Here is a 66,471-nt window from a genome sequence, read left to right on the forward strand (position 1 = left end):
ATCAAATTTATAATAAAGAACATTTAACAACTGTGAAATTTATTTCTACAAACCTTTTTTTGTGAGAAGCACTGTATAATTAACCATGAAGCGATTGAGGTCGTCATCTTTCAGAAAAAAGAAGAGTACAAACTTACACTGCAAATCATTAAAATGTACTTTATGGAAAGTGCAATGAGAATATTTAGGGAATATTGGATGGCCTTGAATGGGATGAGTAGAAATATTGTACGAGCTGAAGAGCAATTATTTTGATACCCCAACCAGCTAGACATGAATCAATAAATCAAAAACATTGTTTTTACTCAGCATTTTATGTAAATCCTGTAAATCATAAGTATTGTCATTTAGACAAATGAATGCAAACTATTGTTATCACAACAATCCTTGTATCAGCATAAAAAAATAATCGTCTCTTATCATTCACATCCAAGCAAGTTCTTGTTTAATGATCATAACCTCACGGGCTAGAGCTAGAAAGCCCTTCTCTACAAGTTTATCGTTCAGATTTCTGTGTGTCTTGGACAACGGGGTAATAAGCCATGCTGCATCGACAAAATCGTCTTTAAATTTCTTAATATCTTTGCCGATCGGTGGTTTTGAGTCTCCTTTCATTTTCTTTGTCCAGACCACTGATCTCTTCCCTAACTGGATATGCGGGGAGGGTCCTTTGTTTGAAGCCCGCGAGTTCTATTGTCCGCCATACCAGTTCCCCCAAAAGGAACGCGATCGCTCCATTAGCATGTGCATTGCGAGCGATACGCTAGCTGTCTGCACACTGGAGCTCTCATTGCTTTTTTATACAAAACTTCATATGTTTAAGGTGCCAGAATTCGCATTTTTCTTGAAACCATGTTACTTTCCCAGTATACATTTCGGAAACATAATTTTGAAGGGGTTGGTGTTTTTCCCCGGGGGGGCCACTTCCATTCACGAGTGGATACCATGCGCGACCATGGGGTCTCGAAAAGCACCCTAAACACGTAATTTCCATATTCTGAAAATGCACCCCTTAACAAGTATATTGGCGTGTGAAACCCTTAACAAGTATTGGAAACAAAACGATACTCTTGGCAAATATTCCCTGAAATGAACCCCTAAACAAGTACAGGAATGTTTTATTGATACGGGTCCTTCGGTCGTCGGCTTTACCTTATTCGGTTTAGTACGACCCCACCTTCTACACCTCGCGCAAATCCGACTCTAAACACGTAGTGTTGGGGCAAAAAGGACATCCTTTATAAAACATTTAATTTTGTTTTATCATCCCGCAAATTCGACCCTAAACACGTAATTTTCCTAGCGAAATAGATACCCTTTTTTCATTATTTTTGTGTTTTTGACACCCTTATCACGTTACGTACGTAACGTGCCCTATCGTGAAAAAGACATCCTTTTTACGTGTTTTTTTTGGTCGCGCATGGTATCCACTCGCCAATGTAAGTGCCCCCCCCCCCGGTGTTTTTCTAACCTAAGGAAGAATGGAAATCCTTGACTTGTCTAGGGGTATTTTGGAGGTTTGCCAAAATAACATCTTAGGATCGATATGGCGAGGACTTTCTAGGTACACTGGGCTTGAAAATTTAAGTCCACCCACCCCCCCCCAAAAAAAAAAAATCAAACAAGTGCATGTAACACCGAAAAATTCATCGCTTAAGTATAACTTTAAAAAAACTTTCATATTTTACTTCTGAATTTGATTAAATTTTGAGCATTATTGTGTGTTTTTTCTCTCTACTCAAATAATCGTTTCCATGAGGTGGACTCGCCCTTTAAAAACAAGTCCACCCCAACAAAAACTTGATTTGAATAAAAAGAGAAAAATTCAATAAGCACTGAAAATTTCATCAATGATCGGATGTGATATGAAAGTATTATGGCATTTTAAAGTTTCGCTTCATTTCACAAAACAGTTATAATGCACATCTCGGTTTGTATTCCATTATTTTAACATTTTGTGCTTCCGGCAAGGAGGTCCTAATCGTCAAATTCGTAAAAATTGAAATATTATATAATTCAAACAATAAAAAACAAAAGAAATAGTGAGTGGGTGACATCATCGACTCTCATTTGGATGTAACTGGCTCGTTCATATCGCTATTTTTTTTTTAAATAAGCGAAACTTTGAAATGTCATAACTTTCTTATTTTACATCCGATTTTAATGAAATTTTCAGCATTGTGCTTCTCTGATTTTTCTCTATTGATTCAAATCAACATTTTTCTGAGGTGGACTTAACCTTCTCTCTCTCTCCTTCTGTAACATCGATCGACCCTCTTCAATTATACTCTATACCCAGTTTGTTCATATAGGCAGCGGAAGCGGGGGGGGGGGGTCCTGTCCTCCCTAAATTTTAGGTGGGGGACAGACCCCCCAAATTTATGTTGACAACTTTTTTTGTTCTTTTTGCTTGTCAATTTTTTTTCCTGCATCCCCCCTAAATTCAGGTGGACCCCCCTAAAATCGTTGTGGTCCGCCCTAAAATTCTGGTTGATTACCTTTTTTTGATGCTTGTCAGATTATTTCTTTTGTTTTGCATCCCTCCCTAAATTTTGGGTTGATAACCTTCTTTTTTTTGCTTGTCAGGTTATTTTTCTTGCGTCACCCCCTAAATTTCTGGTTTATAACCCCCCCCCTTTTTTTTGCTCCACCGAGACATTTTTTTTCTTTGAAGACATTCGGTATCTCAAAATAATTTAGTTCTGTGAAATTTCTGAAGTCTGTCAATCCGTCTCTGAGCTTAATGTCTTTTTTACGTACTTTTTTTTAAGTGAGCTCTTGGAAAAAATAATTTGATCTATTGTTGACACAGAAATACCACAAATTCACATGCCACAAGTTACATGAGCCCCCTAAAGTCCTAGTCATAACGCACATGTAACTATAGCTTGTAAATTTTATTGTCCTTTCACAAACAAAAGATAAAATAATTTTCAGAATACCTTGTAGATTCAGTCCTTTTCCCCAAAATCAGTCTATTTCGGTCAGGATCTATGCTTCGCAAAAAATCATTTTTTTTTTAATTCCTCCGAAACGGCAGATTTTCAGTCTTAACTTAAGTCAAGTTTCATAAAACAGGCTACACGTACGGTCAGTATTTTCGTGTCTCGTGATATTCTTCTGTCCAAACATGACTGATAAACTAATAAAACTTGGTAACATTTGTGAATATTAATACACTGAATATTGATTTGAATCATGGTTTAAATTCATCACACTTCCAGAGAAATCACAACAATCAATAACCCCCTTCCCCCCTGGAGTTTTAAAGTTTTGGAAACTTGCTCTGGTAATTTAGAATTACCACACATGTATTTGAGCACATGGGACTACATAAAGTCTACAACTATGCAGTTCACCAGCTTGTCTTTATCTGTGAAAAGTAATCCCCTTTTCTGTGTTTCCACGGTCGTCACGATAAGTGCAATTAAACGTGGCACATGACGCGCGTTTCCGTTTTACACCCTGGCGAAGGCATTTTCCGGAAAAGTAGCCAAAAAGCGACTAGTGAAGAGTCTACACACGTCGCTGGTTGCATGCAGCGTGCGACACAGGCGAGTCCACCACCGCATGCAATTTGCACAGTTACTGATCAGAGCACAGAGTTCCTCGGCACTTCATGTGGCAGTCAGGAGTGAAATCCGAACATGCTTTTGCAGTCGCGTTGTTTATGATAGTTTTTTTTTCCAAAAATAAATTATTAACTAAATGAATAGAATGACAGACAAAATCAAAATAAACAGATACTTATAATGGAAAGACAAATTGAAGTTAGATGGATTGATACACTTAGAAGCTGCCGAAAGATAGATATAGAAGACTGATAAATAGATAGAGACAAGAAAGACAGATAGATAGATAGATAGAAATAGAGAGAGAGACAGAGAGAGAGAGAGGGAGAGAGAGGTGGATAGATAGATAGAAAGAGAGAGAAAGAGGGAGAGATGGATGGATAGATAGATAAATAGAGAGAGGGGGAGAGACAGAGAGGTCGATATATAGAGGGAGAGGGGGAGAGAGAGAGAGAGAGGGGGAGAGAGAGAGAATTTGAGAGACAGATAGATAGATGTTAGATAGATAGAAAGATAAAGAATGAGAGAGACAGAGAAGATAGACAAATTTAGATAGATATATAGATAGATATATAGATAGAGAGAAATAGAGAAAGACAGACAGATGGATAGATAGATGGATAGAGAGATAGATAGAGAATTTGAGAGATAGATGTTAAATAGATTTAAAAGTGAGAGAGACAGAGATTATTAACAAATTAAAAGATAGATACTGAAGTTATAAAAATAGATAGATAAATAGATAGAGAGAAATAGAGAAAGACAGACCGTATGGATAGATAGATAGGGAGAGATAGAGAGAATTTGAGAGATAGATAGATGTTAAACAGATAAAGAATGAGACAGGGAAGATTATTAACAAATTAACAGATAGATAGATACTGTATATAAAATAGATATATAGATAGATAGATGGATGGGGGAGAGAACTTGAGAGATGGAGATATGTTATAGATATATGGACGTAAAAGGAGAAATAGAGAAAAAGACAGACAGATGGATAGATAGAGGGAGGGAGAGAGATAGAGAATTTGAGAGATAAAGAATGAGAGAAACAGAGAAGATAGACAAATTAACCGATACTGTAGTTTCATAGATAGATAGATAAATAAAAGACAGAGAGAGAGAGCTGGAGAATTTGAGAGATAGATAGATGTCAGATAGATCAAGAATGAGAGAGAAGAGCGACAAATTAACAGATAGATACTGTAGTTACATAGGTAGGTAGAGAGAGAGAAATAAAGACAGACAGATGGATGGATAGATAGAGAGAGATAGAGAATTTGAGATAGACTTAGATAGATGTTAGATAAAGAATGAGAGAGACAGAGAAGATTATTAGATAGATAGATACTGCAGTTACATAGATAGATAGAGATAGAATTTGAGAGATAGATATATAGACAGATAGATAAAAAGACAGACATCAGCAAATCGGTAAGGCAAATGATCAAGGCAAACATTCGTATTGAACCTGGAAAGTATAAGCTCAGCTGCATTTGCAAATACGGTATATGTTCTGCGGATAACTTCGGTGCGGACTTTGGATCGCGCGCCCAGCCGATAATGTAAACAAACGTAGACGTAGACTCTTCACTAGTCGCTTTTTGGCTACTTTTCCGGAAAATGCCTTCGCCAGGGTGTAAAACGGAAACGCGCGCACAGGACGACATCTTAAACTTTTTTATCAGGTATAAATTCACATTGAAAAGTGATGTTATAACAGTTGATCTGGTAAGTATAATTAAGAATTGACACTATTGCCGTGAACCAGACTCTACTCCGATTTTGGCTTTTTGGGGGAACTCGGCGTGCGGAGGTACCAACTTCCGGTGCTTCAACACGGAATAGGCCAATCAGCGTTATTGTTCCCATCCAGATAGGGCAGAGATCAGTGGTCCAGACTGCCATCCAGCGACAGATTTGCTTTGTGACGTCATTTCCATTACGCAGCTGGAGTAAGTTCATGAGAATCCTCAGTTGATCTTGGTTCAGACTCTCAACTATGTTTTGAATGAATTCAGGGCTTGTCTCTTCCTTGATGTATTCGCCTGTCATAAAGAAACCAAAATTGATATAATCTCATAGTAAACTGAAATACAAGTGAAGGATATAACTCATCGTTTATCAGGAAAAAAATAATAATTCAACATTGGTTACATACCTGCAAGTACATGATATGCGAGTCTAGACATCTTCTTTTGTCGTAGTTCATAAGCTAAAGCTGCACGATAGTTGAAGACAGATGGGCGTGGTTTCTCTTTCCATATCTTCAACAGAGTGAAAGTAGTAATTGAGTTTTCAACGACGCTAATTGGCATGTCTTCATCTGTTAGTTGTAGGATTCGTTGTAGAGTAATCAATTCTTCTGACATTGGTTTGTTCATAATGGTCTCATTTGGCATTCCCGATGAACCATTAGTAAGGCTAGTCTTATCCGTTTCCCTCTTTTCGGTTTCTTCAAGCTTGGATGACGTTGAAGGTGTGCAAGAATGACCAATCTTTTCACTTTGTTCATTTCCTGATGCAGGAGTTGCCATATCACCATGACAGTCGCTTTCTAAAAAAGAAAGTATTTGCACGGATCAAAGCGAGGAAACAACGACCCGATGATATGATGTTATCATACATCTTCATAATTGTACATATCTATATATTAATTCTCTTTTGTAGAACGCATTAGTAACATTCATTGTAAATCAGCTTACTACAATATTTGTTTGAGGGATCAAAACTCAAAGAGTAAGACTAAGTATTGAATATTTGGTTCCGTTCTCCATTGTATTATTGTTTTTATATCGCATGTATTTGTATTAAGTAGTAATAATTTACTTGGTTACTGTTTAGTTGAAAGGACGTAAACATGAAACTGAAAACCTGAAGGCAGGAGTCCCCTAAAAGTATGTTATTCCTGCCGTTTCTTTCCCAATCGCCAATTAGGCAATTCTGAATTTCCATTAATTATATTTTGATTGAAGTACAATACCATATTTGGGAATTAGTAAGTTACTTTATGATCAGCCAAACATTCACTTGAAATGGGAAAATATACAAAATTTGATTAACAAACAGAAAAAGAAAAGTGGCATAAAAATAGTGACATTTCGTTTCTATAAACAACGTACCGTGATATCTCTCGTCCTTAGTGGCTTGCGCTTATGCATCTGCAATCCGAAATAATTCTCCATAACTCATATCGTACACTTTGGAATTGAAAATGTAGTTTGAAATTGGTTATTTTAGACACATTATTTGTAGGATCCACAGTTACATCACATTTCTGTTGACATATTTGTGTCAAAATGCGAGAATCTGTAGGTAGTCGTCTCGATCGTGAGAGGTCGGAGGCAGGAGAATATCGCTCATTAACAAAGAGGGGCAACCAATTGTGGTGCCGGGTAAAAATGGCAGAGGTAAAAATGGCAAAGGTAAAAATGGCAGAGGTAAAAATGGCAAAAGTAAAAATGGCAGAGGTAAAAATGGCGGAGGTAAAAATGGCAAAGGTAAAAATGGCAGAGGAAAAATGGCAAAAGTAAAAATGGCAGAGGTAAAAATGGCAGAGGTAAAAATGGCAAAGGTAAAAATGGCAAAAGTAAAAATGGCAGAGGTAAAAATGACGGAGGTAAAAATGGCAAAGGTAAAAATGGCAGAGGTACAAATGGCAAAAGTGAAAATGGCAGAGGTAAAAATGGCAGAGGTAAAAATGGCAAAGGTAAAAATGGCAGAGGTAAAAATGGCAGAGGTAAAAATGGCAGAGGTAATAATGGCAGAGGCAAAAATGACAGAGGTAATGATCATGACATGTTAGATCTGCAAGGAAAAAAATATAGCCTTTCCAGTTAATATCAGTCATAATAATTATTGACCTTGAATGGACTCCTATCGACAAAATGAACTGATGAGATATTATTTGGATTTTTTTCATCATTTAAGGTCTATACTTTATCATTGATATGATTAAACTCAAACATTTTCATGACAAAATGATTTCAATTAGAGTGAGTGAAAGGATTTATCTTGGCCAGTTCATATAGTAGAACAGCATTTCATCACACATAGTATAGCAAACGAATTGTAATGTAAACACCAATGCTACCATTAACACATTGATATAGATGAGTTCGGGATTTCTTTGAACCACTTGCAGAACTTTGATAAAAGAAAAATATCAAAAACGTTCTGTAATAAAAGTAATTTTTCATATTTCAACATCATAATGGATCCAAATAAATATTGATATGATAAGTATATAATGTATATAGTTTAATGTAAATTATTAAATAATAGCAACTAGTGCTCATTTTTCCAGAGTATACCTCATTGCACAGGACAATGGACAGCTAGTCCAAGTGGATATCAGGTTCCTTAACTAGTTTCTATGGTAACGGGTACCGCATGAATTCTGAAATGTGTAGCGAATCAGGAATTTGAATTTATATAGGAGTTTCTTATAGGTACCATTCTATCGACCTGTTTTGAAGGGGAAATTCACCCTGACAAATGGTTCACTGTAAAAATAGCAGAAAAAATATATTTGTGAAGGTTTGCGGAAAACCCATTAAAGATTAAGAAAGTTATTAGAAGTTTAAGTTTTTGATCTGTAACGTCGTATATCAGTAGCTACATGTACCCCGTATTTTATGCACCAAAATGTCTACTTTTACAATTTTTGTCTCACCTGCATAGCAGAGTGAGACTATATTCGCCGCTTTTCCGGTGGCGGCGACGGCTGCGGCGGCGTCAACATCAAATCTTAACCTGAGGTTAAGTTTTTGAAATGACATCATAACTTAGAAAGTATATGGACCTAGTTCATGAAACTTGGCCAAAAGGTTAATCAAGTATTACTGAACATCCTATTAGAGTTTCATGTCACATAACCAAGGTCAGAGGTCATTTAGGGTCAATCAACTTAGAGCATGTTGGAGGAATCAACATCAAAATCTTAACCTGAGGTTAAGTTTTTGAAATGTCATCATAACTTAAAAAATATATAGACCTAGTTCATGAAACTTGGACATAAGATTAATCAAGTATCACTGAACATCCTGCATGAGTTTCACGTCACTTGACCAAGGTCAAAGGTCATTTAGGGTCAATGAACTTTGGCCGAATTTGGGGTATCTGTTGAATTCCCATCATAACTTTGAAAGTTTATGGATCTGATTCATGAAACTTAGACATAATATTAATCAAGCATCACTGAACATTTTGTGCAAGTTTCAGGTCTCATGATTAAGGTCAAAGGTCATTTAGGGTCAATGAACTTTGGCCGAATCGGTGGTATCTGTTGAATTACCATCATAACTTTGAAAGTTTATTGGTCTAGTTCGTTAAACTTGGACATTAGAGTAATCAAGTATCACTGAACATCCTGTGCGCATTTCAGGTCACATGACCAAGGTCAAAGGTCAATGAACTTTGGCCGAATCGGGTGTATCTGTTGAATTACCATCATAACTTTGAAAGTTTATGGATCTGATTCATGAAACTTCTACATAAGAGTAATCAAGTACCACTGAACATCCTGTGCGAGTTTCAGGTCACATGATCAAGGTCAAAGGTCATGTAAGGCCAATGAACTTTGGCCATGTTGGGGTTTTTTGTGGAATAACCATCATATCTCTGTAAGTTTCTTGGTCTAGTTCATAAAAAGTGGACATAAGAGTAACCATGTATCACTGAACATCTTGTGCGAGTTAGAGTAGTTTTCAAAGTCAGCACTGCTGCTATATTGAACTGCGTGATGCAGGTTAGACGGCCAGGCATTCCACTTGCTTAATCGGTGGTTCTTGATTGCAAAAAAAAACATCTTTCAAGAGCGGATGTTAAATTATTTGTATGTTAATTTTTTAGAAAATGATATTTCATTGATATTTTTTATTACACCATATATGGGAAAAACTGCTCGCAGATGACGTCTCCAATCCATTTACATGTATAATTTTAGTAGCTTTATAAAATCTTTGATGGATTCCCTAAAGCCCTCACCAATATCATTCTAATAAACTTTATGTCAGTGTGAATTTCCCCTGTAATGAATTTTTGGGATCCAAAGTGTTCTTCAAATTTTAATATTAGAAGAGTGATTTGACATGAGAAGGTCGTGCATGTAAGTCCAGGAAAAAAGAAGAAATACCAACTCAAGTGTTATTATTTTTACCTCTGCCATTTTTACCTTTGCCATTTTTTTTTACCTCTGCCGCCATTTTGACCTCTGCCATTTTACCTCTGCCATTTTTACCTCTGCCATTTTTACCTCTGCCATTTTTACCTTTGCCATTTTTACCTCTGCCATTTTTACTTCTGCCATTTTTACCTCTGCCATTTTTACCTTTGCCATTTTTACTTCTGCCATTTTTACCTCTGCCATTTTTACCTTTGCCATTTTTACCTCTGCCATTTTTACACCGAGCCCCAATTGCCCCCCCCCCTCCATAATTCTGACAAATCGAAAACAGGATCTAGAACAAAACAGCGATGGGGGTATGAGGAAGAGATATATACAGGTTTTTTTTTCCTACTATATAAACTTCTGTTTTTCCCCCTTACACTCAGTGTATTATATCAGTTACACCATTTGTATATATATATATACATATATATTTTTTCCTTTTGGATATATTTATATACTTTTATACTTATAGATTCTTTTTTTGGACTTACTTTTTTTTCTCTTAGTTTGTTTAATGCTCTATCATTCATACTTATGTCTTTTGCACATTATCAGTTGTTGCCTTTTCTTTCCCTTTTTCCCCACTCTTATGTACCAGTTTATTATGCCTTTCTTTGTTATCTGTTTGACCCACCTCTCACTAATTCTCTTGTTATTCATCTCTTCCTCATACCCCCATCACTGTTTTGTTCTAGATCCTGTTTGATGTTGCCTGCCTCATGTCTTAATCCCTCCCCACTTGAGGTCTTTCTTTGGCCTTACTCACACTAACTTCCCTTTGTGTCTACCTACTCCTTTTCTTTCATCCCCTTCATTAACCTGATTGGTCATCTCTTCTCACTAATGCCCCTTTTGTCTCCTTGTTTCCAGTGTTGCTGTTGAATGTCTGTGGTCTATATTATAGTCTAGGTGATTGGTGAAAAAATGTTCAGAAAATGGTACAAGCATGAAAATCGGCACGAAGGTAGAGTAAGTTATTCTAAACACTTTTAGCAGGGGGTGCCAATGTGAGTTCACCAAACATAGCAACGGTTGCTAGGTAACATATTTACCTTAGTAAATGAGCTTAATTGGGCTTGAGTAACATTTTCACAGGCGATATGTCATACAAACTTTAATCTAAAGCATGTTGCTTTGTATCACATTAGTTTTGATCCATTTATTCATAACAACAGTTGCTAAGTGACACTTTTCCATAGCAACAAATTCTATATCTTAGTTCAGATCATAATAATTTACTCAGAATAGCTCAGAAATTAAATCTGAATGTTTCCAAAGGTAGACAGAATGAGCACCATAGCAACCGTTGCTAAGTAACATTTTCCACGGTAACCAATTATTATAGGGTATCTTTTTTATGATTATAATTTCTATGAATCTCATCTTTTTATTAAAGCATTGGTACATTAATCACCACAACCCAAGAACAATTATACCATGTATACAAGCCCATGCGAAGTACCAGTTCTAAGTAATATGTTTTCTGTTGCAACCAATGGTTAAAGGCTGTAAGGAAAGATTATTGATGTGTGTAAATCATAGAGGCACTAATAGATGCTTGAAATATAAAACTTTGCACAAATTAAACTACCTCATGATAATGGTTCATATTTCCAAAGACGATGTCTATGGGTTACACATTATTGGTATAATAATACCTATTGCATGTTAAAAGAACCTCATCAATATTTATCCATTTGGAAACCATATTTATTCTGGATTAACTTTAACATATGTAAAAGATCGACACTAGGAAAGAATTCCACAATATCAACATTTAGCAAGAGGTCACTCTTGTAGAAGAATGGTCAAAAGATATCCCCAGGAGGTCATGGGTACTTACAACCTAAATATCTCTGATCTGAGAGATTAAAGAATGACCACCAAGAATTGATTGAGTCAACTAAGTTTAGAATTTATTATTTCAAACACCAAAAACTTACCAGAAGTTAATTTTCAAATGAGTGCTTGGATACCACTTTATCCCTTGCTAACAGTAGTCGCGGTCTCTTGAAAGCCAACACACTTTGCCTTGGTTTACCCATTCTCTACCGTAGCCTGCAATGAAGATCATATGAGTTCTCCATGCCGTTCCCAAACCGAATGCCACGGGCAGGAGTTGATTTTGACCAAGCGTTTTGACTTAGATCCATCCTGCGCAGCTGTGGGATATATCATGACATGAAAGATCTGTTAGAATCGATTGGGACCATTCAGTTCCATTCCTGGCTTGTTGGCCTGGATCCTGCAGCTACATTATCTATCATGACTTCTGCAAAAGTTAGTTCCGATTCCTGGTGTTTTGACCTGGAAAAATCGAGCTCCACGATCTATCATGACGTGACAGATCTTGCTAGAGTTGATTTGGACCTGTCCGTTTCTTTTCCAGGTGTTTTGTCCTGGAACAATCCTGCAGCTCTAGGGGTTTTTTTATCACGTGAAAGATTTCGCAACTGTTGATTTGGACCAGCAAGTTCTGTTTTCAGGCGTGCTGGTCAGGATCCTGCAGCTCAGGGATCTATCATGACTTGAAAGCTTGTGCAAAAATTGATTTGGACCTGTCCGTTATTTTTCTTGGTGTTTTGACCTGGATTATTCCTGCAGCTCCAGGACTTGGCATTACTTGAAAGATCTGTTAGATTCGATTTAATTCAGTTCCGTTTCCAGGCGTGTTGCTGCTGCAGAGGTTGATTTGGACCTGTCAGTTCCTATTCCAAGTGTTTTGAACTGGATTAATAATGCAGCTCTGGGATCTATCATGACGTGAAAGATCTTGCTAGAGTTGATTTGGACCTGTCATTTCTGTTTCAAGGCATGTTGGCTGGATCCTGCAGCTATATAATTGATCTATCTTGACTCGATCCTGCAGAAGTTGATTTGGACCTGTTCGTTCTGTTTCCAGGTGTTTTGACCTGGATCAATCCTGCAGCTCCGGGATCCATGACTTGAACGATCGTACAGAAGTTAATTTTACCTGTTAGTTTCAATTGCAGGTATTTTGGCCAGGATCCTGCAGCTTCAAGATCGATCATGACTTGATAGATCTATGCGCATCTGGCTTTGTCACCTACGTATGTGAAGCACTTGTGATATCAGGTTGGCTGGACGCGATCCTTATACTCGGCCACAGAACAGTAGCATGAAGTTCTGATATGCTTCTTCCTTCCATATACTTCCAATACTTCTTGGCATGTCCAACTCAGATGGAAATGATTCTGCTGATGGCAATACCACCTTGTCTCGCTACATAATTTCATTATGGAGAGAAATGCTTCTTACACTTTGATTGATGAACAATTAATTTTCCCACTGATATTCTTTGTCGAGCATATTGCATGCTTCACAGTAGTCTTGCTTTCCCGTATTTATGATTAACCCAGTCTTAACTTAAAGTTTGTATTAAATATATGCCCTACTTTGAGAAGGCATGTGCAACAAATAAAATGTACGCTCGATTAATTTTACCCAAAGTCCCAAACTAATGGAAACTTACAGTGTAAATATAAATCATTTATTTTCCTTCATCATCTAGAAACTATTGCAAAGTATCATGTAAATTATGTAAATGACTCAAGTGCCCAGCATTATGATCAAATAAATGAGATACATACAGTGGCAATTGCTTCTAGTAAACATTTGGGATTAGAATCATTAGTTGTTTTTTAAAGATGCTGAAATATAATGGGCAAGAATGATGAAAGAAGTCATTCCAAGCAGGTTGCAAAGCTTTGTACCAACACCTTTACATTGCTTTCAATTTTCCAACCATACTTTTTGATGACCTGGTAAAATATACAATATCTTGCATATATTGGCCGGTATTCTCAAAGGAGGTTTAGTTAGTCCATGGACTAAAATTTAGCCCGAGCTAATTAGTCCATGATGGTTTAAATTTTTCGCCCGGGCTAACGGATGCGGCATTAATGATTAGTGTCAAATACAGAGATACCCATTTCTCTTAAAAGATTTTGTTGTATAATCGACAAATGTACTGCTTCGTGACATATTCACAAGTGGTACTTTCGATGCTTGAAGCTTTTTCAGGTCTACTGTCCATGCTATACAGTGAACATACAGTCAATGATGCTTGAGGCTGGTTCAGGTCTACTGTACATGCTATTCAAGTCAGTCAATAATATCAAATATTTACTGACAAGTAAGTATGAGGTCATTAATCGCCATTGCTTCCCAATGAAGCTTTGTCATTTGGGAGCGATTAGTTCAATTATCAATCAAATTTAGCTTCCCCTAAAATTTCAGTGTCTTTGCCAGTGTTCCATGTCCATCCACTACAATACCCTGTCACATTTTCATAACAGATGAGATGCTAATAATGAGTAAATAGTAAGCACATTCAATGACCCAGTGATGATTTTTGTCGATGTGTTAGCTTTGCATGTATGAATAAAAAGTATGAAGAAATAATCAAATCATGTATATCAAAATAAGTTTTGTTACCTAGATACGAATATTATGCAGATAATATAATTATTTTGACTGCTTCTGATTTTTTCAGGCATATAAGATAGTTTTTACTCCCAGGTTTCATACTTTGACCAATTTGGTAACAAGTTTCTTTCAAATATTATGACCAGATGTGGTATTCAGGAATATTGTCTATAGTTGCTATGGAAAATGTGTTGCTTAGCAACTGTTGCTATACATGGTTGGAACGTTGCTTGATATGTGATTGTAAAATTGGCGTTAGAAGTCAAAATATAGTTTTTTAAATGAAGATAACACCCCCAAAATGGCGGTTGCTAAGGTAAATATGTTACCTAGCAACTGTTGCTATACGAAGAGAGATCAGTTTGGCACCCCTTGCTAAAAATGTTCAGCACTGTTTACTCTACCTGTCAGCCAAATTTCATGCTTGTACCATAATCTGAACAATTCTTGCTATTTTTTGCACCGATCATCCAGACTATAAAGAGACCAAAGTTCTAACTCGATCTGTATGTACAGGAACTTAATGTCCATATGTTAAATAAGGTCAGATAAACCAGGGAAGCTGTGGGACTTAATTGCACGATAGCCTATAATAAAGTCACTGTTTTTGTCCTTTTAAGTTTATTTTTCCCTGTTTCGCTGCATTTCAGGCCAAAACAGAATAGAGATATCCAGTTTTATAATCTTTACTTTGGTCCAGTTCTTTTCAAATTTTTTTATGAAATAAAGAAAAAAATTGATGAGCCCTGTCGGCGGGATTTTGCATTGTTTACCCCCTAACGGCGGCTGCACGATCGCGAGCCGTCTGTGTATGAGAAATAAATGAAAATGTTACAACTCCTCTAAACAGACGGCTGCCAGCTGTCTAGCCTGGGTACTACTTAGTCATAAAGAAAATATGAAGATATTACCACAAACATTGCTTGCAGCTGGTATTCTCCCATACTCCATATCCCACCCAGCTAAAGAAGATAATTCAAGGAATTCATTGTCGTAGTCATCCAAAAGCAATCTTAGTCTGTCACGGACAAATATTTTCTTGTTAACCTCAGTGTGTTTTTTTCAGTGACTTTTCTCCACCTCCAGCTTGTACAATCCCTAGTATTTCCTGAAGCTGGTCATTCAGCTGGTAATTGTGTACAAAATTAGCTTGGAAATCTACATGTCCAGTATCAATATCTCCTTCCAAAGGAACAAAAGGAGTTTCTGAAGATTTCGATGCCGCACCCGAACAAGTGCGGAACTGTGCGCACTGCCATAGCACGGATGGTATTTTCCGCAACTTCTTCGTCTATCTGTCCGTTGACGTACAATCACCAGCATCTGGTTGTCGCGTACGTTTGGGTTTAGGGGGTCAAGCACTAAACACAGTTAGTTTTGGTAGTGTGCTTTGGAGACAAGGTTGTTGATGTCCAAACTTTCAAGTTTGAGTTTGAAAACTCCTACGTCTTTAGAATTTCTGACATCCTCAGAGAGAATCTGGGATGGTCTTGGGATACAGGGAGTGTCGGTAGCAGTCTTTATTTGATCTTATAACATTGTATTTGAGAGTTCCCTTTTGTCTTGTTCGATATCTACAACTGGTTGGGTTTTGAGATTGAAGGTGGGCTGATATGTTGGAGGGTACAAATCCATGTGTCTCTTTGTACAAGGTTGTCAGTCTAGCCTTACTTCTGCGGACTTTCAATGTGTCCCACATTAGTTTTTGTAGCATCTTGGTGACACTAGATTCCCTACTGTAATCCTTCAAAGTAAATCTAGCCGCTCTATGTTGAACCCTTTCTAATTTGTCCTGGTCTGATTTGTGTTGTGGATCCCAAACTGCTGCGCAGTATTCCAACCTTGGTCGTATTAGAGATGTATATGCAATTTCCTTTGTACGAGTACTGCAAGAGTGCAGATTTCTCTTTAAGAGTCCTAACATCCTATAGGCCTTTGATAAAATTTGGTCAATATGAGTTGACCAACATAGGTCCCTTGATAACTCCACACCGAGATAGGGATGATGTTGCACTTCTTCCAACGTGGCATTACCGAGCCTGTAGCTGGTTTGGATTGGTTTTCTCTTATGTGTGATTTTCATTTGAAAACATTTAGAGGCATTAAATGACATCTGCCAATCCTTTTCCCATGTAGTTAGTTTATTTAGGTCCCCTTGCAAGATTTCTGTGTCCCTAGTATCATGTATATCTCGGTATACAATACAGCCATCTGCAAAAAGCCGAACATTGGAGTGCATCCCAGAAGGAAGATCGTTGATATATGCGAGGAACAGGAGGGGTCCGAGGACCGTCCCTTGCGGGACGCCTGATGTTACCTCACACTTTTCTGAGGTTTCACCCTGAACGACTACTTGCTGGTGACGATTTGTTAAGAAGGAATCAATCCACTGGAGGGTGTTATTGCGAACCCCCGTGCCATGAAGTTTTCTGAGCAGGCGTTTGTGTGGCACGGAATCGAATGCCTTACTAAAGTCCATGATGATTAAATCTACCTGACCTCTATTATCCAGAGCCTTGGCTAGGTCATCTGCAAGAGCTGCTAACTGTGTCTCACATGATCGACCCTTGCGGAATCCATGTTGTACATCCGCAAGTACACCATGCTTGTCGTAGTGAGCCATGATGTGATGATGAATAATATGCTCCAGGATCTTACAAGGTATGGAAGTCAGGGATACTGGTCGATAGTTACTGGCCTCACTCCTGTCACCTTTCTTGTAGAGTGGGGTTACATTCGCTTCTCTCCAGACCGAAGGTACACGTCCAGAGTCCAGGGATTTTTGATAGATCTTCGTTAATACTGGAGCCAATGACGTTGCACACTCCTTTAATATCTTTGCCGGAATGGCATCAGGTCCAGAAGCTTTGTTGGGTTGGATTTTTTTAAAGAGTTTCTCGACCCCCGTCTGTGTAACTATGATGTCAGGCAAATCCGGAATATCAGAATCCTGAATATCTGGAAGATTTGTCAGGTTTTCTTGTGTGAATACTGAGCTAAATTGCTTATTCAAAGCATTTGCTTTATCCTTAGGTAATGTGACCTTGACATTATCTACTGACAATGTAGGAACCCCAAGTATTTCCCTCTTGATTGACTTTATGTAGTTCCAGAAGGGCTTTGTGTTATTGGTTTGAAGTGAGCCACCAATAATGTCCTCCATGTACTCATTTCTAGCTCTTCTTATCTCTCTGTCTGTGCTCCTCCGTAGGAGTGTAAACTCTTTCCAATCCACTGCGGAACCGCTCTTCTTAGCTTTCTTGTAAAGCCTCTTTTTTGTGAAGGTTTTGCTTAATGATATGACTGATACCTCGTCTCCGACAAGGACGACAGAAATGGTAGTCTTGGAGATCGGATCTTGCATAGAATTTGCACAAACGTAGTCATGGTGATTACGCTATTTAAAATAAGGCATTTGGGAAATACAGTCGAATACAATGACTGTGTAATATCAATAATAATCTAGGCCTAGTAAAATTCGTAAAAGTAAACAGTCTGCCGAAAAATCACAACTCCAGTAGTCATGGTAGAGTTGATTTGACAAAATAAAACGAAAATAATATTAGATAGGAGGATGGGGGAATGAGACTCTATCACGGGGACGGGGGGGTGTGAGATTCGAATGGGGAGTGCCTTTGGAACTACACAGTTATTCTCAATGAGTTTTGTTCGAAATCTTTTGTTTTTAGTTAGACTCGCATCCTATTCGAGCTTAGAATGCACTTGCATGAATAAATAAATAAATAAAAGAACTTACAAAATACCTATAATGTTAGTTGTAGACCTAATAATTTAGCCCCGAGACTTCAGACTTAATGACTACTCCCCAAAAAAAATCTTTGAACGCTCACCCCCCCCCCCTTATTCGACAATGTTAATTACAAGTGAAGGACAAGTCCACCCAAACAAAAGTTTGATTTAAATAAAAATAGATAAATCAAACGAGCATAACACTGAAAATTTCATCAAAATCGGAAGTAAAATAAGAAAGTTATAGCAAACTAACAGTTATGCAGAAATTATATGCACATCCTGCTCGGTATGCACATGAGAAGACTGATGACGTCATCCACTCACTATTTATTTTGTATTTTATAATATGAAATACGAAATATTCCAATTTTCTCCTCTTTGTCAAGTGAAACAACGATTAATTTCTCCCCGAACATAATGTGGAATTACATGTAACATTGTTAAATAATATATGGTTCAGTCAAGTTGGTCCTTATTATCAAATCTGTAAAAATGAAATATTGTATAATTCAAACAATATAAAACAAAAGAAACAGTGAGTGATCGAGGGACATCATCGACCGTCCCATTTGCATGTCACTGAGTTGTGCATATCAGAAATAAGCGAAACTTTAAATGTTATACCTTTCTTATTTTACATCCGATTATGATGAAATTTTCAGCGGTATTCTTCCTTGATTTTTCTCTATCTATTCAAATCAACATTTTGTTGGATAGACTTGACCTTATTGATTTGGTAAATTGCCAATCCGTCTACTGCCAACACGTCCACTCACCACATGGTCTACTTTCATTTAGTCTAATGCCATTCCGTCCATCATCATTTCGTCTAAGTACCATTTTGGTCCATTAATCATCTGGTCGGCCAATTATCACTTCGTCCAATCACCATTTCGTCTATGACCATTTCGTCTCAGAACCAGTTGGCCTAATCAGGGGCGGGGCCAGGATATTCAAAACGGGGGGGGGGGCACATTTTCCAATGGGTCTAATATCCATTTCATTTTCATTCATATTTTGCACAATTTAATACTTAGTCCAACTTGACCAAATGGTAGCCTGTATGGACTAAATAGCTACTGGGCCAACTGGTTATCAGACGGAATGGCATAAGACAAAATGATAGTAGATAATGTGCTAAGAGGACGAACTGGTGGTAGACCTAATGATAGTAGACGAGTTGGCAATTGGACGAATTGGCATTGTATGACTTGGAAGTAAACCGTTAATTTTTGGTTTCGTGTTTAAGAATGGGCTTTTCTAAAAAAGAAAATTAAACAAAACTGACACATATTCTCATCCACCCAATTGGAATAATAATAATAAATGAATTGAATCCATCCTCTTTTAAATGCCCTGCCACATCGTTCCGTGCAGGCCTTGCTACCCGCAGGTCGGCCGCATTGACAGTATCTCGCCCTCAACTCACACACAGAAACGCACGCAAGTCTGATTTGCACGCAGAAAAATTGCATGCTCAAAACATTTTTGCAGATGAGTTGCGGAAAATCATCTGCAAGGCTTGCACGGAACGATGTGACAGGGCGTTTACCTTTGTCCCTTCTTACTCCCCCCCCCCCCTCTAGCCCACCATACCCCCACCCCTTGTCATGTGTCTATTCCTCTCTCTCACTTTTCTTTCTGTGTAACTCCCTATAATCATCTTTTTAAAAGAAAATAAAGAACAATGTAGCATAGCTATAGTGTACGATACAAACTTTATTAAATACATATTTCAAAAGTTAATATTTCTAACCTACAAAGAGCAATTAGATACAGAATATGAACTTTTAACAAAATAATCCACATCATGTGACCTGTGTATAGAAGTCATATGAAATACGTCATATAGAATTCATGTTCAGTGTAGATCCTATTTATGCCTATACATACACCTTGCCTATCAATGTTGCCAGGTAGAAAACTACAATTATGCTAGTTAAGTCTTGGCCCATGATTATGTATAGGGGGACAAAAATTATGCTTTGATTTTTTTTCGCAAATTCAACAAAATTGCCAACCGTTAGAAATAAATGAGACTTTTGGCATACTGTTTTGATCTTTTTGGAATCTTCCATTATTTATGGTGCAATTTTGAAGAAAAAAATTTTAACGAAATCTAACATAATTGTAGAGTTGTTATGTAAAAATACAAGTTTAAAAAAAAAATTATTTGTTTGTAAAAATTGGCGAATACTTTTTGGGAGCTTGTAATAGAATTCTGTAAAGAAGAGTGTTCCTGAAAACGGATCTAGTATATTCTTTCACAATATGACATTATCTGGGGCCTTGATTTAGCATAGTCAGAGTTTTCTTCTGGCAGAAATGCTAGTCAATTACATGTTTTATTGCAAAATTGTAACCAAAGTGTAATCTAAACACTCTACATATAAAACATATACAGTAAAGCCAATTGCGGAATATCCAATCAGGAATAGCTTAAAATGCATAAAAATGATTCACTTTCATTGTTAATTTATAAAAGGATTCCAAAGGCATGCACCTGAAGTTATTCAGGCCGTACACTTTTGTGCGGAGTTTACACGATTGTGCTCTACACAGGAGATAAGTTCTAATGAAATAAAATTTCAAGCAATTGTTTTTGTAGGTGCCTATCAAGGAAAACCGTCATTACCCTGTCAGAGTTTTTAGAAATGAAAGCACAATGCTTTAGAATAATATCCATTTTCAACAAATGATTGAAAACATTATGCATGCTGATGCCTATTTCATCCTTATTGAAAACAAAAACAAAATTTCCTGCAACCTTAAATTGTAAATGTACACTGTTGGGGCAAATATTGTGGCATTAATCATGTTTATATTTCCCAGTACTTGAACTTTCGTGTTTCTAGTATATAAGATATATCTTTTAGAGAATAAAGCACGCTTAAATAATACACTTGCGCGCTCAATGATTACATTTATAAGACTGAATTTACTAAGGGCATCCTCAGCATCTTCCATGCAGTATACCCTGTATACTATACAAGTGAATACAAAGAGTTCTTTGTCATGGAGATAAAGTAAAGAAGCAGTAGAAGTGAAAGATATTAAAAAGAGAAAGGATAGTTTTAGAAATTAAACCACAGTAAGAAGAATATCTCACAGGAATATTATTCATCTCTCTATTATGATTAGTCTATTTCATAAAACTACATGATGTAAATGCTGCATGCTGGGTGCGGATCTACGCAATTGAGGCAGATCTTATTAATATTTACAAATATCTAAATGGGTAGATCTATAATGGAAATTCAGCACAAATTTTCTTCTCTCAACCTAACAAAGCTCATCGAGCTCATTCAAGAAAATTATACGAAACACGTTCCAGAACACGACGGGTCAGTTTTTCTTAGCAACAGAGTGGTCCATCAGTAAAACAAACTTCCAGATGAAGTTGTATCTGCACCTACAGTTAGGCAGTGTTAACTTTCACGAAACTATTGAGAGCCCTTCCCATAGGAATCGAAGGGTAATCTAGCAAGTATACCAAGTGGGTAAGCTGGCTGTAACCTATGGGCTTTAAGCTCTATTTGACAAGTAACTTCTGAAGCTATGATCATGAATATGTATGTCGAGCCATGTTCACGGCATTTGGCACAGTATTCTAATAGGACTTGATTATGTTTCTTCTTGTTTGACAAAAATATTTTATTTCTTTCCTTCCTCTTTATTCCAGAGAATAAAAAAAAAACTTTTGATCATTTCATAATGTGAACAAAACAATCACGAATCAAATCATTTTAAATAACTCTTTTACATACATTACTTACATACATTCTTTTTACATGTTTTCCACACAACATAAAATATATTATAAATGTTTGATAAAAAATATTGTATACTAGTCATTGTTTCCCCGTAGTTGGAGGATGAAAGATTGTATCTTAAAAAAAAACCTTTACAGATAACATTATAATATTTCAGACTCAATATTAACAAAGGGCCTCTATGATAAAACATACGGCTAGAATGGTAACTATTCATCATAATAATTATTACGGAAAATTTGTTTATAATTCCCTGCAGAGTCATGCTATCACGGTATTTCGCACAATGGCAAAATCACCATGATCGAAATCTCACCATCCTTTATTTAAAAATGTGATATCAACAAAGACAGTCATATGAGAAGAATATATACATTATTTACCGTTAAAACGTACGCTGACATTACAAGCACAAGTGTAAATATAAATTCACAAGTTGAAATCAATTTGGATCTTTTCCCCTATTTCATTAATAATAACACTGAAATAATGTATGTATTATAATGTATGTATGTATGCATGTATTTAATATTCAGAGGCGCGGAATGATAAAGAAGTTAAAGGAGTGAGGAATTACAAATAAAGAAAAACGATAATTTATGGTGTCTACATAATTATGTATAAATTTTTGGATGCATGACAATAATATACAAGCAATTATCTAACAATATTTATATGAAAAGACGAAAAGATGAAGACAAATACATTGTATGATCGAAATATAGAAATAAAATAAAAACGAATAGAAAACACCTTTCGAGCAATTGAGCGGATCAGATCCTCAGTTGAAGAACATTTCAGAGAAATTGGGATGAAAAAGTTAACCCTATTTTCTACAAAAAACGTTTCCTTTATACATTTAGTTGTTTATCACTGGAAAATCAGAGACTGAGAGCGTATTGTAAGATAAATCTTGCATCATGTGTACGGGAGAATGACCATCCACTGTTTTCCATGTGTAAAGTGATATATGCTGATATCTATTATTTTGGATACGGACAGCAAGATACTTTTCTAGCTTGAGTGATATGGGAGAAACGACTGCGGATCGCAGCAGCATTATTTTGAACCGTTGTATTATGATTTAATCTAAAACTAAAGAAATTCCACCATCAGGACGAGATATACATACAAGTGAAATAGAAATGCTGCAACTTTAGTTGACAGACATAGGGATTTTGAGATCTTAGGGATCAATTTCTTTTCTCTAAGAAAAAAAATTATGAAACTTCCTGTTATGTTTTCCAGCCTTCTCATTAGGCAGATGGGTTTCAGAAAAATTTATCCAAACTTCTGTTAACATGACAATCCTTGTACAATATAAGTGATTACAACATAACCATCACTTTGTATTCACATCCAAGCAAGTTGTTGCTCTATGATCATAACCTCACGGGCTAGGGCAAGAAAACCATTATCTACAAGTTTATCATTCAGATCTCTGTGTTCCTTGGACTCGGGGTAAAAACATCGTTTTTTAATTTATTTAAACCCTTGAAGACTGTTTTGGAGTCTCCTTTCACCTTCTTTGTCCAGTGTGCCACCCAGTCACAGATCTGTTTTGTGATATCATCCAATGGTGTCTCCGTATGACAGTTCCCTTTACTGAACTTGAGTAGGTTCCCAAGGTTCTTCAGTTGATCTCGGGTCAGGCTCTCGACAACGTTTTGAATGAATTCATGGCTCGTCTCTTCCTTGATGTATTTGCCTGTCATAAAGAAACCAATGAAGTAATTATGATAACATCCCAAATAACACGTACAGAAGTATAATTAGTGAACATCATCGTATATGTATAAGAAGTCAATGGAATATTGTTTTACCCACCTTCAAGTACTTGATCTGCGAGTCTAGACATCTTATTTTGTCGTAGTTCATAAGCTAAAGCTGCACGATAGTTGAAGACAGATTGGCGTGGTTTCTCTTTCCATATCTTCAACAGAGTGAAAGTAGTATTTGAGCTTTCAACGTCGCTGGTCATGTCTTCATCCTTTAGCTGTAGAATACGTTGAAGAGTAATCAAATTTTCTGACAGCAAAATCGCTGGTTTGATCGTCTTATTTGGCATTTCTAACGAATCACCAGTCAGGCCAGTCTCCATCATTTTCATGGTTTCGTTTTCTTCCGCGTCTCCAAGCTGAGAGGATGCTGAAGGTGTGACAAGACAACAAACTTCGTCACTCTGGTCATTCGTTGATGCCAGTGTTGTTTTATCACTCTGCAATTCACCTCCTGAATGAGAAAATGTTCAAATGTTCAAATCATGAACAAACATATAGAAGAAGAGTTATCTTGATTACTGCATATTCACTTAGTATCATATTTTCTATAAAACATTATAAATGAAATTATTCCACAATCGACATGAAGATCATGTAGCTGGAATTTTCTAGAATCATGGAAATTCCAGCTCATGTGACAATTCTATACCTTAATGGGGTTTGTTCCTTTAATTTTACAGAGGTTTTACTAATTAGGTATAATCATAATAATCAAATCAAATACACATTTCAACGGCAAAATATACAGAGGGTGTTTAACAAGTCGGGGGGGGGGGGTTAAATCCGGGATCAAACACAAATGCTAATTCCATCGACCACTTACCCTTAACAGGTTCATGCCCTTCTTTACTGACTTGTTTCAAAGCATCTGCGATTCGGAATAATTCACCATAGCTCATCTCGTACACTATGAAATTGGAATAAAAAAAAGATAATTTAATATGGCCACCTTGCAAGATCACATGATAATAGGTGGACCAAACGCATCACAGAATGGAGACCATGGCTAGGATCACGAAATCGGGGTAGACAGAAATTGAGATGGAGTGACGAGCTCACAAAATTCATTGGTATAAATTGGATTGCGTCAGCACAAGACAAGCACCTTTGGCACCAACTTGAGGAGGCCTTCGCCCTGCAGTGGGCTGAACATGGCTGATATGATGATGATGACGATGATGAATTTAATATTTATATTGTATATAATGACATGACGTGTGTAAGACATTTCAGCAATTACTTTCCTGTTCGGAGTGTATGTATACGCAAATCAGTATGCTTGTAGTATGCCTGGTGATGAAAGAAGAAAATCAACCACGAAACGGTGTGTGCGTTTTATGCCGAAAGTCAAACAGGAATTTCTCCAGGGTGGAGGTCTCATCTCTCTAAGAATAGGTAATGCGTCGTATACTAAAAGAAAAGGGCTGTTTGCTATTTGGCTAGCTTTTAGGTGCTGTGAAACTTAACTTATACTTTTACATTGAAAACGAGTACTTTATACTGTTCAAGAACATTAAGGTATTTCTTACCACACATTCCGCGAGTAGCGACGTTGCGATATTGGAGTTTTCCCAGCTTCGTGCAGAAAAGATCTCGCCTGTCTCCTTGCATGCTCAGAATACTAGATGTATCTTCTTTTATTTTTACCAGAAGTTTTGAAAGCAAGTTGATGGTACCCATCCCAAGGTGTGATGGATGGAATTCTTGTCTACAGGAAACCAGTTTGGTGAAAGGGATATCAAGTGCCTTAGCGATTGGTAGAAGATCATGAATAACCAACTGAAAAGCCATCCCCACGAGTTCAGCTTTGTACATAAAATGCCCCTTTAACACAGGAACCAAACCTGTGTAGTTAGAAAAAATAAACACATAACATTCACATATGCAAATCATATCACGAACACTTTTTGTAAATCAAACGAGATCCTGTATATCTTGCATGTATAACTGTGATATCGGTACAGTGTACCAATAAGACGCCCCGGGCGCTGCAACCTTATTTCCACATGTAGGAAAATGATGTAACAAATAAATAAATAATAATAATGATAATGATAATAAAATGATAAATACTTTATCACTAATCGCAATATCATTCGAGGTCAAATTTTACCTTTTAATCCAGCAGATTTCATGGCTGAATGAAGTAGTTCATGTTTCTCTAGGAAACTTTTCTCCGCCATTTTATTTCTCCATTTCAGCATACAGTCGTCAATGTCCTTTCCTGCATTAGCGCAATCAGATTTGCTATCTCTTTTCACTTTTAATTCCTTACTGATTTTCGCCAGTGATGCTTCATTAAGATGGCGTGAAATCGATTTCAGCTCCTCGTCCGAAGGCCAAGTGTATCCTAAAGTATTTGTACCAATAAGATTTCATACTTAAGACCATGCAGGTATTGATTTGATGGTAAAACTTAACGGACCCTTAGCAAATGTATGTTGTAAGTCCTCTTAGAGATGGACGGCGTCATTATTTATTGAATGGGGGAGCTTAAGGTGGTGCATTTTTTTCTTAATTGAATGATATATTTTGAACGATCAAAGGCTTTCTATCTTCTTTGATCATTTTGTTTAATATTCCCTTTCCGTTTTTTCTTACTTCTTGAAAAATGGGAAAGGTACCCTCCCTCTGGCCATTGCTTGTATCCATGTACAACCGTAAGCTTATTATTATTATTTTTTTTTTTTGGGGGGAGGTGTTTATTTGACTTGTATTTCTGATTTCTATTTTGAAAATTGATATATAAAATTAAATACACCAATGAATTAAACTTCCACTTACACAAAACTGTTTGACTTTTAGGGTAAAATATCCGAAACTATACACATATATTTTTAACATGTTGTTAAGTATTCGAACTCATCAAGTAAACCAAGTTGTATAAAGCGGTTATAACAGTTATAACTGTACCGGACTGTGCAACTGCGATAAACAAATATTTCATTTTATACTTCATCTAAGTATACCTTTATGTCCCTTTCAAATTGCATCGGTCCCTATCCATATTAGGACTTGATATAGAATTTACCTGACTCGTCTGCAGCATTCAATATATCTTCAATCACCCTTCTGAATTGGCTAGATGTAGGTGTGTTTTTTTGCCGCCAATCAGTGAGCATTTTGTAACTATCGAAGAGAGAAGCATTTATGTCTCTAATTGCTTCTCCCAACTGCAATGTTTTCGTTTCAACTTCTCCATAGATTCTCTTGTAGTGTTTCACCAAGATTCCATCTACACGTTGTTTCAGATTTTGAAGTTCTTTAGTTAGATCATCCACACCTGAATATGAAATGATTAAAGGACAAGTCCACCCAACAAAAACTTGATTTGAATAAAATGAGAAAAACTCAACAAGCATAACACTGAAAATTTCATCAAAATCGGATTTAAAATAAGTTATGACATTTTAAAGTTTCGCTTCATTTCACAAACAGTTATATGCACATCTCAGTCGGTATGCAAATGAGGGAACTGATGACATCACTCACTCACTATTTCTTTTGTATTTTATTATATGAAATATTTTGATTTTCTCGTCATTGTCATGTGAAATGAAGTTTCATTCCTCCCTGAACACGTGGAATTCCATTATTTTAACATTTTGTGCTTCAGGCAAGGAGGTCCTAATCATCGAATTCGTAAAAATTGAAATATTGTATAATTCAAACAATAAAAAACAAAAGAAATAGTGAGTGAGTGACATCATCGACTCTCTCATTTGGATGTAACTGGCTCGTTCATATAACTATTTTGTTAAAAATAAGCGAAACTTTGAAATGTCATAACTTTCTTATTTTACATCCGATTTTGATGAAATTTTCAGCATTGCGTTTTTCTGATTTATCTCTATTGATTCTAATCAACATTTTTCTGAAGTGGGCTCGACCTTTAAGTTTAGAGTCAATAGACATTCCATTGAAGGGATTTGGTGTGAGTTTTTTTTTTCTCGTTTAAATCACACATATTTTTCCGATACGATGTATTACACCAATGAAATTATCACGCCTAAATATGACGAAAAAGTAACAGTGAAAACATCTTGTAGTAATGTACCAATTCATTCGTCACCTTGGAGTGGACGTGATCCTTATGTGATCTGCAGACCAATTTCTACCCAGACTAAGACAATTTAAAGCAGATACGAACCGATAGCCTCCATCTCGAGTCCTCAACCACTAACACCTAGCCAATTTCCTGACCCATTATACTAGTGTTGTCTAGTAATGCTAGTGTAGTCTAGTCCACTTGAATTATACATGTAACATGCTAATTAACTACTCAATTCATTTATACCGCAGTAATTATAAAGTAGCAAAACAATTATTTTTTTCTCTCAGAACATTTTAGTTTCTCTATACAAATACATGTAGGTCAATTTATTCTCTGCATTGTTACTAGATATCTGAAAACGTATATTTTAAGACTATATATTTAAAACACACAGTCAATGAGAGACCACACACAGTTTACTCTCCTTTAATGTTATGTTTACCACAAAATATATTTACATATTTACCTCTAGTTTCTAGTGAAACAGGCTCATAGCGAACTTGTTTTGTGGCAGGAGATCTCGTATCTAGGAAGATAAAATATTAGTAATCTGGTTTAAATCAGTTTAATTTGAACATTAAGTTCACATTTCACAAAATTATCACTAATGTCCTTACATTTTATGATGTTTAATACTAGATCCCCGTTTGATATAACAATAGTCCTATAGATATTTTAACATGTCAATTCAACCTATTTCAATGAGCAATTGACTCAATTCGTTTACTCGTTGAACAACTTTGTGCAGTTTTTAATAAATCCTTATCACAAGGGATTGTTCCTGACAAATTAAAAATATCCAAAATAATATGTGTTTACAAAAAAGATAATAGTCAAATGGTGGATAATTACAGAACCATATCATTATTACAATTTCCCCCGAAAATAAAAAAAAAGTATTCACAACAGATTATTTCCAACCTTCAAGCAAAATATATCCTTATATCAGACCAATTTGGATTTCGTGAACATTTTTCGACTTCCATGGGTGTTTAAAATATTGCAAATTTTACATCACAAAAAAGTGATGGCGGAGATTACTGTCTTGGTTTATTCATGGATCTGTCAAAAGCTTTTGACACCACTGACCATGACATAACCTTAGGTAAAGTGAATGCTTATTGTGTTAGAGGTTTTCGTTAGATTGGTTTAAACATTATTTGCATAACAGATATCAGATAATAATAGCAGGGCCCGCTTGGAGAACAGTTTTCAGAACTAAAGTGGCTTCCCTGGGTAAATAAACCAATATCATTATTATCATTATATCAGTATATCATCGTCAATGGTGTCCGCAAGGTTCCATTCTCTGGCCACTCCTGTTCTTCGTGTGCATAAATGATATTAAAAATTCTTCAAAATTATTCCGTTTTTCATTATTTGCCGATGACACCTGCATTATACATTATCACAAGAATATTTATGATTTAATATCTATTACTAATAAAGAAGATGACAAAATCGAATGATTGGTTCTGTTGTAATAAACTTTCTTTGAATTTTGATAACACTAAAACATTTTTTCCGAACAAGGAACAGGAGGGTTAGAAGTGACTTCTCAAATCTTTCTATCGGTGGTCATGATATATCACGTGTGGAACATATTCAATTTTTAGGTACTACAGTTAACATTGGTTAATGAATATCTCTCTTGGAAACCACATATTAAAAATGGGTGTAATAAAGTTTCGAGGTCTATAGGAATCATTTCAAAACTTTAATTCATATTACCTAAAAACATACTTATCACTTTGTATTATAGCCTAACATTGCCTCACCTAACATAATGCAACTCAGTTTGGGGTCATACTTTCAAAAGTCATCTTTCTAAATTATTAATACTCCATAAAAAATCAATAAGACTTATTTCATCATCTCCATACAACTGTCAAAGTACATTGTTCATTAAAATGAATATTTTACCTTTATCTGATGGATTCCCTTATTTGCCAAAGATATTTACTCTTAACTCAACAGTATATGATCATAACACTCGTCAATGTAAATTATTTTATCAACCGAAGGTTTCCTCTTCCATGGTTTAAATTCATTCCGTGTGTAATATATCATATTGTGGAAAAGCCTTTACCACAATACTCAACAAAATACTCTCTTTAAAAAGACTGTACTTTTCTAAAAAATGAATCCATGCTGAGTTACAATGTATACAATGTTGAATTCTTATTCTCTTTTCTTTATTTCTCTCATTCATGTTCACTGCCGCTCCACCTCCTTGATTCACCATTGCGCTGTATGGGCGGAGAACGGTGGGTTCAGAAAAGCAAATCCGTTTTTTTTTTCTTTTATGGCGTGGTGGTGGTTTGAGGAATTGTGCATGGTACTTATCATGACTCTTTATTACACCTACACTGTCTCCCTTCTCTTTCCGTTTCCCTCTCTATCTCTCTCCCTCTCTAATTTATGTTTATACATAAGTTGATGTGGATGTGGGTGTGTATTTATTGTTACATATATTTTAATGCATAATTTGTACTATGATATCAATGTCAACTTCGAATGTATAGTGTGTGTTGGGACCCTGCCCACAAGCACTTTGCTTATTAAGGGTATCCCTCCATTTTTTTTTAAATAATATGTATGAGTATTTCATGTTAGATTTGTATGTATGCTGATTTTCAAAGATGGTAAATAAACTTAAATTTAAAAAAATAAGTGTTATAAAGAATAGGAACAATATGTTGAATTATAATAGGGTACAATATATCAGTATCTATATAAACTAACGATGTCAAATTTCGGTGGAAAACCGGAAAAATACAGCCTAAGCTATATGCCATCATGCCAATGGAGTCAGGAAAGGCAAGGCAACGTTTCGTCAATTTTACTACTATCGAGATACTTACGATGTCTTCTTTTTCGCCAAATAAAATAACCCACAGAAGAGAAGAGTATTAACATCACAAGCACTGAAAACACAAACAAACAAACATATCAAATGCGAAAAAAAACGTGTTTCAAACACAATCAACGATTTGTCGTTTTCCTAATCAACATTTAAGCAAACGTTTTATCAATATTAATTATTACAATGTATTTTATGTCATCAAAATGTTCTGCCCCCCTCTATCTTTCTTTTATAACAGTAAACTGATATTTTGCATATCAAAAGGTAAGTTGATATCTTTGCATAAGACTATGAATAAAATATTTCATATGTTAGATATAAAACGATCATAATAAGCTGATCATGAACATTTTGGAAGAATGATATTTTTCCTGGACTCTGATAAATTAGGATGTGTCATATTGACTCCAAACAATGAACAAAGTGACGTGACGTAAACACATTACCATAGCACTTTCCTGATTAATACCCGCGATGTTTCTGCCCAGAGACACCAAAACCCGGAGGTAGCAACATGTAATACCCCCAACACAGTCTCATTTCGTAATGTATGTATAAAATTTCATGCCTGTTTTGCAATGTCGATGTGGATAACAATGGTTATATATTGATAAACGTATACTGTAGACATACATGATTACTTATTGAATCCCAAAAAAGGTGGTAGGTTTGATAGTAGAGTCAGAATGCCTGCCAGTTGAGCTTTCATCCACCTGGCAGACAATACCTCGCAGATTGAACTATCACCAGCCCGTTCACTTTTTTTGATGAGACATATATACCTAGCTTGTATATTCCCTCAAATCGCATGAAGCTGGGAGGCTAGGAAGGAACCTAGAGGATGTTTGGCTGATACTAGCTATCATCCCTTTAGCAGACACTTGCGGGTTGAGCTACTGCCACCCCATCATTTATTTTTGATGAGCCAAACCTTGAGGGTGCCAAATAATACATAATGGTGCAGGTTGGGTAGAAGGGGAAAGCTTGCCTGCCAGACGAACTATCATTCCTTTGGCAAAAAAAACACTTGCGGGGTGTTTGAAAGTGCCTTAATGTCATGTTGTTTGATATATATATATATATATCGCAATAAAACTAAAAATAAAAAATGAAGTGAAGTGATAAAACTTACAAATCATCATTATTATCAACACGCCATTTTGTTTATCAGGTCGTTCATCATGTTCAACATGCAGTAGGACAGATGTGGATTCATCCTCAGAACCCCCAGGTATATCAGATGCTACACATGTGTATAGTTCTTTGCTTCCCACTGCAGCGATTGTGATCGTTTTATTTTTGGTTCCATCAGCGTTATTCAACTCTCTAGATTCCAGTGGTTCTACTTCTTTTGATCCATATAGGAAATAAAGATGCAGAGCCGGGTAATATCCATTAGCTTCACATGTCAGAGTCAGCTCTGCTTTAGCAACGAGACTGCAATATTCATTTGTTGAATTATAGTGGTCAGTGGAAACACATTCTTGGATCGATGGAAATGGTGCAAGTGGTTGAGCTAGATAAGAAGATACATGTATGTTGAAGCAAAATATTTCACAAATTAGAAAGTTGGCAGTGAATGCAACTGATCATTGAAGTTGGCTATTAAAATTCAATCACTTTACGATGCTTAAAGTCATTACAGCATTTTTGGGGTTTTCCCTTTAAATCGCTATGTAACATTTATCACTGACGCAACATTTAAATTAAGCGACCATTTCCTAAAAATGTGTCATTGCATGCAAGTCGTTAACCGACAGTTGCAATATTAACAGACAGATACCTTTGTTTATCAGCCAATCGAAACCAGGGATAATTGTGTGATTTGTCAGATCCGACAATTTACCAGACAATAGTTGTAGACGAAATGCCTCCATGCCCACATTAGTATTAATTTATTGAATAGACGGTTCTTAAAAACATTCTTGTAATTCGAATGGTAACCCTATAATGTAATACTAATATCTAACAACCATATAAATTGCCTTACAAATTTGTAAGGCAATTTATATGGTTGTTAGATATTAGTATAATGGCTGCCAATTTGCGTGACTAGTCTGATAGTATGGTATTTTAGTAATATAGCAGATAGCAGACAGCTCTAGGTCCTATTCAAGGTAACCGGTAGTGACTATCATTCCGTCGTCAAAAGGCAATAAGGAGTTTTTTGCACCGCGGCGCATAACTCTTTCAAAAACATAGAAAATATATTTCCAAATGCCCTTCATGACAGAGAACCAAGAAATCTTTGTCGAAAATTGGTGAATCCAAAGAACAGTCTCGTCTTGGAGTCTCGACAAACATGACTATTTGCAATTTTTCGTCAGCTCCGATATTCAACTTGATATTTCGTATTTGTGAACAACACATCACTTACAATAATTCATAATGATAAAATAATATAGTGACAAAAAATTAGGACAAACTACTTATTTGTCGGGCATTTTCAATATATTTACTGTGTTCTTGATTTTGTTCTTTTCCCGGGTGCGAAAACTTGCTATTGTTTTAGAGCTCGAGTTTTGGGCCAAATTTCAGCGAAGTGAGTAGTACCTAATAACAATTCCTTGAAATAAATAAAGTATTATATACATCTGTTTTTATATGACAAATTTTTTCATTTATATTATCTCAGGAAGGATCCATTCTAGATGAATCGTGATACTTACCAACCACGCTGAGAAATGTCTCATTCCTGAAAGATATCCCTGTGTCAAATTCGGTTGCCTCACAGACATAAAGACCTCCATGGTTGACCTGTACATTCCTGATGACGAGCGAATTATCTTGGGTCATATTGTAGGTATCCAGGTCGTAATTAGTTCCATTTGCTTCAGCATCGTCTTTGTTATTTGCAATGACAACCAGGCTGTCATTTGCTGATGAAGTAGTTACCCTTTTCCAAGAGACTCTATCGGCCTTGATGTGAACGATGCACTGCAGGATACCATTGGCGGCTTCACGCATCTGCAGGGTGGCATGTGGAATCGTTGTAACTGGGGTATCTGTAGTGTAAAGAGAACATTTTGCATTTAATTGGCTTGATAACCATGCAATGATTGTACTTACAGTTATTCCTTTTTAATCTTGGCAACACCATCAACTTGGCGTACTTTGATCACGTTCTATGATGACAAAAATATGGATATCCTGTCAGTTTGATGATAGTAATGTTTATCCTGATGATGGAAGTGGATGTGATGGTGGTGGTGGTGGTGATGAAAGTTATGGTGATGATATACGGCAATGGTGGTGATGATATACGGCAATGGTGGTGGTGGTTGCTAGTAGTAGTAGTAGTAGTAGTAGTAGTAGTAGTAGTAGTAGTAGTAGTAGTAGTAGTAGTAGTAGTAGTAGTAGTAGTAGTAGTAGTAGTAGTAGTAGTAGTAGTAGTAGTAGTAGTAGTAGTAGTAGTGGTGGTGGTGGTTGTAGTGATGGTGATAAGGATGATGGTGAGGATGATAGTGATGGTGATGGTGATACTCGTGATGACCACCGTTCACTCAATTAACTAGCATGCACCATTTAGCCACCATTGGAATACAATATATATTTGTACTATTTATCTCATGTATAACCATTCACGCAACTTCCATGCATTATCCATTAAGGGCACATCATTTGTCAAACATCGGAATACAATATACATCATTGTATCATTTGTAGTGGTGGTGGTGAGAATGATGGCGATGATGTTAACGATGATGGTGATGGTGGAGAAACTCGTTATGATCACCATCCATACAACTATAGGAATAGCACACACCATTGTGCCACCGTCGGACTAAAATAGTCATTATTGTACCATTTATCTTATGGATTACCATTCAAACAACTACCATGTACCATTATACAGTATAAGTACACACAACTGTCGAAATACAATATCCAAAATTGTATCATTCATCTTTACCATTTACACAACTGCCATCAACCATTAAGTACACACCTTTTGCCAACCACTGAAATGCAATATACATAATCCATACATAATTCGTGATGATCACCATTCACAAAACTACCATGAACTAGCACACACCATTGAACCACCATTAGTCATGGTCATCATTGTACACAACTACCATTTACCAATATATAAGTACACACAACTGAACCACCATTGAAATATAATATACAACAATGTACCATTCATTTTATTGTTTACAATCACACAACTACCATTAACCATTAAGTACACACTTTAAACCAACCAATTACCGCTTCTTTTATATGTAACATCTTTTCATTAGACATGTTAGACGTGGCGTCAAATTGACTTCTTTCTTTTTTAATAAATTTATGTATTTGACACAACTACTATTTACCTTTAAGCACATACCATTGAAACACCGCTGGAATGCAATTTACTTTTTATTCACCATCTAACCACCATTTCCTACCATTAAGATACCGATGGCGATATTTCTTTTATTATTATCATTTTTTATAAGGGGGTTGTGATAGTGAAATAGGATGGTGGTGTTAGTGGTAATGACTATGATGATGCTGTTGCTGGTGATGATGATGATGGATTGATCTTTAGCGAACCAGCGACCTAATTATCGCTTTAACATTGCGATGTATTATGTGTCACATTACACGCCACATCACACATTCGTTTATAATGATCATAGTAGTATCATCCTGTGGTTATAGACACGTTTGCAGTATAAAGATGGGTATGATATTTTTAGTCATGACTTTATGCTTTCCTTCTTTTCTCGGGAACATAATTATACCTGTGACTGTTATGTCCGTGTAGTTTTCAATCAGAATGCCATTGTAGTTCGAAACTTTGCAGTACATTCGACCGGCATCTTCTGCAGATACATCCTTGATGATCAAAGAAGAATCATGGTCGACGTCATACGATCCGTCCTCGAATCTTGGTCCTGATACTTTGCCGTTATGCCAAACCACCATCAGGTCTCGATTGTCTGGATCGGGGCCCTTTTCCCAATAGACTGCGATAGGATCCCGATAGAAGCGGCATGTCAGGACACCCTGAAACCCTTGGACCAGTGTCTTCTTGACTTCTGTGTAAACCAAGCCATCTGGAACTGCCTCGGATGCTGTTGGGCCTGTGCATTGGACAAGTGAATAATGAATTGAGGTTTGGAAAAAGATTACCGATATAGCAGAGTTCACTGCACTTTGCAGACAGTTTAGGACTTGGCCTCCGGGTATGATACGCGGGAGCTAGGGAGCGTGGATATCCGTCATAGTGATAGACGTGTTTTATGATGGAACACAATTTTGGCACCTTCGTAGAAAACTTATAATTATAATTTTCAACTGCGGATAGGTAGGCTATTATCTAAAAACCGTAATATGATGTCTCCTACTTCTTCTAATTTCTAAAATATGGCACCGTCCTTCAAATTTCTGATATCCAGTACTTTGGAATAAGAAAATAGATTAGTGTTACTGGCAAAAATGTCGTCCTGAATAATAAATAGCGAGAAATGACCCCTCCACCATCACATGGACGTATATGTCCACGGAGGATTATCTATTGTTACTGGGGGTGCTGTGACAATGCTCAGCACCCCCATGCAGTAACAACAGATTAATCCTCCGTAGATAGGTCCATGCCCCATCATGCCCATGATCAGTCTATGGCCGTCGGTTTACATACACTAAGTGTAAAAAAATGTCATTTGCACCTGTACAACATTCAAATAAAACTCTTTTTAAATGCAGTTGCTCCCGAACTTTGAACCCAACGTTGTACCATTTAGGTAAGGTGAAAAATTGAACCTTCTGAACGTAAAAAAGACAAGTACCCTTGGGTACAAATTGCACGTTCTAATGAGTAAACGGCCATTTCCGGGTGCAAACATGGAGTATTTTTTAAAACTAGTTGCCACCATGCCATGGGAACTTCAATAAGGTTTGACAAGGAGTTTCCTTATGCAGTTAAGCAATAAGGCCCTATTTCGATGTTTAACCGTTACACGATTTATCCACATTCAATGATTAGCTTCGAAATCTATTTACCCCTTCCCTAACATGTCCAATGTTACTTACTTGTTGGAATCCAGAAGATTACAATAAATAAACACAATTTCATTCCTACTTTGTCCTTCATGCTTCCGACGTGACACAATTTGAATATGATAACTTGCAATCAGGACTTTGCACTAGGCGTAGCTAGAAGGAAAAGAAAGATGGGTGACGGAAATGAGATATAATATCCGTGGGGAATTTGAAAGACCTAGCCGTGCTGACGTTCTATTTTTTTATCATAGTACACTCAGAACCAGGTATGATGTCGTTCGATATCCGACGCAGTCATGTGCAAGATTGTACATGAATAACCTTTCTCTCTCTCGCTCTCTCTCTCTTTTTGGTGTATGTATGGGGGTGGATGTGCATACGTCACCCTTTATCCTTCTGTCTCTAAAATTAACACACCTTTTCAATCGCTTCTCCCTCCCTCCCTCGAGTTCTCTCTGACTAGCTCTCTCTATCCCCACCCCCTCTGTCTTCCTAAGTCTACCCTCTTTTTTACCTCTCCACCTTTACATTTTCACAATTTTCTCCATTTTTCTATCGTTTATTGGATCTTATCACAAAAGATTTTTTTCTACAGATCTTGAAATAGGGTGGCGTAATGCGCCGGAGAAAATTTTAAGGGAACACAGCAAGACTCGTGTGAGAAATCTTCTAAAAGGTCGAGAGAGAGCAAACATGTCGGCCTTTTTCGACTGAAAATCTAATTTGGGTATAGGTTTTGACAAACCATACCTTATTTGATCCTTTTCGCTTTTCTTTCTTTGTCGCGAATTTAGGCGGCAGAGTCCCCTATACGACAATGCTCTCCCCGGCTCCATTTTAAATCAAAATCTTTGTACAAACAATGTCATGAACATGTTTATCACTCATCGATCTCATGATCAAAGTCTAAAGTCCAATGATTTATTATAATGTTGATTATAATTTCCCCGCGTATACACAGTGATTAAAGATATCTACAAACTTCAAGAACACGACAAATGAGGGCTGCCTCAGTTTTTTTTTAATCGTTCAAATGAAGGAATCTCTTAATTGAGCAATTAATTAAAAGGTATTTTAGTCATCAAACCAAGCCATGAAATGAAACTATGTCAAGTTTAAGTAAAATGATATCTGAACATTATCTATTTTTCAAAATCATCCTGGCACACGTATTGAATATTCTTTGCACTCAAGTCATGATCAGTCTGTTGAATGCAATTAATATTACACAGTCTGAAAGAGAATGGTCTTTTATGAACGGTTTGAGAACCATAGAGTGTGCCAGAAAAATGTCAGTTTGAAGTCGTCTTGTCTAAAGAATGAACATTAATCATTGTTTCATAGATATGTCCTGATGGAGTTATTCTCCCCGCATATTTTGGTACCAGTTTCATAATGGATCTTTGCATGCTTGCCTGGCTTCGAGACAATCTTGAAAAGGTCGCAAAATCTCAGTTGCGCCAAGTCACTGGGTGAAGAATTAAACAAAGTGTAAAGAAAAAAATAAGTTGTGTACATACAGAAAGGCGCCTACATGAGTGTGTTACCATCATCATATACTCAAACAACATGAACAGGGAGGGGGAGAGGCGCGCATTTGTCCTTGATAGTAATGAAACAAGTTAAAAAGGTAAAAGATATATTCAAATAATTTTTTTAGCTTAAATATGCTCCTCATAATAAAAGTCTTTTTATCCATATAACTATAATTTCCAACTTCTGCGCAAATCATCTTTCACTAACTTTTAAAAAAAAAGTGGTGCTCACTCAAGCGGAAAGATTTTTCGACATTTATATCACCATTGGCTTATTAAAAGAGTCCTGTACCAGTGCATCAATCTGGAAAAGATTCAGGATATTACAAATATGTTATTTTATAGGATCATTTCCAAGTGCAAACTTTTTTATGAACTGATGGACGATATAGACAGATTGTTCCAGAGGTCTCTGCTTAATTAGAATGATACACATAAATGATACGTGTCACATGACACCACTGCCGTAACGAGAGGATCAGGGCATGGCATTGGATGAAAAATAGCTACAAAGTTGAGAACTTTTTAAAATGAAAGTCTTATTTTGCGACAGATTTTGTCATAATTCAGAAAGTGATATACTTCACGTATTACCTTTTTGGAGGAGGGGGTGGAAAGTCATTTTGTGATATGGTTTAACATATAGTATTATAATAAGAGGATGATACATTTTACCACTTCTTTTTTAGGGGGTGGGTAGCTATACCCACTAGACCCTGCGATCGATAACATTCACAACTATTATAGAATAATTTCATGATTAATTGATTGATTTTATTTGCCAGATCACCATTGATACCACACCAAGTTCATACATCGAAGAATAAGGTCAGTAAGCTTGAACAGGATAGCCCCAACCCGAGAACTGTAAACTTCCCATTTCCAGTGGAGTCCTGGTGGGACTTTCCCATGGAGCATAAACCTCCATGCAGGAAGGAGATCCATTGTACAGCGAGTCCCAGAAAAAGAAAAGAAATAAGAATTTCCATTTTTTATTTTTATACGGTAGTACTTCATAACCACTATAATAACATTCAGATTCTCCTCTTTGTTTTTATTTATCATATTACATGAACGGCTCATCCGTGCACGATGCACGAGCAGGAAGTTTTGACACCCACATTGTCAAAACCAGGTTGGGCAAGATAATGGTCCTTGTACCAAAGCCTATGATTCAAGAATGAATTTAAAGAGCTTTAAATATTCCAAGAGAAAATGTGTTGAGATTTGTTAAGAGAAACGACGACGTGCATCGACGTTAGAAACATATGCCTCATTACATTTTATTTGTATTCTTGGTCAAATTTGTCATGATTATCTCGAAATGAGAGTGGATTTGGATTCACAGGAGGGCTTCTGGGAAATCTTTTCTGACACACCCAAATATATGTCATGCTTGAACAATTCACTAGGTATTTGATCTCAAGCAAAGAAGAGATGCCATTCTTAGTGTAGGTGTCATTTTTGTTAATTAAAACTTATGAATGTTATATTTATTTCCGAAAACGGATTACTTTCTTCTGGATCAGTGGTGCATCTCTGTATATTACCCAATTTCGCTAGCCTAAACACACAAAAATACATGAATCAGTAAGACCATGAATGTGGCCGTTATTACATGAACTTTGATATGATTTATTTAAAAGGTACAGAGGGAAGTTTCAAGAAACCATAAAAATAAAAAAAAGTTCGTTAAAATCCCATCGAATGATGTACAATATTTATTTTTTATTTCCATTAGCGATCGCGCGTCGCAAAATTGATTTCTTTATTAAACACCACTCTTAAATGCAATAACTATACATATTAATATACTTAATGAACGATGAATAGATAATTGTTACAATTCTTTTTAATACTGAATGGGGTGAATTCCTGAAAAGCTGCGAGCGAGAGAAGATTACAAAATATTTTGGTGATAGACCTGAATATGCAGTAAGTAATATAAAATGTAATTTTTTGTTCATTTCTCCTTCTTTTTGTTGTGTTGGTATAAATGTACATTTGTACAAATAGTACTTAAATTTTTACGAAGTGCAACTATTTCAGATATATGTAATTACATATATATATTTTTTTAAATATGACAATTGAACAACTTGTCCCCCATATATATTTTTAGATACAAATATTCTTATGATAAGCGATATTGATATAAAAAGTGGCGTTATTATAACCAAAAATATGTAGAGAAAGTAAGAATTTGGATACGATTTCTATAAGATATAAAAGAAAGAAGCGAAAATACTTACATACTCTAATAATTAAGTGATTGTGTAATTGATTTAGTTTGAATCTCCGTAAAAATGATCAGTCCCTTTTTCAACATAACTATCATACAAGCCGGTCGAATCGGCAACTTATAAAAATATGATAAGCCTCTAGCGATATAAATGAAAGCCATACCACGACGGCTCTATTCTATGATGCGTCGTTTGTGCCAAAATTATATAGAACAATTATTTGCTATATTATCATTATTTAACAAATAATATCAATCATATATATATATATAATATTATTATAAATAATAGCGATTCAACCCTCCATTATTTATAAATAATGAAGCGTGGCTTGTAATTATATATAAATAATTAAATAATGAAAACTGTAAAATTATAAAATAGTAATTATTTATGAATAAAATGTTAATTATATATATATATATATATATATATATATATATATATATATATATATATATACCCCTCAAAAAAAGTTTAGCAACTCAGTTTTGGGGATGATATCATTTTGGTTAATGAAGTATGAAACTGGTACATTGGAAAGCTGAATTATTCATCTTTACAATGACATGCCATTTGCTGTGATTATGTAATCATGGAATATGCAATCACCCTGAACATTGAGAAAAGTCAGAAGTGAAATGTTGCAAAATGAATTGATTTCTAACAAGAGTCTCAATTTCTATAGAGTTTCTACCATGCAGGTGACAGTGAATGCACTCGGTCCATCCTCGAAACAATTGGAAATTCGCCTTTGGGAACGACGCATTTTGCAACATTTAATTTCTAACATTGCTGCGTATTATCATGTCTGTGTATTTCATAACACTAGCATTACAAATGACACATGATTGTAAAGAAGAATAATCATCCTTTCTAAAGATATCACTTTTACACATAATGATGGCACATTAAGCATGTTAAGAAATTTATTAGCTCTCAAACTTGCAGTTTGAGTTGCAGAACTCAAACATGACTGGCAACGAATTTTGCAACATTTCATTTTTTACATTGCTGCATATTTATCATGTCTGTGTATTTCATGATAACACTAGCATTACAAATGACACATGATTGTAAATAAGAATAATCATCCTTTCTAAACATATCATTTTTACACATGATGATGGCACATTAAGAAATTTATTAGCACTCAAACTTGCATTTTGAGTTGCAGAACTCAAACATGACATGTCAACGAATTTTGCAACATTTCCTTTTTTACATTGCTGCATATTTATCATGTCTGTGTATTTCATGATAACACTAGCATTACAAATGACACATGATCGTAAAGAGGAATAATCATACTTTCCAATGATACCACTTTTACATATGATGATGGCATACTAAGAAATCTATTAGCACTCAAACTTGAGTTGCAGAACTTTTTTGAGGGGATATATAATTCATATCATTTGTTAAATAATGATTATATAACAAATAATTGTTCTATATAATTTTGGTACAAACGGTGCTCATACTATTCAACATCTTTCATCTATATACTCTGGCAGTCAGCCTGTATAGGCCTACATGATATAACAGCAAAATGATAATGAGAGCCGGTCAATCTGCCAATTATGAAATACATGTATGATGCTAGGTCTATGCACTTACAAAATATTGCTTTTAGATTATGCACACTGAATGCAAGAATGACAGCAATGCTTATGGTGCAATCTTGCACCGTAATTGAAGAAGGTGCAAAAATGCACCGTTTTTGCACCCCTTTGCACCACAAAGCCAATTTGCAACCAAAAGAGATTTTTTTTCTATAAACTTTTCAGGTAGAATAAAGTTTTGCGTCCAAAGGATAGAAGTGTTGCGCCTTTAAAGAGAGCAACTGCATTGAAATGGGGCAAAGTTTAGAAAATTGCATCATTAAAGTACCCCAAAAATTGTTGACTTGAATCAAAAAAAAATCGAAACGCATGACCCTGATTTTTTTTATCAAAATCGGATGTCAAATAAAAAAAATTGCTTGATTTCGCAAAAAACCATTATATGCACATTCTGTTCAGCATGCAAATGAGGGGACTGATGACATCACCCACTCACTATTTCTTATGCATTTTATTGTATGAAATATGCAATGTTCTAATTTTCTCCTCATTATGTCCTGTGAAACAAAGTCTTATTCCATCAAGAACATGTGAAATTACATTTGTTTTTACATTTTATGCTTCAGCCAAGTCGGTCCTTAATTTGTATGAGGTATACAAGGTAAATACAAGGTATATAAATGCCTTTGGTCGAATGTCTTGAAGATAAGTGGCTTTTTGTAAAAACAAATATTTGGAAATAACTCTACCTCTTATAAGAAATTATTATAACTTCATATGCATTGATAGTACGTAGTTTACTTCTTCTTTTTAAGATGGTAGTGATATACTTCTTTATTGAAAATACTGTTACATCTCATACTCTAATATGCGATGGTTAGCACCATCCACTACGTAAGCAAGAGTCTTTTCGCCCTTCTTGGTGACGGTAATCCCGCGAACATAATTGAAACCTTCTCCAAAAGCTCCGAGGAAATCTCCATTTGGGGCGTAAACAAGAACGTGCTCGGAACTCCATCCCCGCATGAACCCATTGCGAACAGTCACGTAGATGTTGTCGTTCTGGTCCAACGCAAGCCCACGACAGTCCCATGACTTACCGTTGTGTTTGACGTCAATGATCCGAATTGGCTGTCTCTTTTGTGGATCAAAAACTTGCACCCTTCGGTTCTTGAACTCGGAAACAACCAGGTTACCGCTTGAGTTGATGGCAAGAAACCAAGGAGCATTGAGCTGACCCAGAGCTGATCCCTGTCCTCCAATATTGAAGGTACATTCCCGTTGTTTGTTGAATTGAAATATACAGTGCTTTTCACAGTCCGCCACGTAAACAGAGCCATCTTTACCCACTGCTATCCCGCAAGGTCTCTTTAGTTTCTCCTTACCGAAAACCTGAAACGGGACAAAGTTTTTGAATTCGACGACACAGTGATTGTTGAGATCAGTGACTACCAACGTTTTCCCCGTCCAGGCAACGGCATATGGATCAAACTTGCCCATGTCGGTACTTTCAGGTGAACAGAATTTGTTTGTTGGGTGGAATTCCGAATCAAAAACCTGAACCTGGTTGTTGGACTTGTCCGTAACTACAAACATGTTCTCAAGCTTGGTGATATCGTGTGGTTGGTTCATCGGCGGCTTATAAGTCTTTAAGAGGTTACACTCTAAAAAATGGAATGTTAAATCAACATTTAAAAGGTTGGAGGAGTGACAACCTTTTCCAAATGTTACATCCAACTTTGTATAAAGCTAAATCCAACATTTTAAGTGTTGGGTAGAACCATTTAAAGTGGTAAATGCAACATTTAGAAAATGTTGTCACTCCTCCAACCTTTCAAAATGTTGATTTAACATTCCATTTTTTAGAGTGTACCACGGACCCCTGATACTAACTTGACAGGACTTCCCTCGATTTCTGTGCCGCAGATCTTCACATGGACCTGATGGACACCTACTTGATTCATCCAAACTATGGCCTTACAGATACCACTAGCAGGTACTATATCGGGGAACTGGATACGCTGACAACATTGACCATTGGGTGACTCAACAAACCCCTCTACAGATGCAATCGAGCCAGTTCCAACCATTGGAAATCCTTCGCCGCCACGCAATATTAAATTGAGTCCTACCTTGGATCCAATCGTGGTGTATGATGTACATAGTTGTAATTTCGATTTTGATGCATCGGGAATTGGAAAGGGCATGCTTGACGTCATTTTTGCACCTGTATTTAAGACAACATTAATGATCACATTAGTGATATTGATCTTTTTTTTCAAGTGAGTTACTTGAAAAATACTCAAGGACAGGGGTAAGGGGGAGTGAGCAAATTGTTATATTCTGCGTTCTCCCAGACAATTAAATGAGAAATACCAATAGTTGTCTGTTTGTTTTTTATTTTCTTCATAAAAATACATAACAATATATATGCAAAGGGATACAAGGAGTAACACATACATACATAATGAAATATTCTAAACATTGACTAAAAAAGAAAAAAATGTAATGATTGACACATATCAAGGAAATTAAAAGATGAATAAAAACAACTTCTGATAAAAGACGGTTGAATAACCCATATTCAGCTGCACCAATTATTATTCATGTGCAGCTGGTCTTCCTTGGGGACCAAATAAAAGAGAGTGATCGAGAGAGGAACACAGGGAGAGGAACGTGAGAACAGAAAAGAAAGGACAAAAAAGGAAAGAAAGGGAGAAAAGAAAAGGTAAAAGTAAAAAGGAAGAAAGAAGTTCAAGTTTTATTTTCCATTATCAACATTATAAGCAAATACAAATCAAACATACATTATAAATATAAAGAAATACAAATGAAATATGAAAACAATGATCAAATCAATTACAAGTTCCAAAACATTTGTAAAATAGTTTTAACAGAATCTGATCTGTAAATGAGGGAATCCACTAAAAAGCATTGCTTGTAGATCGTGGATAGTATATTAAACATTTGAAAATGGGACTCATTCGCAAGTGTAAATACAATAAATTAAAATAGAATATTGGAAATGCATGTTATAATAAGATGGTGAGTATTAGCGAGAAAAAATAAAAAGATGACAGAGATACGGGACGATACTAAAAACGAAAAAAAGAAAACAAAGACATGACGAAGAATAGAGGGGAGAGGGAATGAATAAAGTACTAAAAGGGGAGCGAGAGAGGAAGGGGGCAAAGATAAGTGGGAAGAGAGAGACAGAGAGGGAGGGAGGCACAGCAGACACACACAGATTATGTGGAGAGAAAGGGTCAGAAAGAGAGGGGGGCAAGAACGAGAGTGCAAACGTGGATCAAGGAGAGTGTGACTTAATAGCGTGCTTAGACAATACTAAAAATATACAAACTAATTAATTACTTTGGTAAGACAGTAACAGAAATATTTTTAGCTTTCTCTCAAAGGAGTGGATAGAGGGGGCCTGTTGAACATCTTTATGGAGTGAATTCCAAAATTTGGGGGCGGTGAAAATAAAAGTATTTTGCGCAAAACGAGTTCTTAAGATAGGCAGATGAAATTTATCGGCTTGTCTGGTAGGATGCAAATCATGAAATGCAAAAGGAACCATACTGTTTTCATACATGTACATAAACTGCCAAAGCTGAAATTGGTATAAGTCTCGAATCTTTAAAATTTTTATAATCAATGAAAAGCGGATCAGAGTGAGAATGAAATAATACGAAGGGCTTTTTTGTAATAATGATATTTGTTAAGTAAGCTTTGGTTGGTATTGCCCCAAACAAGGATCCCATAGTTGATATATGGTAATATAAGAGAAGAATATAATGTAAGTAGAGAAGTAACAGGAATAAACGTTTTCAACCTATTTATGATGCATATATTTCGGTATATTTTACAAATATTATCAATTTGGCATTTCCAGGAGAGTTTGTTATCTACAAGAAGGAAAGGATGCTAAAAATCAGTTTGCTTATTCCCACTCCCGCAGAATAAAATAAATCAATGTCTCGAATGTGTCAACGCTGATCTAAAAGAATTGTGCGTTTGCAGTAAATAGTTCTGGGTTTGGGGAGGCAAAAAATATTTTTAGAAAATGGTAAGGTCTTGAGGTATGAAATATGTATTTTGTTAGATAATTGGGAGCCAAATCATGGAGGATCTTAAACATCATTGTTTGAATATGACAGTTTTGCCTAGACTTTAGGGTTTGCAGTTCCATTATGTCATGAATTGAGTCAGTAGAAACATGTGACCGATTATTAATATCTGCAAAAGAAAAATTCAGAGATAAACCAAATGGACCTCCATTACTCGGTTAGTTTTCATTTCATTTCCAGTTCAAACTAATACCCTCTTTACATCAGGTGAAGCTCGCGCTAGGTTCTTGAAGTTATTGTGAAGTTTATGATGCGTCTGTGGTGTGCCCATTAAGTTTATTCTACGCTCGGAATCGGTCCATGCTGCGTCGGAACGTCCCCGCTATACGTTCTGACTAAATCAAGCAGATTGCGCGACTTGCTTTTTCTCGTCGATTCGGACGTAGTGCCAACTGATACCATATTACACCAACGCTAAGTCCATGCAGTTCTCGCCGCGTCAAATAAAAATGGCCATGGCGCTGTGCAAACTACTGCAGAAAACTGGGAGCGTAGCGAGAACTGTTGTTGAAGTGTCATAGTCTGCATGATCTCCGGAGACCATTTTTTGCCACGTAGACTTTGAACATGTCCAAAGTCCACGTCCGGGCAGCGAGTTTCCGTTTTACACCCTGGCGAAGGCATTTTCCGGAAAAGTAGCCAAAAAGCGACTAGTGAAGAGTCTACACACGTCGCTGGTTGCATGCAGCGTGCGACACAGGCGAGTCCACCACCGCATGCAATTTGCACGGTTACTGATCAGAGCACAGAGTTCCTCGGCACTTCATGTACAGAGAGAGCGGCAGTCAGGAGTGAAATCCGAACATGCTTTTGCAGTCGCGTTGTTTATAGTTTTTTTTTATAAAAATAAATTATTAACTAAATGAATAGAATGACAGACAAAATCAAAATAAACAGATATAATGGAAAGACAAATTGAAGTTTGATGGATTGATACACTTAGAAGCTGCCGAAAGATAGATATAGAAGACTGATAAATAGATAGAGACAAGATAGACAGATAGATAGATAGAAATAGAGAGAGAGAGAGGTGGATAGATAGATAGATAGAAAGAGAGAGAGAGAGAGAAAATGCTAGAGGGGGAGAGAGATAGAGAATTTGAGAGACAGATAGATGTTAGATAGATAGAAAGATAAAGAATGAGAGAGAAAGAGAAGATAGACAAATTAACAGATAGATACATAGATAGATATATAGATAGAGAGAAGTAGAGAAAGACAGATGGATAGATAGATGAGAGATAGATAGATGTTAGATAGATAAAGAGGGAGAGAGACAAAGAATATTAACAAATTAACAGATAGATAAGTTAAAAAAATAGATAGATAAATAGATAGAGAGAATAAGAGAAAGACAGACAGATGGATAGATAGAGAGAGATATTAAATAGATAATTAAAGAATGAGAGAGACAGAGAAGATTATTAACAAATTAACAGATAGATAGATACTCTAGTTAAAAAAATAGATAAATAGATAGAGAGAAATAGAGAAAGACAGACAGATGGATAGAGAGATAGATAGAGAATTTGAGAGATAGATAGATGTCAGATAGATCAAGAATGAGAGAGAAGAGCGACAAATTAACAGATAGATACTGTAGTTACATAGGTAGGTAGAGAGAGAGAAATAGAGAAAGACAGACAGATGGATGGATAGAGAGATTTGAGATAGATAGATGTTAGATAAAGAATGAGAGAGACAGAGAAGATTATTAGATAGATAGATACTGCAGTTACATAGATAGATAGAGATAGAATTTGAGAGATAGATATATAGACAGATAGAGAGAAAGACAGACATCAGCCAAGGGCGCCGGAAGCGGGGGGGCAGGGGGGGCACTTGCCCCCCCCCCCAAATAAAATTTTGGGGGGGGCAAAACGAGATTTTGCCCCCCAACGTGCCCCCCTGAAAGATGAAAAATGATAAATTATTTAAGGACAAAAGTAAATGAAGGCACTTTTCTGCATGAAAATTGTCATTTCCATTGTCAAAAATGAAAAATTTTTGCCCCTGACGGGGCAAATACATTATCATAGTAAGCCTCGCGTCTTTTGACGAACAGTTCCTCTGTGAAACATAGCTTTGATAAGCCCCTTTTCCATCTAATTACAGTGTGATAACGTTTAACCTTTTAATGAATCCATTTCAGACTAAAAGCGAATGGCAAATTGATAGTGGTCCACCAATGATTAGGTTTATAATTCTATGATGCTGGCTGTGTCGTCTAACAAACGCGCGGTCGCCCAGAAACGCTCAGACCGGACCCGATATAACTAACGCGCGTGAACACTAGTTACTCGAGCAAGATATGGAATCTATGTCATAGCTATCAAGCCCAGAAACCATAACATCTCGAGAAACTTGTTTCAATTATTTCATTTTCAACTAAATTTAAATTTAGTTAATACAGTGATAACAAGAAAGCGGTGTTGGAACGCGTCTGCCCGTCGAAGTCGAACCAAAGATCGTAGGTTCGAGTCCACCCTGGGCGGGTGACTGAAGTCAGTGCGTTGTGTGTAAACGTCTCTCCCATGTTTCATAGATGCAGGCTATGTTACAATGGAAAACACTCCGTCCCTCGGATAGGACGTTAAATGGAGGACCCGTGTAGAGGAGAGTCACCACCTTTGCACGTTAAGAACCCACTGCACTATTCGTATAAGAGTAGGGGGAAACCCCGGTGTCGAGGTCCACCTGCACCCCCCCCCCCCCCCCCCCTCCAATCAGTTATATCGGGAGGAGAGACCTGTGGATCATAGTGATTCAGTTCGCTTTTCGCCTCCCAGGCACAGGTGACGCCAAACAAATAATAACAATTCAGTGCCCTAAAGAAAATACCAAGGTCATTTCAACTCAATATAGACATGTTATCAGAAAATTACACTCAGAATAATCATGTGTAGAGGATTATAATTTGTAAAAATGGTGAATCCCACTCGAAAGCAACTTAAAGATAATGTTTGGACATGAACAAAATAAAATCATCTGTGAATTGTCTTCTTGACCAGAAGATATTATCCGAGATATGAATAAAAATGTAAATAATACAAAAGAAAAAATAAGCGTTACAGTAGTGCTCTACTATAAAAAAAAATCTTAAGATATTTTCACAGCCCCGTATTTCCTCTATTCCTTTTCATTGGCATGATTGGAAGGCGTTTTGTCTGATACTATTTCAGCTCATATATAGCACTTATGTATTTTAGATTCCAAAACTTATTCCCATTACCTGTTACTAGTCAGATCGAGATGGCAGCTATGTTCTCTGGTTCATCCCAGCTTTTGTTATTCATGGACGTTTGAAAAAATAAAAAAAAAACAACCGGGAGTGGGTGGGGCTGCAAGACCTAAATTTTCGAAGAAACGTATGAGCGAGGGGATTTGTGATGGAGTTTTTGCATTTTCTAGATTGAAATTGAAGGATTTCGTGCACACTTTTGGTGAATTTTTTTAATTTTGCCCTCTCGATCGGCGGCCCCCGGCTGCATACAGTCATGTTTGTCAGTCTTTAAAAGGCCTATATTACACTGGTTTGAAACAATTTCGTTTGCAATAAGGCTCGTAATTTGCTGGAACTGCGACCCTGGTCACGAAGAAACACCAGGCTGGGTCAGGACGGCCGGCCGGCCGGAGGAAACAGAAGGAGCAAAAAGAACTCCAAGACTGTTTAATTCTCAAGAAATTTATTTTTGAATGCACTTAGAAACGCAACTTTTATACTCCATTTTACACAAAATCCTTACCGTGGGGGGGGGGGGGTCCATAGCCTCTCCCCCTCGATCGCTTCGGTATCTCACGTTGTCAAAAATATTGTACCCCCTTCGGGATTTTGCCCCCCCCAAAAAAAAAAACTGAAAGTGTTCCGGCGCGCCTGACATCAGCAAGTCGGCAAGGCAAATTATCAAACCTGGAAAGTATAAGCTCATGCAGCTGCATTTGCAAGACAGTACGGTATGTTCTGCGGATTCGGTGCGGACTTTGGATCGCGCGCCCAGCTTATACGTAAACAAACGTAGACGTAGACTCTTCACTAGTCGCTTTTTAGCTACTTTTCCGGAAAATGCCTTCGCCAGGGTGTAAAACGGAAACGCGCGTACCGGAAGCGCTGTCTGAAGTGTGTGTAGTAACGACGCTGTAAGGACCTACTTTAACTCAACCGACGTAGCATAGACGCATAGGACACGGAAAAAACGTGACAACAACTCTTTTCCCCCTCTTTACATGTCTACTGTAGTACTGATACTGCACGACCACTACGCTGCCATCACGCACACCAAGTTGGCGCTAGGTCCACATAGACGAAGCCCGGGGGGGCCACTTACATTGACGAGTGGATACCATGCGCGACCAAAAAAACACGTAAAAAGGATGTCTTTTTCACGATAGGGCACGTAACGTACGTAACGTGATAAGGGTGTCAAAAACACAAAAATAATGAAAAAAGGGTATCTATTTCGCTAGGAAAATTACGTGTTTAGGGTCGAATTTGCGGGGATGATAAAACAAAATTAAATGTTTTATAAAGGATGTCCTTTTTGCCCCAACACTACGTGTTTAGAGTCCGATTTGTGCGAAGTGTAGAAGGTGGGGTCGTACTTAACCAAATAAGGTAAAGCCGACGACCGAAGGACCCGTAACAATAAAACATTCATGTACTTGTTTAGTGGTTCATTTCAGGGAATATTTGCCAAGAGTATCGTTTTGTTTCCAAGACTTGTTAAGGGTAGGGTTTCACACGCCAATACTTGTTAAGGGGTGCATTTTCAGAATATGGAAATTACGTGTTTAGGGTGCTTTTCGAGACCCCATGGTCGCGCATGGTATCCACTCGTGAATGGAAGTGGCCCCCCCGGGAGACGAAGCAAACAAGTACAGCATTCTGCTGGATGTAGTCAGAACGTAGCAGGAACCGCTTCATTTATAGCAAATTCTAACAAAGCGTCGACGACCGAAAATGAGCAACTGATCTGAGAGTGCGAAAATGACTGATATAAGTTTTATTTCATAATGCAAAGGACTTTCGTTTCTCTGCTGTGTTACTTTGTTTATCGTGGAACAGTGAATTGGAATTGTGAAATGTGAATTTTGAAGTTTGAAAGAGGATTTCTAACTTTATGAAGAGTTAACATCTGTCATCGAATATGTTTTGAAACTACTCTCTTTCTATCTGTGGAAATGTATTGGTGGAAAATGCACAATATGAAGAAGTCGGAATGATAACATCAGCCATAATAATATCTGGTTGCCTAAACGTTTTATTTTATACCCTTGGTTCTTTTCATTGATATTTTGTTGCTGAGTTATTACATCTCCCCTATGGGCTATAACTGAGCTTAGCATTATGCCTGCCAAATCCAAGGCTGAAGAAGCCGCCATGAAAACTATTCAAGAATATCTCCAAAGCGACGATTACTACGAAGGCATTGAGAAGGCGGTCGATAAAGCGATAGGCAAACAATTGGGTAAACTTAATAAACGATTGTCAAAGATTGAAAAAGTTCACGAAAACATCATGGAGAGACTCGACCACAATGACGTCAAACTACTGGAGCTTGAGGCAATCTTGCAATCAAAGGAAGGTGAAATTACCAGATTAAATGATCAATTACGTAATCAACAATCATCTATAGACAACTTAAAAATGACCTTAAACGATGCTGACCAATACTCTCGTCGAAATTGTATAAAGTTCTACGGTGTTGAGGAGATGAACCGTGAAGGGAATGTCCGTACGAGTGAAAACACAGATGACGTCATATGCAAGCTTGTGACTGAACGTCTCGGGGTATCCCTGACCCCGAATGACATTGACCGGTCACACCGGATCGCTGCTCCCAACCGTGACGAAGCAACTGAATCCACATCCGGCACAGCGCGAGCACCAAATAGGAAATCGAGACCACGAGCGATAATAGTGAAACTCACCACTTATCGCAAGAGAGCTGAAATCCTGAAGATGCGCAGGAAGCTGAAGGGAAGTGGTATCGGGATCGACGAAGCATTGACGAAGACCAACCAGGATCTACTCTATGCAGCCAAACAGCATCAGAAGGTGAAAGAAGCATGGACTTCAGATGGACGCGTAATCGTCTTACTACCGGCAACCAGAGGAAATACCATCAAACGTGTGATTCGTAGCAAAGAAGAATTGAAGAAATTATGATGAAAGAATGATTATGACAAGAACATAACATCACTGGACAGAGACAATGAAATGGTTGAGAACAATAATAATAAAAAAAAAATCATGAACACATATAACTACATATTCATTTTTTTTCACTAATGCATTTCATGCATTCTTTGATATATTTTTGGTTTCGCCACCCCCCCCCCTCCTATTTTCAAACTACTTTTATTCAATTTTAGTATTGGTCAATTTGCAAAGACCATTTTATGTGATTTTGATTTACTGGTTTATTTTTAGTTTTCGTTTATTCTAATACTCATTTGTTGTCGTTGAAAACTTACATGCCTGTTAATTTATGTTCTGTTTTCCCATTCTACTCTATCAATAATGATGATTTTCTTAACTGTGTAAAACAAACTAACAATCAACTTATAACATATGATGATTTAAATAATATGAGTGAAGATATAAGACTAAATGATTCTGCTCCTATTCTCGATTTTGAATTTGATCAACAATATGTAAATGATTGCAAATACTATTCCGATGATGACTTCAAAGAATCTATTGACCCTAATTTGGTACAGTTCAGTGCTATCCACTTTAATTCGAGGAGCATGGTAAAAAAATTCGATCAAATTTCTGCGTACCTGAGCAGCCTTTCTTTCAACTTTACTGTTATAGGTATAACTGAGACTTGGTTAAACACTGAAAACGAAAATCGATTCATATTGGATGGTTATAACTTTGTCAATAATAATAGAAAAGACGGTAGAGGAGGAGGCGTTGGAGTATATTTAGATGAACGATTACTCTATCAATTACGCAATGATCTAAATCCGACATGTTCTTCGTGTGAATCTATTTTCATTGAAATCAATATACCTAATGTTAAAAGTATTATAGTTGGAATAATCTATAGGCCCCCGAAATCCAATCTTCGTCAATACGCTGAATATTTTTCCGATTTATTGCAAAAACTTTCAAAAGAAAACAAACAAATATATCTACTTGGAGATTATAATATTAATTTATTGAATATGACTTCAAATAATACTATTAATTTAATGAATACAATTGCACAATATGGCTTTTATATCAAAATTAACTTGCCAACTCGTGTAACTAATACATCTCAATCTATTATTGACAATATATTAACAAATGAAAGTGATATTATCTCGGGTGTGCTTTATTCTCCAATAACTGATCACATGCCAATTTTTTGTTACAAGAAAGGAACTTTCAAGAATGATTCAGCTCAATATTATACTTCAAGGAATATCAATGAATCAACGATCAATAGTTTTTCTGTTGAACTGTATAACGTTGACTGGAGTGAAGTACTAGCATGTATCGATGCTGAAAAATCTTATAATTTATTCATGAAAATTTTTATCAAACTTTATGATAAACATTTTCCTCTTCAAATACAAAAAAGGAGAAGAAGAAATAGAAAACCGTGGGTTACCAACAAAATTCTAAGATTAATTAGAAAAAAGAATAAATGTTTCAAAATATTTTGCCAAACTAAACTTGCCAGTAACGAGAGAAAATTTAAAAAAAATCAGAAACAAACTTATTAATATCATTCGTATATCTCGTCAAGAATATTACAAAAAAATATTATATATGAATCAGAGTAGTATAAAAAAGACATGGAAAACTATTAATGAGTTATTAGGTAAGAAGAAAAATCTAATCCCCAAAGTGTTTAAATGTGATCAAAAAATATATTCTCAACCAACTGAAATATCTGATGCATTCAATGAGTATTTTGTAAATATTGGAAAAAATATTAGTGATATGGTCCCACAATCTATTCATTCTTCTCATTTTTATTGTCGAAGAAATGTGGTTGGTTCCTTATTTTTATCACCTGTACATATAAATGAATTGATTAATATTTGTAAATGCCTTAAAAGTAGTGCAAGTTGTGGAATTGATAACGTAAATTGTAAAGTTGTTAAGCGTGTCATTTATGCCATTGCCTTGCCTTTAACTCATGTATTTAATCTGTCTTTTGTAACTGGGAAAGTACCTTCAAAACTCAAAGAATCTAAAGTAATTCCCGTTTTTAAGAAAGATGACCCCGATAAATTTGTAAATTATAGACCAATATCCCTCTTACCATGTTTTTCTAAATTGCTTGAACGAATAGTATATAATCGATTACATAAGTTTTTAAACAGTAATGATATCTTAAGTGATTCTCAATACGGATTTCGACCCACTTTTTCCTGTGAGCATGTTCTTTTAAAAGTTAAACAAAAAATAATGGATTCATTTATTGCTGACGAACACATAATTGGAGTTTTCTTAGATCTATCTAAAGCTTTCGATTCTATGGACCACTCATTACTGTTACATATATGAATAATTGTAAAAGAATTTTAAAAGGCAATTACATTTATCTATTAGTTATTTCCCTTTAAGGATAGCCAAGAATTGTAAAGAACATTCCAGGATGTCTTTTTATTATGCAGGCCTTGCCTATTTAAAGGCCAAGGAGTTTTATTGTTGAATAAGGAAAAGCCAAACAATAGAATTGTATTGGTAGTGGAAATGAATAGGCTTAGGTATTTTGTTTACACTGTTGATTTCAATGAGGTCATTCAAGAGTGTTCTGGATTTTGACTGCTCCTGAAAGGAGAAAGTTCTTTTGGAAGACAATTCTAGAAGCTTGTAGATTAGTCGAAATTTGAGAATGATCTAGAACACTTGTAATTAGTATAAAGCTGCAGATTTTTCAAGATGATCATCATATCACATCATATTAGATCACACCATCACATCATATGAGAGCAGGAGATCACATCACATCATATGAGATCACTTCACCAGATCAGATCAGAGCAGTTTATGCATCAATGAACTGTTTGCAGTTATTTTGAGAAATTATCAGTTCTCATCGAGATCATCAACATCATCAACCTGTTCAATGAACACGCTTCAACCCATGGATTGCTGAAATTGACTGTTAATCATCATCAACATCGTCTTCACGGACATTTCAACTCGTTGCAGTGACTCTTATTATTCATCGGACTTCAACCTCAGTTTCATCATCGCCATCATTGTGAATTTTCGCCAGTCAACTGGGATTTTTATCATTTGGATTATTACTTGGATATAGCATCATCACTTCGGGATTTTACATCGGACACTTCAAGAGATTTATGTAAGATCATTATTTGTTTTATTTATGTATAATTATCTCCTGTAATAAAAAAAAAAGAGAAAATTAAAAATCAAATTTACTTGTTATTTGTTGCAGTATCGTAACAAATAATTTTGGGGGCTTGTCCGGGAAACGAAAACCAAATTTGTATAAGCCAATTTGAAATTAAAACCAGTTTTTCAGGAAACAAAAGCCAATTTGAATTGGAAACATTTTGGAAAGTTCTAGAATATACTGTACTGTGTTATTACGTGCTTGTATTTGTGTATATTCACTATGGCTACATTTGATGTTGAAGAATTTCTTGCAATGACAGAATTGTCATATGATCATTTGAAGTCACTGAAGAAAGATGATTTGATAACAGTTTGTGATCATTTGGGTGTATCTCTAGCCCCAGGTTTAAAGAAGGCAGAGATAATTGACTTGTTAGCTAGTCACATGAAGCTTACAGAGGAGTCTGAAACTTCTATCAATATGTCAGAGGATGCTCAGATCCAACTGGCAAACATTGAATTGGAAAAGGAAAGAATTAAAGAAAACCTTGAAATGGAGAAAATAAACATTGAAAAGGAGAGAATGAGATTGGAGTACCAGTTAAAGTTGAAAGAAATGGAGTTAGCTCATGCAAATACTAACTCTGCGAAAGATAAATCTCCCCAAGGCTTTGATGTGGCGAAGAACATTCGCCTTGTGCCAAAATTTGATGAAGAGGGAGTTGATACATATTTTGTGTCATTTGAAAAAGTGGCCAAGAGACTGAATTGGCCCGAGGAATACTGGACTCTTCTCCTCCAAAGTGTTTTTGTTGGAAAGGCTGCAAAAGTCTATTCTTCGCTCTCTGAAACGCAATCATGTGACTATGCTACAGTAAAAGAAACAATTCTCAATGCATATGAGTTAGTACCAGAAGCGTACAGACATAAATTTAGGAACATGCAAAGACAATCAGGCCAGACATATGTTGAATTTGCTAGGGAACAAGAAATGATGTTCGATAAGTGGTACAGATCACTGAAAGTTGACAAAGATTTTGTTCACCTTAGGGAAGTTGTCCTCCTAGAAGAATTCAAAAAGAGTCTTCCTTTTGGCATTAAATCTCACTTAGATGACCATAGAGTTACTGAAGTCAGTAAAGCAGCCATAGTAGCTGATGAATTTGAGGTCACACATAAAGGTAGTGGAGATAGGCCTCCTTTCAAGAATTATTGGAAAAAGAAAGGTAAAGGGTCATTTGAATCCCACAATAAACCTAGTGAGGGAAAATATGCAAGCAAGGACAAAGACGCTAACAAGAATCAGGCTAGTGGGGGCACAGAATCAACCAAAAGGTCTGAGATTCGTAGTTCCAAAATTTGTACTCATTGTTATAAATCGGGACATTTGAAAGAATCATGTTGGAAATTGGTTGGAATGCCAACCAAAACTAAGAAAGACATGGGTTTTGTCAAGCAAACAAGTGTTCCCTCGATGGAGTTTGTTCCATCAGAGCCCAATCGAGATGTTGAGAGTGTTTCTCTAGAATTTGCTGATAAAGTCAAGCAGGTTGATGAAACTTTTAGAAGTTTTTTGCATGATGGTGAAGTATCCCCTTGTTCGACTGGTGCTGCTGGTAGGTCAGTGGTGATCCTTAGGGATACAGGGGCTGCACAGTCCCTGATGGTGCCAGGGGATTCGGCTCTTCCTCCGGAGAGTTCAGAGAATGCCAACGTCTTAGTTCAAGGTATTGGCCCAAATTTCATGTCGGTTCCTTTGCATAAGGTCGACTTAAAGTGTGACCTAGTTAGTGGTCCTGTGACTGTTGGTGTCGTTCCAGAATTACCCATGAAAGGTGTTGATTTCTTGTTAGGTAACGACTTGGCTGGAGATAAAGTTGTTGCATCTCCAGTGGTTTCGGAAAAGCCCGTTGAGGTAGCTGAAACTGAATTGTTGCAGGAAGATTTTCCAGGGATTTTCCCGGATTGTGTTGTTACTAGGTCTCAGACTCGTAGAGCTGAAAAGGATGATGCGGAATCTGCTGATGTAGAGGAGAGTACTGATGTCTGGTTAGCTGAAACCTTTTTTCAAGGATTTGAATGGGGATAGTGTTGAAGGCTCTGTTGCTAACAATGATAGTTTGTTTAGTAAATCCTCCCTTGTACAGGCACAACAGGCAGACCCAGAATTAAAAAGCTTGTCACAGAAAGCATGTTCTGAGGCTGAGGCTGATAAGGTTCCTGAGTGCTTTTATGTCAAAGATGACATTTTGATGAGGAAATGGAGACCTCCCCGGAGACCAGCTGATGAAGATTGGTGTATAATTCACCAGGTTGTAGTTCCTCCTTGTTACCGCACAGATATTCTGAAAATGGCTCATGAGTTACCTATGGCAGGTCATGTCGGTATTCGGAAGACAGAAGATAGAATTATGAGGCATTTCTATTGGCCTAAGATGCACAAAGATGTTGTGCATTTCTGTAAGACATGTCACACATGTCAGATTATTGGTAAGGCACAGCCTTCTATCAAGCCTGCTCCATTGATACCCATTCCTGCATTTGATGAACCTTTTACTAGGGTTCTTGTTGATTGTGTCGGACCCTTACCCAGAACGAGGTCGGGTCACAGATTTCTCCTGACGATTATGGACTTGTCTACACGGTTTCCAGAGGCGATACCTTTGAGAAGTATCACTGCAAAGACAGTGGTGCAGGCGTTAGTGCAGTTTTTCACTAGGTACGGTCTGCCGAAGGAAATTCAATCTGATCAAGGGTCAAATTTCATGTCAGGAATATTTCAGCAAGTTATGAAGGAGTTGGGAATAAAGCAGATCAAGTCCTCTGCTTATCACCCACAGTCCCAAGGAGCGTTAGAACGCTATCATCAGACTTTGAAGACCATGATTAGGGCTTATTGTGAAGACTATCCCGATGACTGGGATAAAGGGATCTCATTCCTACTGTTTGCAACTAGGGATTCCCCGAATGAGTCCACAGGTTTCAGTCCATTTGAATTGGTCTATGGTCATGAGGTTAGGGGTCCTTTAAAGCTTATCAAAGAGAGGTTTATGGTTCAGGATGATGATGTAAACCTTCTAGACTATGTGTCAAAGTTTGGAGAAAGGCTCTCAAAAGCTTGTGATGTGGCTAAGGAACACTTGAAAGAGTCGCAGGGAAAAATGAAAGCTCATGCTGACAAAAATGCAAAAGAGCGAAGTTTCAAGCCTGGAGACAAAGTATTAGTGTTGTTGCCTTTGCAAGGTGAGCCCTTGAAAGCTAGGTTTAGTGGTCCCTACATAGTCAAAAAGAAACTGAATGATGTCAACTATGTGATCAGTACCCCTGATCGAAGAAAGTCTCAAAGAGTTTGTCATGTAAACATGTTGAAAGAATACTTTGAGCGAGAGGCTAGTCAGCCAATAGGTACAACACAGGTCAAAGAAGAAGAAAAACATGTAAATGTACATGAAGAATGCTATGAAAAGACAGATAATGAATTGTCTTATACAGATGTATCTAAGAACGAACCATGTGGTGTAAAGTTGTCTAACTCAGAGATGTTAGGAAACATGGATGAGGCATTAAAACACCTGCCTGAAGATCAAAGAAATGATATATCTGGCCTGTTAAGAGAATATGAGAATGTATGTAAAGACAAACCAGGTCGTACACCTTTAACTGTACATGATGTAGACGTAGGTGATGTAAGACCTATCAAACAGAATCCTTATAGGCTCAATCCAAGCAAGTTGGAAATGGTGAATAAGGAAATACAGTTTATGTTAGATAATGACATAATCGAACCGAGTCAGAGTAGTTGGAGTTCTCCCATTGTAATGGTTCCAAAGCCAGACGGCTCTCAGAGATTTTGCATTGATTACCGAAAGGTAAATGCAGTAACTAAGACTGACTCGTATCCAATTCCTAGGTTAGAAGATTGTATTGATAGGGTTGGAAATTCTGCCTATATCACAAAGATAGACTTGCTTAAAGGATATTGGCAAGTGCCACTGACTGACCGAGCCAAAGAGATATCAGCCTTTGTCACACCTGAAGGCTTATTTCAATGCAAAGTCATGCCTTTTGGAATGAAAAATGCACCAGCAACCTTCCAAAGGTTGACAAATCAAGTGATTGCCGGACTTGACAATTGTGTCGTATACATTGACGACATCCTAGTATACAGTGATACTTGGAATGATCATCTGAATCATTTGCGAGCACTGTTTGACAGGCTGGACAAAGCCAATCTAGTAGTGAATCTGATGAAGAGTGAATTTGCCAAGGCAAAAGTCACATATCTTGGTCATGTGGTTGGTCAAGGGCAAGTGCTACCAAGAGAAGCCAAGATACAAGCTATCTTAGACTTCCCAATTCCCACAACTAAGAAAGAATTGCTCAGATTCTTAGGTATGAGTGGCTTCTACAGGAAATTTGTTCCAAATTTCAGTACAGTGGTTAGTCCTCTGACAAACCTGCTGAAGGCAAAAGTGAAGTATGTTTGGTCTGACGAATGTCAAAGATCGTTTGAGAAATTAAAGGCCATTTTGGTGAATGAGCCTGTTTTGGCAGCTCCAAACTTCACAAAGCCGTTCAAAGTAGCTATTGATGCATGTGATGTTGGAGTAGGAGCAGTATTGCTCCAAGAAGATGAAGAAGGCATCGAAAAGCCAGTGTGCTACTTCTCTAAGAAACTCAATCGGTTCCAAAAGAAATACTCAACTATTGAAAAAGAGGCCCTGAGTCTCGTACTAGCCCTTCAGCAGTTTGAGGTGTATCTAACCAATGGAGAGATTACAGTCTATACAGACCACAATCCTCTTGTGTTTTTGGAGAAATTCAAAACAAAGAATCAAAGACTGTACAGATGGAGCCTAATGCTCCAACCATTCCTTTTGAAAATTGTACACATAAAGGGAAAGAATAATGTAATTGCTGATGCTCTATCAAGAGTATAAAAAGTGAAATTATTCATGATTTTGACCAAGTGTGTCATTTGAAGAAAACATCTTTGATGTTCATTTATTTTAACATGTTCGTTAAATACTATATCTTTGTACACGATAACTGTAAATGATTTATCAAGATGACTTTGAACAGTTAAAAGAAAAAGTAATCATAAAGAAACCTTTACTACGGTAAAGCTTTCTTTTCCCCGGTGGGGGAGGTGTTACATATATGAATAATTGTAAAAGAATTTTAAAAGGCAATTACATTTATCTATTAGTTATTTCCCTTTAAGGATAGCCAAGAATTGTAAAGAACATTCCAGGATGTCTTTTTATTATGCAGGCCTTGCCTATTTAAAGGCCAAGGAGTTTTATTGTTGAATAAGGAAAAGCCAAACAATAGAATTGTATTGGTAGTGGAAATGAATAGGCTTAGGTATTTTGTTTACACTGTTGATTTCAATGAGGTCATTCAAGAGTGTTCTGGATTTTGACTGCTCCTGAAAGGAGAAAGTTCTTTTGGAAGACAATTCTAGAAGCTTGTAGATTAGTCGAAATTTGAGAATGATCTAGAACACTTGTAATTAGTATAAAGCTGCAGATTTTTCAAGATGATCATCACATCACATCATATTAGATCACACCATCACATCATATGAGAGCAGGAGATCACATCACATCATATGAGATCACTTCACCAGATCAGATCAGAGCAGTTTATGCATCAATGAACTGTTTGCAGTTCATTTTGAGAAATTATCAGTTCTCATCGAGATCATCAACATCATCAACCTGTTCAATGAACACGCTTCAACCCATGGATTGCTGAAATTGACTGTTAATCATCATCAACATCGTCTTCACGGACATTTCAACTCGTTGCAGTGACTCTTATTATTCATCGGACTTCAACCTCAGTTTCATCATCGCCATCATTGTGAATTTTCGCCAGTCAACTGGGATTTTTATCATTTGGATTATTACTTGGATATAGCATCATCACTTCGGGATTTTACATCGGACACTTCAAGAGATTTATGTAAGATCATTATTTGTTTTATTTATGTATAATTATCTCCTGTAATAAAAAAAAAGAGAAAATTAAAAATCAAATTTACTTGTTATTTGTTGCAGTATCGTAACATTACTTTTATTTAAGCTTAATCAATATGGAATTCGAGGGATCGCGTTAGACTGGTTTAGGGATTATCTTTTAAATAGGGTTCAACATACATTTGTCCACGGTGTCTTATCTTCTTCATTAAATATTTCCGTTGGGGTACCGCAAGGATCAATTTTAGGCCCCTTGTTATTTCTTTTATATATAAACGACCTTTGTAAATCATCTAATTTGTTAACCTTTTATCAATTTGCTGATGACACAAGTATTTTTTATTCTTCTAAAGATTTAAGTAATACCATCCACATCCTGAACAATGAACTCCAAAATGTTTCCGACTGGTTAAAAGCAAATAAGTTGTCCCTGAATATAAATAAAACTAGATGCATCTATTTTCAAAAAAATAAATCTTTAACACGAACCCATACTGACAAATCTAATAATAATAATTCAATTGACAACGATCGTATTCACATTTATATCGACAATAAACGTATCGAATTAAGTAATTCCATTAACTTTTTAGGTGTCACATTGGATAATCTTTTGAGTTTTAAGTACCATATGATAAATGTATTACATAAGATAAGTAGGACTGGTTTACTTTATAAACTTAAGCATAGTTTGCTTCATAAAAATCTGATAACTCTATACCATTCCTTAATTTTCCCTTATTTAAAATATTGCAATATTGTCTGGTCTACCAATGTAACCTCATATGAATTGGACTCAATATACAAAATTCAAAAGAAATGTTTAAGAATAATTACTAATTCCCATTACCTAGCACCAACCGCACCTTTATTTAAGAAATTGTCTTTACTTAATATATATGATATCAATAAACAAGAACTCGCAATATTTATGTATAAGTACAAGAAGAGGTTGTTACCCACTCCTTTTTCAGATCTTTTTCAATATAATAATCAAATTCATAACCATAATACCCGTTCTTCCAATAAATTTCATCTATGGTCTATCAAGTCTTGTCACGAAGCTAAATCATTAAGTTATGTAGGTCCCAAACAATGGAATGAGATTCCCCAAATAATATCTAATTCACAATTTATATCTTCCTTTAGAAAACAGTACAAAAAATTTCTAGTGAATGATTATTAATTTTCGCAGTTGATATCAATACATTACTTGTACCCTATCTACCCCCCCCCCCCTTTGATTCGTGTCTTTTTGTATTTTTTTGTTGTTTTCTCTGTCCCTTTTCCTACATTGTATTTACTACAATGATATGATATTCTGGTTTTTCTTTTTCATTAATATTGTTGTCTTTTTACTATGTTTTGGCGATCCAGCCTTACAGGTTTCTGATAACCTTCATGGAAAGCCACGCAATGTATTATATTATCTAATCACATTATTTGATGTTTCTTTGTATTTTTATCCTATTTTGCGAAATAAAGATTGAATTGAATTGACGCAGCATGGTCCGTTTTTACGCACAAGTGGGAACTTCAACCTGGTGCGGACGTAGCACGCACTAGACAATCCCGACCTTTCGTTTGAGGACGCGTACGCTTATTTAGAACGGTAGTTCATTTTGGGAGAGACTTTTGGGCCCGTCGTCATGGTCATAAAACTCCGTCCTGTAATGCATTTTGTGTGACATGAGATTTTTTTTTCGTTTCGCATCTGGAACGGAAACATTCAATTTGCGTTTCGTGTGCAAAATTCTGGTTGCTACTATGGTAACAGCGATATATCTGATTTAGGACGACTTTCCAAATCAAAATTTGGTTCCTCCATCCCAGAGCTCGAGAGGCCGCCCGGGGGACCCACTTCCATTGAATGGTGGATACCAGGCGCGACCACACGTAAAAAGGGAAAGAGTGCACGGGTATACGTATATGCCTATGTAGCGTTATGAGGGTGTGAGAAACAATGATTAAAATACTGAAAAGGGATATATTTCCACTACTTGTAGGGTGTCACAACCCAAATACTTGTTGAGAGATGCATTTTCATAATCTGGAAAAGACCTTCCCCTAGTGCTTTTCGAAACCCCATGGTCGCGCCTGGTATCCACTCATCAATGGAAGTGTACCCCCCGGCAAACCCCCCATTTCTGCGGAAAAGTAAAACATACTGCCCATTACATTGTGTGCTAGAGGCATATCGTTTATGTAGAAGGTGCTGGCAAGAGAAAAAAAACTCCGCAAATTTAGACGGTTTATGGCCTGTTGCATGCTGTGTACAAGTCAACGCATGGGAAATGATTCGGCTTGAGAGGTGATCTCACCCATCATGGAATCAATTGCCAGTGATCCACAAATAATAGAGAGCTTTGCACACGAAAAGCAAGATCTATAGGGCCTGTAACACAAAATTTGGCAATGATTGTAAAACAGTTTTCTACGTTTGATTGCAGTGGCTTAGACAGGTCCTTAGACCTGGGGGGGGGGGGGGGTGATCCCTAGCTGGGTCATACTTTATATATATATATATATATATATATATATATATATATATATATATATATATATATATATATATAACTTCAACCTGGTTCGGACGAAGCATTCACTTGAAAATTTAACATTTTTGGAAGAAAATCTAATGAAGCTGGCTCCGGGTGCTAGGTATTTTCTTCGGAATTTCAACAACGTAGAAGTGGCGTAGCTAGGATTTTTTCCCGGGGGGGCACTGGGGGTCCTTGCTTTTTCAGGGGGGGGGACCGGCCATTTTTTTCCGGTGTGTGTGTGTATGTGTCCACAAGGGCGGATCCGACTTTCGCCAGTAGGGGACGGGGCCCGAAATTATCTTCACCTATATCAGTCACTTGTTAGTTTTATTCTTATAAAACAACATAACATAAACATAAAATAATCTCATAAGCCTTATAAAAAAGTGCGAGCGGGAAGCGCAAGCGATTTTTTTTTTTACTTTAATGTATTTTTCCTGAAATTTAAATTTTTTGGGCAATGTTATGTGTGATCCTGAACAAGATTCGTATGTACCCCGAAGCGCGAACAGAAATTTTTATCAACTATTCTAGCATTATCGAAAAGGACTGCTTACAGTTACCCACGAAGACGGTATACATTTCAATAATGCGAGCGCGAAGCGGGAGCAAATTTTTTGACATTCCGACCTGAAAAAAATGGTAATTCTAAGCACTTTTTGTATTAATTAATGGGATAGGTATGTAACTAAACAATTGATGCGAGCGCGAAGCGCGAGAGGAAGAAAATTGAGATTTTAGACCTAAAAGCGGGACACTCTATTCATATTTTGTAAGTCATAAATAGGATATAGTCAATTGGGTATCATTAATAATTCGATCGTGAAGCGTGATTCTGATGTAAAACTGGATAATTTAAGTACATTTTAAATAAAGAACATGCACGTTATCGTGCATGTTTTATATTTAGACCTAAAATCTGGGCATTCTGAATACATTTGTTTATGGAACATTATGGAATACACGTAGACAATATGAACTTGGCAAATCAAACAATGTGACCACGCAGCGTGAGCTTAAAATGCTGATATATACATATATATATATATATATATACAGAGCACTTAAATTTGTAAATGAAAAAAAATAATGAAAGCTCGTTGTCCGAGCTAAAATATGTTTTGCATATTGACTTCAAAACTTGCTCCACATCAGCCTATTGAGCAAGATATAAATCCCATCGAACAGGCAAAAATTTTATATAGTAACATGAAAAGATTTCTTTTTTTAATTGCAAGTCTTCCCCTCACATTATTTCATTCACCCGTCTTCCTCCTTTTTCCTCTTCTTTTTTCTTCTGTCTTTCTTCTTCTTTTCCTTTTTCTTTCTTCTTTCTCCCTTTTTTCTTTTCTTTTTTTTGCTCTGCCAATTTTTTCTGGTGGGCACCTGGGGGGCACACCAAATCTCAGGGGGGGCACGTGCCCCCTCAGGCCCCCCCCCCCGTAGCTACGCCACTGCAACGTAGCGGGAACTTCACCTCATGTATATGACAATAGTGACAACTAGATGTGCGTGGCGGCCGCGAAGTAGACATGTACAGAGTCGTTGCTCGTTATTTCCGTTCCACTACGTCTATGCTACGTCGTTGCAGCTTTAGGTCCAAAGGAGGTCCTTGATGCGTACGTGAGGTAAATAGGTATAATACCTGGCAGAAATTTATACCTTGAAACGCAGCGCGCGTAATAGCTGCACTGCTAAAGCCAGGGTAATTATGCTACATATACTGTAGAGCGCTTAGAGGCTTCTGACAAAGTAAGTATTAAGCGCTATATATAATCAAGTATAATTATTACGTGGACTTTGGACATGTTCAAAGTTCTTGTAGTGGAAAATGGGTCTCCGGAGAACATGCAGACTATGCCACGTCAAAAGCAGTTTTCGCTACGCTCTCTATCAGTACGATGTAGCAGCTCCCATTGCGTCATTGCGTTGACGTAGCAGGAACTGCATGGACGTATTGTTGGTGTAAAGGCGGTATAAGGCCGTGTAAAATGAAAATGTTACTTACTGTCCTGTGATTGCTCTGTCATATGTTCTTGTTCCCTTGTGCGTGTCTCTTTATTGGAAATATTAAAAGGCAATATGAATAACAATTATGATAATAGTAAAAATGCTGATAGTCGTAATATTGATTACATAGTGTTAAGAGTATATGAAGAATTTGTTTGCAAAAGGGGTTTGATCAACTTTAGACTATTCCAAGAAAATCATGTTTTTTTTATTCCCCATATTGAAACATTCTTATGCGAAACTAAATTGTCATAATACACTTCCCTATAACTTGAACATAAAATTGGGTATAAAAGAAATCTACCTGTCTTCGTATTGTTTTAAATATTTGTTTAAAAACAGTTTACCATTGTGGATCTACCCCCCTTTTGGAAACAAATTGAAATGGATCCAACCCCCTTTGGACGAAATGGGTGATTTTCTTTGACATTTTAATTCACGTTTTAATTTGAATTTCAACTTTTCTTTGGTATCATCAGAGCGACTAAAAATCTATACATTGAGACAAAAAAAGCAAACTTGATAAATATATATATATCTAGCCCGTTTTGAAAATGAGCTCTTCAGAAGTTTGTTTGCAAAAGGGGTTATATCCACTTCAGAAAATTTCAAGAAAATTGTGGGAGTTTTTAAGCATGATTAATTGTGAAAGCCCACCGTACACCTTACGACCCGACTAGTTCACAAGTCACGACTAGCTTACGTCTTGGTGAAAGGAGATGGGTCGT

At 36.6% G+C, this 66,471-nt stretch overlaps 1 protein-coding gene and 1 pseudogene across 1 annotated transcript; both read right to left on the reverse strand.

Moving 5' to 3' along the window:
• Positions 1–22,624: 22,624 nt before the first annotated feature.
• Positions 22,625–36,705, reverse strand: LOC121424167 (annotated as a pseudogene).
• A 5,910-nt stretch (positions 36,706–42,615) lies between these two features.
• On the reverse strand, positions 42,616–43,856 carry LOC121424168 (E3 ubiquitin-protein ligase TRIM71-like). Its single transcript, XM_041619776.1, has 2 exons — positions 43,640–43,856; positions 42,616–43,430 (listed from the first exon to the last, which is right to left on the reverse strand). Exons 1-2 carry the CDS (start codon positions 43,854–43,856, stop codon positions 42,616–42,618), a joined length of 1,032 nt encoding a protein of 343 aa, XP_041475710.1.
• Positions 43,857–66,471: the final 22,615 nt, after the last annotated feature.

The sequence above is a fragment of the Lytechinus variegatus genome, chromosome 11 (genome assembly GCF_018143015.1).
Source record: "Lytechinus variegatus isolate NC3 chromosome 11, Lvar_3.0, whole genome shotgun sequence".
Taxonomy (NCBI): domain Eukaryota; kingdom Metazoa; phylum Echinodermata; class Echinoidea; order Temnopleuroida; family Toxopneustidae; genus Lytechinus; species Lytechinus variegatus.

Bases quoted from the DNA above. Each gene is read 5' to 3' on its own strand.
- LOC121424168 (XM_041619776.1), bottom strand. From the start codon at position 43,856: ATGGTTGGAACTGGCTCGATTGCATCTGTAGAGGGGTTTGTTGAGTCA. The intron at 43,431-43,639 runs GTACACTCTAAA...TCCATTTTTTAG, and splicing joins GTTAGTATCAGGGGTCCGTG to AGTGTAACCTCTTAAAGACT.